The 72,089-nt window shown below is 37.3% G+C and overlaps 4 protein-coding genes across 5 annotated transcripts; 1 reads left to right on the top strand and 3 right to left on the bottom strand.

Annotated features, from left to right (window-relative positions):
* Positions 1–3,635: 3,635 nt before the first annotated feature.
* Positions 3,636–8,342, top strand: LOC104230765 (nuclear envelope-associated protein 2-like). 2 transcript variants are annotated; one of them, XM_009783640.2, is made up of 6 exons: positions 3,636–3,766; positions 4,441–4,725; positions 4,881–4,988; positions 7,194–7,655; positions 7,740–7,841; positions 8,008–8,342. In XM_009783640.2, exons 2-6 carry the CDS (start codon positions 4,516–4,518, stop codon positions 8,170–8,172), a joined length of 1,047 nt encoding a protein of 348 aa, XP_009781942.1. In that variant the 5' UTR covers positions 3,636–3,766; positions 4,441–4,515; the 3' UTR covers positions 8,173–8,342. The 2 variants fall into 2 exon arrangements, with proteins under 2 accessions (XP_009781942.1, XP_070023950.1); XM_070167849.1 differs by lacking the exon at positions 3,636–3,766 and having other exon boundaries at positions 4,244–4,725; positions 7,206–7,655.
* Positions 8,343–9,619: 1,277 nt separating this feature from the next.
* On the bottom strand, positions 9,620–12,444 carry LOC104230766 (glucan endo-1,3-beta-glucosidase 4). Its single transcript, XM_009783642.2, has 4 exons — positions 12,278–12,444; positions 10,890–11,597; positions 10,680–10,794; positions 9,620–10,349 (listed from the first exon to the last, which is right to left on the bottom strand). Exons 1-4 carry the CDS (start codon positions 12,357–12,359, stop codon positions 10,166–10,168), a joined length of 1,089 nt encoding a protein of 362 aa, XP_009781944.1. The 5' UTR covers positions 12,360–12,444; the 3' UTR covers positions 9,620–10,165.
* A 3,840-nt stretch (positions 12,445–16,284) lies between these two features.
* LOC138874547 (secreted RxLR effector protein 161-like) lies at positions 16,285–16,971 on the bottom strand. The gene is made up of 2 exons (XM_070153167.1): positions 16,836–16,971; positions 16,285–16,745 (listed from the first exon to the last, which is right to left on the bottom strand). The coding sequence occupies exons 1-2, from the start codon at positions 16,969–16,971 to the stop codon at positions 16,285–16,287; spliced, it is 597 nt and encodes a 198-aa protein (XP_070009268.1).
* Positions 16,972–24,042: 7,071 nt separating this feature from the next.
* Positions 24,043–30,373, bottom strand: LOC104230767 (serine/threonine-protein kinase haspin homolog). Its single transcript, XM_009783643.1, has 15 exons — positions 30,290–30,373; positions 30,076–30,208; positions 29,889–29,978; positions 28,978–29,068; positions 28,241–28,836; positions 27,368–27,491; positions 27,096–27,205; positions 26,579–26,690; positions 26,301–26,393; positions 26,145–26,206; positions 25,916–26,046; positions 25,764–25,834; positions 25,630–25,682; positions 24,873–24,939; positions 24,043–24,483 (listed from the first exon to the last, which is right to left on the bottom strand). Exons 1-15 carry the CDS (start codon positions 30,303–30,305, stop codon positions 24,358–24,360), a joined length of 1,875 nt encoding a protein of 624 aa, XP_009781945.1. The 5' UTR covers positions 30,306–30,373; the 3' UTR covers positions 24,043–24,357.
* Positions 30,374–72,089: the final 41,716 nt, after the last annotated feature.

A 72,089-nucleotide genomic window follows, 5' to 3' on the forward strand; every position in this document is an offset into this window, starting at 1 on the left:
AACCTAATTGACACTTCCAAATATGGAATCAAGACAAGAGAAATCAAGTCTACATCCAGGTTGAAGTGATTCTCATTGAATGTGTTCATTTCACATATGTGAGTGCTAATATATTTACCCACTTTCCACAACCATGATTTCTTCTTGCTAGCACGCAACATCCAGTGGCAACCCATAAAGTCTCTACGGCATAAAACCTTGTACACCTCCGTAGTTGACTCCCTTACCGTCATCTCACGACACTCTCTTACGCTGTAGATTTTTACAGCCCTGATAAGGCTAGCTTTATCGAGAAAATACATGCCATTTGTCAGCACCGCTGGTCTAGACTCATCCCACATTGCTGACTAAATTTCGTCATCATCTCTTGTGAGGGCATCCACGTCCGACATACTTGGTAATTTATCAAGGTAGAGAATATTCCGCTCATGAAACGACACGTGGGACTCGTACACTCTTGGTCTAACGGGAGGTGGAAGAGCATGCTCCCTCGTCAGCTCAGGTTCGACATCCACTTCCTCCTCGTCATCATCCTCATCAGGGAAGGGTGTGTCATCTCCAAACTCATCGGCATTGTTGTCATAATCACTATCATCTTCCTGACTCTGTGCATCTGCCAAAATCATGAGTCAACACGTCGTCTATGGGCAACTATGTGAGGTTAGGAACATCAAGTTACTCGCTTTCACTGCACAAAAAGAACAAAATGATAAGCTACTCAACTAGATAAATAATTTACATATAGCTATATCACTTTACTTACAAGTCGTACTGTGTTGACGTTCCATGATGGACATTTTCTTGTTGGTGATGACTCCCAGATGGACCACCGTGGTCCAACACGCCAGAGCTACGCATATTCCAATTAGGAATGGGGTCATAACTTGTAAAATTCATATCCGGACGGTACCCCATATGACAAATATATGTGTTAATACAAATCCAATTCAAAAGACTTAAAATAAACATCGCTAAAGCGTAGAAAAATTGAAGTTTACCAGTTGTCTTGTGGAGTATATAAAGTCGAAAAATTATTTTGTGGTTGCTCATTCGCCGGTGGTGACAAGTTTAAATCAAGGCAAGCTCTTTTATCAGGAATCTGTCCGGCAAAAACTGCTCCAGAATAACCACCCGATGACTGGGGGTTATCCCTACTATGCATGCCCTCATTATTGGGAACGTCTTCAACCTTGACGTACATTTCCAACAATTTTATTACAATAAATTCCCTGTATTCATCCGGAATCCGCAAAAAATCTCTAAGAGTCTCATCATCTTCGATGTTAAACTCAGAATAATAAGCAAACTCCCGTGGAGTCACAAAATACGGAAATCTACCGGTTACTTTAAGGTTCACCGAACGTTTCCTCACACTCATTTTTTTACATAACAACGATACCAATTTATCGTATTCCATTGTAAGCGGCAATTTAACATGACACTGTGGAGGTGAACTATACCTCACACAGTTATTCTCCATTACAACCTCACCCTCCAATATAATGAAACCCTTATTTTTGGCTCTTCAAATATTATAAAAAAAATGCTTGATAACAAGAAGAGAAGTATGAATGAAAGTTTGAAGGAAAGTTTTGAATGGATTTTCATAAAATCCTAACGCCTTTAAATAAAGCAAGTCCTAACTTGGGGTGCAGATTTTTTTTTATGTAAAACGCAGTATAATACCACACTTTATGTATTTGAATTATTGTTATGTCAGTTATCCACGTAACACTTATTGGTGGGCCCAAAAATTTAATGTAAAATGCAGTATAATACGAATATTGTCAGTTATCCTAAGAATATGGAATATTGGTGGGCCCAAATTGAAGTAAAACACAGTATAATACTGTGTTTTAGTTATAAATGTAACTTTTTTAAAACTGTATAATGGTATTTTGAGTCCAAAATACCATTATTTAAGTTTCGGACTCGGGTTGAGGAGAGGAGCATAAAAAATTATTTCCCTAAAAATATTTTATACTATCTAACCAAACACTTTATTTTCCTAAAAAAGTTTCACTCATCAACCAAATAAGAAAAAAAAAAGTGACAAAATTACCCATTTTTTAAGAAAATATTTTCTGAGAAAATATTTTCCATGAGAAATATTTTCATTCGTACCAAAGACACTCTTAGAAATGAAAGAATTTGTTTGTGATTGTTTTGCCATTTACGGAATTAGACCATCTCCAACCCTCCCCCATTTTTCTATATGGGGGCAACTTTTGCTATAATGAAACTCCAACCCTCTTCCATTTTTGCCTCCAAAATGGGGGATGGATAGTGTTCTTCCAAATATGGGAGACACTATTCATCTTCCCTATTACTATTCATGCATATTTTATTATTATTTAACTCTTTTAATTTATCTCTTTATATATACCTAATTATGTTTACGTAATATCTTTATAATATTAATTTTACATCTTAACTTTGGCGTGTAATTTAGATAAATTAATTTTCATGCATTTATTATTTTTATGTAAAATTGTAAGTTAATTTTATTATAAGTTATAATTGTACAAAGAATATATAATCATCTCAAAAAATGAATGGCGCAAATATAAAATATTAGATGTTGCTAAAATTAAAAGGTGCGAATATAAAATATTATATGCTGCTAAAATTGAGAAGTGAAAATTGAAAATACATTAAAATTGAAAATACATGAAAATTGAAAATATATTAAATTAAAATAAAAATTAAAACTACGGTAAATAACACAATAACTTAGCAGGGAGGTATATCATTTTCAAATACACCAAAATCATTATAGCATTGAGTGAAAGTTGCTCATTTTGTACTTCGTAATACATTAATAGATAATTTATGGGAGCATACTAAGGGTGGAAGTTGAATATTTATGTAATATTTAATACGAATTTTACCATTATATGTAATACGTATTGAATTCTTGTATCTTAATGATTTCACTTTTATTTGAATTATCCTTTAATATATATAAAATATATAATATTTGCTTACAAATTTGTATGTGTAAGACACTAAGACGTATTGAAGGAAAAAAATTGGCCGAATTAGATTGATTAGGGATATGGTGTCCTTAGTTTCTGGAATAGATATTTCAATGCCACTCACATGTAAGTTAAACTAATTAGGTTAATTGAATTAATGAATCATTCAAATTTCTCTTCTTTCCTTTTTCCTTATTTTACGTAAATATAAAAATTCTTGTCTCAACCTAATTAGGCATAGTCAAACAAATCTCTGACAGCGTGTAAACTAATACTAGTATACAAATCATTCAGATTTGAGGGGTTTATAGTTTCCAATTGCATGTGAAATTAGTCAATTCTTTTCCTTTTTTAATCAAAATCGGAACATGACGGTCGTACGTAGCACACGTGGAAAGATCTCATCCATTGACGAAAATTTTCAGATTTGCCGCGCTGAGGTCATTTTATGCCCCAGGTTCGAAATTTGTCCTTTGTCCGAAACCCAAGGCTCGGAGAACCCCAACCTACACCAGTTTCCAAACCAAAATCCTATCTGTCTGTCAAGTCGACAAACAAAAGGCTCGGAATCTCCGAACCTAAAGTTCAAAATCCGAACCTCCACATCCCCCTTCCTCTCTCTCTTCTCTGCTTAGACATGTAGCTAAGTCTCAGCTTCCCTTATTCACTGCTGCATTAAACTCTTCCCCACCCACCCCCTCAAAATCACCCCACGCTTTGGCGAATCTGTCTACCTCCCATTCTTCCTCCACCGTCCGATCATTTGACCCCAGATCAATCGCTCGCCGGTAAATTGAAGTGTTTTTACCTATATATATATTTCTTATTTGTTTTTTTCGTTATTAGCTTCATTAGTTTTTTGTCTTTTTAATTCTCTGTAACTAGATTTGAACGTGTTTGTAGTGATTTTTAATTAGAGTATGAGTTTATCCTTTCTTCTTTTTTGCTACTCCTTTTCCTCTCTGTAAACTCAGGTGTGTTCATGCATGTGTGTGTAAAGAAGGATTCTTTTTGAGATGTGTAAGAAACGTGTCTCTTGATTTTTCTGTAGAGAAGTGTAAGAGTCGTGTGGATTTAAGCAAATTGAACCCTCCATTTGACTGTCCACTTGCTCCTCTCTCTCTCTCTCTCTCTCTCAAAACAATGATCTGTCCTTTTCTCTCTCTCTATCTCCATTTTGAGGTTGATTCATGAAATATTATAAACCATAAAAAATGATTTTTTGAAATTTTAAAACGTGATAATCTTACATGTATAATTATCAGTATTCTGTTTCCATTATTGTTATTGGAATATCAATTAATTGAAAATTCTAAAATGGGTCAGCGACTTAAATGCATACCCTACATGTTCACATGCAAAGGGTGATAGGTTGTTAGCTTTAATTGCTAAGTTCATAGAAAGAAGCAACTCAATTTATCTTTTTTCCTTTTTTTTTTGGGTGGTTTTATACACTTCACAGGCGAAGCATCGGATGTCGTAGTTGAAAGCAAAGTTCACTCTGGATTTGTAGTTGATTCTCAGTAGTGTTACGGTGATGTCCGTGGAAGAAAGGCCGTCATCTTCATCTTCAACGTCGTCAACGACGTCGTCGTGTATGGTGGTGGATCCGTTGTTGAAGGATCTGAGTGAGAAGAAACAGAATTTCCGGCGAAATGTGGTGTCGCTTGCGGCGGAGCTCAAGGAGGTTCGCAACCGTCTCGCTTCTCAAGAACAGTCTTTTGTTCGTGAAACCCTAACAAGACAGGTCAAATTGATTTAGTATGATTTATTGTTGTGTGAAATGATTTTTTTACTTTTTTTTTTTTGTCTTTTTTCCTTTATATGTGAAGTGGAGTTTTAAGTGTGGGTCAGGCGATTCTTGGACTTTGTCTGATTATTGTGTGTTTTTTGTTTTATCAGGTAGCAGAGAGTAAAGCTAAAAAAATGGAAGAAGAGATAAGTAAATTGCAAAAGAATTTGGAGCAGAAAGACGGGCAGCTTCAAATTTCTTCTTTAAACACCGAGAAGGTAATAATCATGAGTGTCACTCGACTTGAAAAATTATGCATCTTTTAGTGCAACTATTTCTTGCATATTTGGTTTGATGGTTTTGAATTTTAGATAAATTTAGTGGTTTTGGATCTGGGTGGAGTTGGGCTCCAAGATCTTGCGTGGGAGGCACCTGGGTTAATTTGGAAATACTGAAAAAACAGATACTTGAAAGGAATATGATGATGGATATCTTTTGAAGCTACTTTTTGGTTGTTTTTGTTTGTCCTTTTGGGAAATTGAGGAATAGTATTGAGTAATTAATCTAATATTATTGTCTCTAGTAGTTCTTTATGAACCGAGTGGTCCAAGTACTTTGTCTGGTCTTGGATGGTTCAAAAAATTTGTTTCTTTTAGCTGAGTTAGTGAGATAAAGAGGAATCTTGGACGACTTACCATTTAACAAATCAAACCACTTTTTGGCTACACATGTTAGTGGCTTTTAGATGGCCAGCACTGGGTTGTAAACATCACTTTCTTCCCCTTTGTTCGGCATTGAAAATTAAATGGACATCTTTTGGTTCGTTGAGTCCACTTGGGCTCCCAATCTCTGGTCATCATTACTGCATATAATTTTGAGGATTAACATGATGCCATATGATTGAGAATTTTTTTAAATCATTAAGCTAACAAAGGAAGCTCTAACCCATGCTCGCCTTTTGTGTTACCAGCTTCTTGGAAATGATATTTATTATGAGAGTCGAGTTCTCTTGGTATTATGTATCTTGATTCCTTTAGATGTTGAGGCATATATCATTGCTTGAACTCTGAATAAGCTGGTAATTGAGAAACTTGAATCCTCAGATGTTAGAAAAGCGATTAGTTGAATTTAACATAGTTATTGTACTGGCTGAATCAAATAAAGAGTGCTCAAATGAGAATCTTAAATAGCACTTTTAGTATATTGAGTTCATTTCTTTTTCTCCCCCACAGCTTTTTTACCTGATGTATTTAGGGGTAACTTATGTGCACAACTTTATGTAGCATTCTCAATTATGTGTGATATAAAGTTAAAATGTATGTATGACTACGTCAACCTGATAGATATTTGTGGTTGGTTCAAACTTTTCACACCATATTGGTGTGTTACTGATGAAATGATTTGAATTGAAAAAAAAGATGATGTGTGATAAAGGTAAACATATGATGATACATCCCCATTAAGTGTATTAAACTAAAATTAAAGGAAATTAGCATGACTAACACATAATAATATTTCTTTAAACTCCTAAAAGTTTTGACTTTTCAAGTGTCATACTTCAAATGTAAAGAGTTATATATAGTATCCTTAATTGATGAAATTCCTATTAAACCCTTCACTTACTATTTTGGTACATTTAAGATTGAATGAAAAATCAAATTCTGTGGATTGCATAAGTAGAATCTTCTGTAATGAATATGTTCTCATCCGGTTAATTTAAGATACTAGCTAATTTGTTCACTTGCTTTTGACTTTTCCATTATTGTTACAATAAGAGTGGGTTATTTCTGAAATGTAGAGAGATGCAGTTCTTTTGTCCTCAATGCAAAGAAAGTAATTACTGCACAGATGGAATAATATGCATAAATTATCAATTGAAGCAGTTGAATGGAATCATTAAATGGTCTGTTTGCTTTTTGGCCTGATTGGGTTTGGCTTCTTACTCTTCTTTCATAATTTCTATTATCTTTTATTTGGGGTGGTTGAAGTTGTAGTTATTGGAGGCTAGCTTGTTTTTTTTTCTTCATTTCAATTTTCTAGAGCATAAATTCTCTTGTTTCTGCTTAGCTTGAGTTCAAGCTGATACTGTTTACCCAGTTCTCACGATCTAGCTTCCTCCAATATTTGCTACCCAATTCTATTTTTAGTTTATATTTTGTTACAGTTTGAGGAAGATCCTGTCAGGAAAGACACTGGTAGATAGAACCTTTTAAACCTCAAAACTCAAATATGCACTGATTATCATGAGCCAGTTATTTTGGCATTTAAACATGACTACGTTGTGCTCATTCAGTTAGGTTTATGTATTATTGACACTTGTAACAGTAATAAAACCACTTAAGAATAACATAATGCAGTAGTCTTTTTCCTTGGACATATTTGTAAGCAGTTTCCCACTATGTGGGGTGGGATTATACTGGGTATGTTTTTGTTGTTGTTGTATTTGTAAGCAGTTAATAATATAAGTTCTGAATGCGATCCAGTATCTCAAGCAGTTGGATGATCTTAGATCACAGCTTTCTGCTACTCAAGCAACTGCAGATGCAAGTGCTGCATCAGCTCAATCTGCACAGCTTCAGTGTTTGGCACTTTTGAAAGAGTTGGATGAGAAAAACAGTTCATTGAAGGAACATGAAGTTCGTGTAAATAAACTTGGTGAGCAATTAGATCTTTTGCAGAAGGATCTCCAAGCAAGGGAATCATCCCAAATGCAATTGAAAGATGAAGTCCTGAGAATTGAGCATGATATCATGCAAGCATTAGCGAAATCTGGAGCAAACAAAGATTGTGAATTGAGGAAGATTTTAGATGAGGTCTCACCAAAGAATATTGAGAAGATGAACAAGCTGTTGACGAGTAAAGATGAAGAAATTGCCAAACTCAGGGATGAAATCAGGATCATGTCTGCCCATTGGAAGCTAAAAACCAAGGAGTTAGAGTCTCAGGTTTGATACATGTTTTCCAGGTTCTCTAAATTCCACGACACTGAGTTATTCTTTCTCATGAATCTCTACCTCTTTTCTGGACAGTTAGAAAAGCATCGTAGAGCTGATCAAGAGTTGAAAAAGAGGATTATGAAGTTGGAATTCTGTCTCCAAGAGGCGCGGACTCAAACTCGCAAACTCCAAAGGGTAATTCTACTCTTTACTGCTACATTGATGAAATTATATCTGATATCGGAAACCTATTTGTTTAGTTCTAGAATTCTGAATTTAATTTGTTAAGTTTCCCACCAATTTATAAGATCTTAGCACATTGAAAACTACTGAAAGCGTCATACATGTGATATAAATACAGATGGGAGAACGCCGTGACAAAGCTATTAAGGAACTCAGAGACCAATTAGCAACTAAGCAAGTCGGAACTTCCAGCAATGATAAACAGAACTTCTGGGAATCCTCAGGGTTCAAGATTGTTGTGTCAATGTCTATGTTGGTATTAGTCCTCTTTTCGAAGCGGTGATAATAATATATGTATTTAACGTTGTATAAAGGAGATATGTAGCTAGCTTGTAGTCAACATGGGGAGAGATTAGGGAGTGCTGTAGATTTGTACCTCACGCTCTCACAGCTGAACCCATCATTTTGATCCTCAATTATTAGATCAACGCAGTACTTTAGATTATACTATAATCATATTCTCAGAGTGCATAATTGCATGCCAAATATCACGACACTAATTATTTTAGCTAGCCCCAATCAGCAGAGACCCGTCACATTATTTTCTTGTCTCCTATTAATGTCTGTACTTGGTATTTTTCTGGTGAGAAGTCCTAGTCTCTTATGTTTATTTCGAGAATTAGTCAAAAAATTGAATCAGCCTCCAATGAATTGTAATGTTGGAAGATGCTTTCTTGGTGACTTTAATTTATTAAATTATACTACAAGTACCTAATAGTAGAAGACAAAACATATTCTACTCTTTAATGAGTTTAGTTTTTATATAATCACTTGAAAGATGATTATCGGTAAATTATCCATAACAAGTGGAATTAGTTAATTCAAAGTTAAAATTTATAAGCTGATGTAGAAAACTTTGTACACTATCAATATAATAAATTGAGATTTAAAAATCCTCTTTAATCTTGGAGGTTTACACGGCGATAATGTAGCACGTAATTTGCGTTAGTGCATGCGGTTATTGATTAATCAACTTAAAGTGGCCATCAATACACCGCACCGAAAGAGAAAATCGGCTATTAGTTTATTCTCCCTCTTAACTATTAGGGCATCGCCAGCTTGCTGTTCTTTTAGAAATCCTGCATACTGCTTTACACTTTTGTCCCTGTTAGGCTGTCCCCATGAATGAAGGTATAAGAATGAATGAAAGCAGCGAATAATGCCTAAGCTTTCAGGGCATAGTTTCCATATACCAAATAATGGCGAGGTGCACGCAAACTGCAAAGACATCACTGTTATTTAAACAAAAGAGCAAACATATAATTAACTTTTGTTCCCTAATATATCGTATTGTATTGTTATCCCAAAATAATATTTATTTTGATTGTTTTTTTAAAAATTAATTGTATCGTATTGTCCCGGAACAATCAAAAGTCCCATTTTATGAAACAACCGATTTGATATGGTGGAATCGTTTTCTATTTTCTTTTCCAATTATGCTCTTACTTATTACTCATAATTTTATTTTATCATTATTTTTTTGCCCCATTCTTTTTATCCAAATCTCTATCCGATTCTTTGTCTCTTTCCATCATTTTAATTTTTTTTATTGCTAATATTAGTTAACCTTTTTTTTTCCAGGTTTTTGCTCTTGTTTCCAAGCTACTAATTAATGATAAATTAGTAGAACGAGGTATTCTTAAATTATTTTTATGTATAATTTTTGATAAATTTTATTTAAGACTATTGGCGGTATTTAGTGAACTTATCAGCTACAGTACAGTACGATATAGTCAAACAATGCAATCTATTCAAACGTTGTATACATAAAAACAATACAATACCATATAAGTACAATACAATACATTATAAATCAATGGGTAACAATGATCCAAACATAGTGTTAGTTTTACTAGGCTACATTTTCCATTTTATTTAATTCTAAACATATATAGACCTGTCTCTGCAACGTATTTACCTCGCAAATTCTCTCTATTCATATATAAAAAGTAGTAAACTAATACAATGATTGATCATATGAGATCCAGGACTAGTAACCTACTTCCTAAACAATAATACAATATAACAGTGGAACATCTGACCTATTAAACTTATATATTGATGGATGTAGATAATGGCCTCTAAAACCAATATATGAATTTTACATCTAAGTAGGTGGTATGCAGGATAATTAACTATACTAAAGCAGTGTATAGGTATGTAATGTCTAAACCTTGATAGTACTCCTAACTGCTTCCATTTACTCCTCAAGAACTGTACATAGCTAGAAACTGAAAATCCAGCTTCTTACTTGGTAACTGAACTTCTTAATTTCCTCAAATCTCCAAGATAAGCTTGCTAGTCACAATGGAGGTGACAAGAAAGATGCAGCCAACTAAGGGTTGCATGCCATTTGACATGGACAATGAGGTGGTTGCAGTGGGAGGGATACTGTCACTAATGCCCGGCATCGTTCCAAATCCAGAGTCGCCTCCATTCGGTACTGTTGGTGCTACAGAGCTGCAAAATTACACCGGACAAAGTTAATGAAAAGCATATAGATTACTCCCTCTATTCCATGTTATATGACACTTTCCATTTTAGTTTGTTCCCGCAAGAATGATACTTTTTTTTATTTGAAAATCGTTTAATTTTAAACTTCTCATTTTACATGCTCTTATACCCATATAAATGTCATGGGATGTTTAAGCACACAAGTTCTACAAGTACTTTTGTATGTGCCAAGTCTTTTAACCTTTCTTAAACTCCATTCCTAGTCAAAACCACGATATAAACTACAACGAAGAGAGTATTCTGTAGACTTATGGAGCAAATGAAAGTTCCCCTTACCCTGGTACTGCACCACCTGTTGACGAGGCTGTTGTCGGCGCTGGAGTTCCAGGCGTTGGTGTCGCAGACGATGATGTAGAAGACCCCGATGTAGGAAAAACACAAGAACCAGTGCCTATATTTCAGTATGTTAATGATCAGAAAAAATAAGAAGATGCTGATTTATAACAGTAAGGCAGGATATATAATAAAGAATCCTTGTTTGCTTACTTGGGTTTGAGTTGGTTATCATGGCAGCACCCCCAAAATCACAGCTTGTTTGCCCTGGATTCTTTTGAAAATAGCTATTGAAAGCATATGATGCATGGTTTTGCAGACTATTGGGATTATAACAACTTCCACCCTGCTGAATGGCTGAGCAATCTGCTCCCTTTCCACAAGCATAATCAAGCGCTGACTGAAGTGAAGTTTCCATCGCTCCATTCTTCGCGACACACCAGCTCTGCCCTGAGGTAGCAGGAGAGCTTGTGGTTGCAGGTGGCGTTACCGGGGTGGTGACTGGAACACCACCTACTGGGGTTGGATTCGCCGTTACAGGATTACTTACAGGTGCATTTGTGCTAGGAGTGGTAACTGGATTAGTTATTGGTACCGATGGATTGGGGTTCGTGTCAGTCGGCGGGGTAGTAGAAGGAACTGCTGGAGGTGTAGACCCAAGATTTGGAATTCCAGCATTAGGATTTGTGGATGGGACAGTAACAACTGTTGGAGCTGAATTATCAGGAGGCATATTAACTGGAGTGGTGACAGGATTTACTACAGGAGTTGTAGGAAATCCAGTTGTTGTTGGATCGATCGAGTCATGTTTAAATGCTCTAATGGGTAACAATTCGAGCAGTCCTTTCGCGAAAATATGGAATTTTTGTTCCTTTTCCCTTTCAAGTCCTTTGTGCTCGAAATTTTTAGCTGGCGATAATCCTGCAAAGAACATTTACAAGATCTTTAACTTGCTGCAACTTGTTTGCCATAATTTAACATGAGTTCAACTAATGTTTTGTAGCTCTTATAACATGAGATCTCAACCAATGCAGCCATATTCTAACTGGCCATGGTAAATCTAACATGCTTTATTTTACTATAAACATCTTTTTCTGGTGAAAATTGGTGATAAATCAAAGAGAATGACACTGACTTTCTCTAATAAGATAACTGTCTTGTCACTTTCAATGTTGGTCAAATTCTTGTCTAGGCTTTGTTCCAAGTACCTGATTTCACTACCCTCCCCCCCCCCCCCACAATAAATTAGAAAAGAAGATGAAAAAAACAAAAATATTGCAAATAGGTCCAAAATAAGTATGTAAGACAGCTTGAACCATCAACCCCTCAGAGCAAACTTGTCTAACTACAGAAATCAAATATATCAGCAAGTGGTGAAACTTACATCAATTGTTATAACATCAACCCACAATAGTCTTGATCACAGAAAAAGGAAAAGGAAAACTGACCAATAGTCTTAACATAAAGCAAGGAATACAAAAAATGGTGAATATTCATTGCAGAATCTTAAACATAGACAGAAAACACAGTAGTCATAGAATAGAAGAATCATCAGCAAAAACAAGAAACTTGGAATATTCAAATCAAGAAAGTACACTAACCAGAAATGCAGGCAAGAAGAATAGACAAGAAGAATAAGAAGATGAATTTGGAAGCTCCTTTAGTCATTATAATGGTGGACATTTTCTTGAATGTATGTGACTTGAGCAAGAGATCCCAATGGAACTATAATAGGAATTATATAATGTTGGTCTTTAGAAAAACATGACAAAAGTTGTACTATATATTTAGCAAAGGGGAGAAAGGGAAAAAAAGGTATGAGTAGATGATAAACAATGGTGGGGTAGAGAAGCAGAGAAAGTAAAAGAGAAACGAATATGTAACTTTCTAGATGTATAATATATATAGGAAAAAAAGGTGATTACTTTGTGATGAAGAAAATATTGAAAATTGTTTTTGCTTCTCTGTTGTGGAAAAGCATAAATTATTTTTGTTATTTCATTGATTCTTTTAGCAGAAATTTCTGAAAGATTGAGTTCAACAACAACAACAACCTAGTATAATCTCATACGTGGGGTCTGGGGAGGGTAATATGTACGCAGACCTTACCCCTACCCCGAAGGATAGAGAGGCTGTTTCCAGGAGACCCTCGGCTCAAAAAACAACAGAAGCCGATATATTAGTACCATAAAAATGCATAATAAAATAACAGCGATACAATAGATATGAAATACAGAATACGAAATACGAAAAAGATGGCTGGTATAGTAAAACTAGCAGGTAAAGCCCTGCATCAATAGACGACCAATAACCTTCTTAGTCTAACTCCTAACTGGCTAGTCTCACTCTATTGTGCTGTAGAAATATTCACAACTCTCCCCTAACCTACAATCTTAATACTCGACTTCCATAATTTCCTGTCAAGGGCCATGTCTTCAGTAATCCTAAGTCGCGCCATGTCCTGTCTGATCACCTCTCCCCAATACTTCTTAGGTCGTCCTCTACCTCTCCGCGTGCCCACTACAGCCAGTCGCTCACACCCCCTCACCGGTGCATCAGTGCTCCTCCTCTGAATGTGCCCGAACCATCTAAGTCTTGCTTCCCGCATCTTGTCCTCTATGGGGGCCACGCCCGCCTTCTCTCGAATATCTTCATTCTTAATCTTATCCATTCTTGTATGCCCGCACATCCACCTCAACATCCTCATCTCCGCTACTTTCATCTTCTGGATGTGTGAGTTCTTTACCGGCCAACATTCAGTTCCATATAACATGGCAGGCCTAACCACTGCTCTATAAAACTTACCTTTTAGTAACGGTGACACTTTCTTGTCACACAAGACTCCCGACGCTAACCTCCACTTCATCCACCCCACCCCTATACGGTGTGTGACATCCTCGTCAATCTCCCCGATCCCCTGAATAACCGATCCAAGGTACTTGAAACTACCCCTCTTGGGAATGATTTGAGAGTCAAGCCTCACTTCAACTCCCGCTTCCGTCGGCTCAACTCCAAATTTGCACTCGAGGTATTCCGTCTTCGTCCTGCTCAACTTGAAACTTTTAGACTCAAGAGCATGTCTCCAAATCTCTAGCCTCTCGTTGACGCCGCCTCGTGTCTCGTCAATTAGAATAATGTCATCAGCAAATAGCATGCACCATGACCCCTCCCCTTGAATATGATGAGTCAGTGCATCCATCACCAGGGCAAATAGAAATGGGCTGAGCGCAGACCCTTGGTGTAACCCCGTAATAACTGGAAAATGTTCAGAGTCGTCTCCTACTGTCCTAACCCGAATCTTAGCTCCATCATACATGTCTTTAATTCTGAAAGATTGAGTTCATAGTACTAAAATGTAACACTTGGCAAAATTGCAGACAATACTACATGCATATAGAAAGTAAAGAGTGGAAACCTTATCTTTGAAAGGGGCAAAGGATCATGCTGCCTGATTTAGTGATCAATAAAGTGAACATAAATCACGAGAAACTAAGATTTCAATTTTAATGGAGATTATATTCACTAGATAATTTCATTTTAAGCTTTTATAAGTAGAGTTATATGGTACATGCGTTGATAATATACGTAATTGTGTAACCATCTAATTTAAATGTTTAAGCCGTTAAAGAGAGCACACTTCTATTTATAAATTATATCTTCAACACGCCCCTTACGTGAGTTGATTCTTTTTGATGACCAAACACGTAAAATTATTTTGATATTGGGTGGCGATGAGACTCGAATCCAGGACCTTTGCCTACTTTGATATCATATAAAGTGATAGACTATCTCACCTAAAAGCTTAAACGGTTAAAAAGAGTATATTTTTATTTGCTTAATTATGTTTTCAACAGTGATAGAATAATCAAGATATGCATAAATTGATCTGAATATAATAGTATTATTTATTATGTATAGAAGGGAACATTGATAGTGGTCGGTGGAGCCATGTTTTAGCGTATACAGAAAAGGATGGGAGTGGCAACCTGAGACCAGGATATACCATAATATTCTATTTTGAAGTAATTCACACTACTTCTACCCCTGATTCACTGCACCTTTTGTTTTCTTCACGATAATTAAGGTAAAATCCGAATTCTATATACCTTAATAAAAAGAGATCTAATGTACGTTCAAAATTTTTATATCTTAAAATAGCTTATACAGTAATTAATTAATGCTAATTTAGAATAAACTAACTGTTGGGAAAGGTGACAAAGTGTTGGGACATACTCACATACATACAGAAAAATCGAAGAAGGTGACAAAGGAAATGGAATTTAAGGAGTAGATAAAATGAAAAGGAACCTTTTAGACAAATAGCTGGCGGTGTTTATTTTTTCTATCCAATATATACTGATTATACAAGATTATACATATTTGTCGGATAAATTATACTGATATTATACATCTGCCGGATAAATTTGACCTGAGGAAGATTTTTAACTACAAAAAGTGACAAAATACATATAACATATTAAGAAGTGTAAAGAAAAAGCTTCTCTCTGAAAAAAAAAAAAAAGATAATGTAACATATTTTTGGACAATTATTTGGCTGAGTGATAAAATCAAGAACCAAGGTAGATAAATTATCAATTTTGTCATTTTGGAACTCAATTGCTATATCAGCCTATTGTCATAGTTTAATTTATACACGTGCTTGATATATATATATATATATTATTACATAGTATTTGATTATTCGACGCTGAGAAACGTCCGTATCTTTGAATTTGAGGATGCAGAATGAATTCAAGTTTTCTAGCTATTTTCTTCTCTATTTCTATTTAATAGGATCCTTGAGAGAAAAAATTTGGTTTACCTTTTGTTGAAATTCGAATATACATACAAAGCCAATGCAGCGAAAATTATACAATGAACGTATTTTCAGCCATAGTTGTTCAAGTGTTGTTGAATCGCCTTGTAAAACTTTGACAGAAAACCTAGGGAGTCTTCGAGTCTGTGCTTATCGTAGAATGCCGGACTAATGGAGTCACATACGTATTTATAGGTAGGCTAGGGACTCTTAGGCAAATACTTTAGCCCTAGGGACTTCTCCATAAATTATAATTACCCTAGAGACTCCTAATATATGGTAATTTCTTTCCATCAAAGAAACTACCATATATGCATAACTACAAAGTATTATCTGATATATTATTTCCTTTGGGAGACAAGGTAAATAATTTATTACCTTATATGTGGGCCACACTAGAAGTCTCTAGAAGAGACGGTTATTTCTAACATTCTTCCACTTGGCCCACATACTAAAATCACATAATCCTTTATGAGAGATAAACATATAATATGGTCATAAACTTTATCACTCAACTAAAAGTTATGCAACAACCACTTTAACTAGAATATATTATTATACGAATTATGGCGGTCATGTTTTTAACAAACACTTCCTTCCATGTATTACAATGAACAATATATTCTAACAAAGCGTCTAACAACTTTACGAATGACCTAATATAAGTCATTCAGAGTTCAACTTTATTGATCCAATGATCATAAATAATACATGAAAAACCCAAAATGTGCACTATCATGTATGTCAAAATAAACATAATGTCTAGACAAACTGTTAGAGAGCAAAGCAAGACTAAATTGAGCTACTAAGCCCCATATGGGTTACATGATCCTTGAAAATATTAGCCGGCAGGCCTTTAGTCATAGGATCAGCAATCATCAAAGCAGTACTAACATGCTCAAAATTCACATCTTGCTTCTTCACATAGTCTCTAACCATCAAGTACTTTATGTCGATGTGCTTGCTTCGGCTGCCACTTCTATTATTCTTAGAAAAGAAAACTGCAGCTGAATTGTCACAAAAAATTCTCAATGGCCTTGAAATGGAATCGACAATTCTAAGGCCGGAAATAAAGTTTTTCAACCATAACGCCTGTGATGTAGCTTCATAGCATGCTATAAATTCAGCTTCCATTGTGGATGTTGCAACAATGGTCTGCTTGACACTTCTCCAAGACACAACACCTCCATCAAGAAGGAAAATGTATCCTGAAGTAGATTTACCAGTGCCTTTGCATCCACCCAAATCAGAGTCTGAATATCCAATCATCTCCAATGGGTCAGAGCATTTGTATGTGAGCTTAAAATCCTTGGTTCCTTGCAAATATCTCAAGACCCTTTAACCAGCTTTCCAATGGTCAAGACCAGGGTTACTTTGATATCTGCCAAGCATTCCTACCGCAAAAGCAATATCAGGTATAGTACAGCCCTGTGCATACATAAGGCTCCCAACAAGCGAAGCATAGGGAATGTCTTTCATTTGCCCCTTTTCCAATGTATTTTGTGGACATTGATTCAATGAGAATTTGTCACCTTTAATTATGGGTGACATAAGAGGCTTCACAAGCCTCTTATGCCAATGACATAAGAGGCTTCACCCATATCCTTCATCTCAAAATTATGGATAAGGAACTGTTTAGTCTCGTGCAACAATCCCAAATCACTACTTGCAAGCAAAATATCATCCACATATAAGACTAGAAAAATATATTTGCTCCCACTTATCTTAAAGTATATACACTGATCCATAATGTTCTCCGTAAATCCAAATGAAGAAACAACATTACGAAAAGAAACAAAGTGATCTATAGTGACGTGGAGCTACTCGAGAAATTCCTGGAAAAGAAGATAGGGACGTGCTCATGAAAATAATATTAACCTCTATTATCTATGGTCTAATCAGGATAGGGTTTTTTTTTTTTTTTTTTTTAAACAAAGTGATCTTTTCTGAAAGCAGAAACAGCGGCAACCCAAAACAAAGGAAAAATTCTCCTAAAACAAATAGATATTGCAAATAAATGGAATTGGATGCTATGTCAATTTTTATAACTCGGCTAGATGCGTACAAGTGATGTTGCATATTAAATAATACATCTCATATCAAATTTTGTTTTTGGGAATTTTGTTCTCATAACCAATGATTTAGCTATAATTGGAGGCATACAAATTCTGCTAAACCAACTTAGATTTAAACCAGTATTATTAAGATAAATCATCATAATTTATATTCTGGAATTGTGCTCTAATAACTTGAGCAAACAATCTTGCAAAAACCAAACTGCAAGTTGATAACAAATGCACATGTGACCATAGAATAGATGCATCTATTAAAATCATATAATAATAAACGGTTCACATGGCAGGTGACTTAACCCATATATTTATCACCTTTTATTTGTTCCAGAAATCAAGGGATTCAATCTCAACCTTTAACTGGTATATCATGAGAATAAGCATCGCAAGAGAATTCTTAAAGAAACTTTTATTACTTCAATATATGCCAATATAATTCTCAATTAATTTTTCGCATCATAATTGAACCGAGATGGTCAACTGGTCATGCCAATTAATATTTGTTTTAGTAAACCTCTAGTTTACTTGTGGTATATGATTCCAGCATCATGCTTATATTTTTGTGTAGTACAAATAGAAAGAAAATCGGGTAACCTTTCATATTTACCCGGTATGATTATAGAAATATGAAGATATTCAATCTTTCTTTCATTTATAGTCTCAATATGCCAACCACTTTGACTTATACATTTGAAACTCAAAAAGTTTCTTTTGAGACTTTACAATATCAATGTCATGAATAATTTTATTCATCCGGATAGTAACAAATTAGTTTTTCCGGAGCTCTTAACAACTTTTATACTACAAGATCTTGTATCATACCATTCATATGGTAAATGTCTCCTTCACGGAGAAACTTATATCATAATAAATTGTCATGGTCAGAATCATCATAAGCAAAATCATTTCTTGCTTTAATTTTGCCTTTAATAACTTTTTATAAGGCATGACAAAATAACTTTTGGCGTATCACATGTACGCGACCAATGACATATTCATGTAACCACATAATAATATTTATTCTCTTTATTTCACTCAAACCTCCCTTAGAGGTGAGTTGTGTGGTATTCATATAATCATGAATTGCATGTCTTTATTCATTACTTTTATCATATATTGCCACATTCAACTTTAGGAATGGGTTTGCATTTTCAATGCTTATCACAAGTCACATTCTCTTCAAGGAATGGATCATAATCAGCGACGTGCTTTATTATTTTCATATCAATTTGATGGTAAACATTGCCTTCACATTTTGAAGGACTATTTTGAGAACCCTTATTGTTCTTCTTTTATAATCATAGTGCTGATTATTATTATTTTGATATTTGGAACGGCCACGTTCATTGTTCAACCACTTGTCTTCATTGAAACTTATTATGCACTGCTATCACATTTACTTCAAGAATGGAGCAAATCAAGTGGGACAATTTTCATGCCTTTTCATGAAAAATATATTATTTTTCTTTAGTCATCATTATATCATCAATATGGTACATTGGGACTCAAACCCAATGTCTTACCAATATAAAGGCATGTTAGACCATAATAAATTGGGACTCAAACCCAACTCTTATCATTATAGAGCATCAGGACTTGATCCCGATGTCTTACCCTCAATCAATGGTATAATAGGCTAAACAATATTGAGATTCATTCTCAAGCCTTAATTTCAATCACATGCCAAGAAAGTTATACACAACTAATTTGCAACTTAGCAAATCAAATTTTCTTTCTTAAATAAGTGTACAAATCTCAAATCAACGTAAATCTTTATTAATTATTTGTAGCATCTATATGAAATACAACGGTTTGTAGTCAGAATATTTCTTCTAAATTCTATTAGAGTTTAAAACGATCATAAAATCATTGTCATAATATTTATTGAGTCTCTCTAAAAAATATTGTGGTTTTCAGGGTATACCCTACCTATTGGATTTGATTTAACGCCATGACTTTCCTTCACTCAATTCAACTAAGCAATTAGTGAATAAATTTATCAAAAGTACACTATATAGGTAACAACACATATATAATACTAATACATAATTATATTACCTGAAAAGTGACATTATAGGTAACAACTTACCAGTTGTAGCTTGTGCATCATTCATATAAAATACTTAAAAATGGTAAGTCAGTAGCAAGCATCAAGTAGGTCATGGATACTCAAAAATACCTCTTCTAGTAGTCATACTAATCATTGTTTGCTTTCAAATGATACGACCATAAATTATGAAGTATACTTTCTCAATAGCTGGTTTGTTTTCCAAATTTCAAAGAAGTAATTAATCAACCTAGATAAAGATGTGAAGTATTTCTTGTTTTCTTCAAGATGATTTATGCTTTTAATCAGTATGTCCAATTTTTTATTCCTTTTTTTTTGTACTACATGCAAGTGTAAAAATCCAAAAGGAAAAAAATATTCATCCAAGTAAAAGAAAATGTTTAAAGCGGCAGGACAGATTGAAGATAGTTAACACATAAATATGCATAGGACAATTTATATAAAATATCCTTGGTTACCATGACATGCATCATATCAACAATTAACTGCTACTATGATTTTCACATATAGAACTTCGAAAATTTTATTCCATTCATGTGATATAAAAGATGTAATATTAATATGTGCTTATGCAATACAGGTGTAGTACGAAGTTGTGTGCATATGAGATTTTAGAGGAATGACAAGTGTAAGATAATAATACCTTCTTACATTTCATTACTTACCATATGTAGTTTCTCATTACATTTAACCATGTGATGATATGTATAACTTCTAATTGTAATCTTTCTGGATGTAGGAAATTTTTTGTAGATATATATATAATTGGTTAGAGACTCGTGCTAATAACGTGTTATGAAATATAACTCAATGTAATAATATGGAACAAGGAAATAAAAGCAATTTAGTAAAACATGAACAAGAAATGGAGATAGAGAGAAGGAAGAGATTTTCTTCTTCAATTGTATGTATTTTCCTATCTATTACAAGGTCTTTATATAGGTATGAAAAGTGAAGAAAATATGTAATGGAATATGCCATTGAACATAGAAAATATGTCAATGAATATGTCATTAACCATTTGAGAGAAAGATCATGGAGAAAGAGTAGACAACCACCATATTTTGATTTTTATCATAAAAGTTATAAAAATATTACTATATTATAATCTTATTCGAAACGAGGTAGTCAATGTGTTGAGAATGAAGCCTCAATTGCTAAGTGACACTTCAAAATTTCTAGCAACTCAAAAGTTATAAAATAAGGCAGTGACTTAATTCAGAAGGTGCGAAACAAAAGTTAAATAATATGATAGTCCCCTTGAGATTAAACATATGAGTTGTGGCCCAAAAAGGTTCAATAAACAATTGATGGCAGTAAAGGAAAAGCCCATATAAAATATCTCAACATTTATCTTCTCTATGAAACTTTCATATATAATTGTTCAGAAATTACAAAGAATTATGTGGTTCCAGACAACTTAAAGCGATAATTAGAACTATGGAGTATTATTTTCACGCGACAAGTCTTCCCACTGTCATAGTTCCAGAGCTCTGTCATGAACATCTAGGCAACGATACTACGGGATTTAGTACAAACCAAAACCGACAACGACTAGGATTTGCAAAGTTAGTTTGTTTTTAGATTTTCAATTTCATCCCACTGTCATAAAAAATCTATGGAACTCACTAGTACGTTGTCCATACAATTTCAACTAGGACGAGACACCGAACAGTACAATTAAAGGATGGCTCTGATACCACATGTTGAAATTTGAATACACATACAGAGCCAACGCAGCGGAAATTATACAAGGAACGTATTTTCGGCCATAATTGTTCAACTGTTGTAGAATCGCCTTGTAAAACTTTGACAGAAAACCTAGGGAGTCTTCTAGCCTGTACCTATCGTAGAATGTCAGACTGATAGAGTCACATACCTATTTATAGGTAGGCTAGGGACTCTTAGGCAAATACTTTAGCCTTAGGGACTTCTCCATAAATTATAATTACCCTAGGGACTCCTAATATATGATAATTTCTTTCCATCAAAGTAACTACCATATATGTATAACTACAGAATATTATCTGAAATATTATTTTCTTTGGAAGACAAGGTAAATAAATTTATTACCTTATATGTGGGTCACACTAAAAATATCTTGAAGAGACGGTTATTTCTAACACTTTATCTTGGTCATTGGACAAAAACAAGAACAAGGTAGGATTAATTCCACTCAAACTCTACAAAAAGGAGGTATGTACTAATAGTATCATGAGATGCCCTTGTCCAGATTCATGTTGATGACCACAAATTCCACCATTCTGCTCAGCAAAAGGAAAAGTTGAATCGCAGGTACAACCAATAAAAAAGTGATTATGGTGGGTATTGAAATGTCAAAAAAATTCGTTTAAACGGTCAAAGATAAATCAGATATAGGTTTGGTGCATCACAGGAATTGGAGCTGCTGACACTTTCCGTTTGCCTTTTTATCTGTTACTCCTTTTCTTGGCAAAAGGAAAGGGCAATGATTTGGAATTTCAATTTCTCGATTTAGACTTAAACATGCATATTTTGTCGAACAAATCATTCACAGAGAGGCATGGATCAACATTAATAGCAGCCTTATGTTGTATTTTTACCATATTTGGTATAAGAAGCTTATTGGCCCCGATTAATTCAAATTTACAACGAATATGTTCACTAAGCAGCGTAGAACACTTCATACCAAGAAATTTTATATTTATACGCTCGAACCTGAAGCCTTCTGTTATAATTGAAGAAATTTCATCCATCCTACTATACCCTTTGATCGTCATCATCGTGTTATATAAAGACTTGTCGGCAGAAATGGTTCCTGGTAGTAGTAAATTAAGTTGGATCCTTGTCTTTTCTACTACTAATTCAATAGGAAAAAAGTGAACTTGAAAATTAGCTACATCATGAAGTGGGCTTAAGAATATAAGGTCACGAGTATTCTCATTTTTTAATATTATTTAAACAATAGTTAATAGAAATGACATCTTGTTGTGTCCAAAAGTATAGTCTAGTGGTCAATGAAATGGGTGAAGAACCATAATATTTCAAGTTCAAACCGTAACGGAGACAAAAAAAACACTAAATTAATCTTGTCATACTTGCTACTTAGATATAATCACAATGGTAAGTGATGTTGAATTGTATCAATGGAACCAACGCTTTTCGTTTAAATCTGAAAACAAAGCGTAAATTTATATTCAAAGGAAAATAGAGGAAATAAAGAAAACAAACAAAATAAAATATGATTATCAAGAATTAGTGCATTAGCTTTAGGACCGCTGGCGTATAAATTATAGTCCAGAAGAGATACATGTGCTGAGTCTGCTTTAATAAAAAGGTTATTTATGATCATGCAACCAGCTTTTAGGAGGTTTTTGTGGATTCGGTTTCTCTTTTTGCTCTAGTTGTCTGGATCTTACAATATGGATTTTGCATCTCCATTTAGAATTTAAGTTTTTATGTAGTGATAGTACAAAAAAGAATTTAACAAATTAATTTGAAAGATAATTGCATGGATTTATATTTTATGCACTAACAACTCTTCGTATCAAATATGATGACGTAACTTAATATAGAGTAATAACTTGCCGAATTAGTTAAGCTTAAACTTTGAGTTTATAATCTGAAATAAATGATAAATAACCTTTCAAAATATGTCAAATCATACAGGGTAAACGAAAACTTAAATCCTTCGAATTTAATATGCCAAATCAAAGTATCCATTTCCATGTGAGCAAATTCGTAATCCCTTAAATCTGAGTCATCCGACAGGTGAAAAGATTTGATCAGCCTATCTAAATTGAATAAACAACTAACAATTAGAAAGAAGTCTGCTCGTTCTTTTCACAAAAAAGCAAAGAGATAAAAAGCAACAACCAATACAACATACTAGTAGCTTTTTCTTTGTATTGCTTTCAAATTTGATATTTAACTAATAGGTCGGCAGAAGTGTTATAGTTACCCTACATAAGTATTTTAGTCAACTAATTAAAAGGTCGAGATAAGTGATATAGTGTTATAGATAAGGTAAAGTCAAGATAAGCGTCGCTCAAATTGTATATTTTACAAAATTGTTTGTGTTTTGTAAAGTTAAACGGTTAAACTTTGTGATTAGTGATGACGAAAATCACGAAAGTAAAAAAGATCCAATACAATTTGCCGTAAAGCCGGGAATTGCAATAGATTTCTTGTCAAGTTTTAGCTTCAAGCATACAGGACAAAATATACTTACTAATAAAATAATTGTAAGGAACCACTATAGTTTCAACTTTGACGAAAGAAAATTTTGGGGAGAAAAGATGATAAGCATCGTCTGCATGAGCTGTATGCCCACAACTTCTGGGACAAAGCACGAGTGCGACCATTTCCCTCTTCTTTTTCTTTAGAAATGGTGTCGGACACTTCGGCTATTCCATCAAATACGTATACAGATTTACCTTCCCACCGCGGCTTAGACAAATGGGAAAAAGCTACAGTAATTCAGAGTAAAAAATTGGCAACCACACGAATTCAATGTCCTATGAGGGATGCTCATCATATCCCAACTACTGGAGATCCACTAAGGGGTCTTAACATTGTTTACTATCAAAAATATGATACAGGAAAAAAATGAAATAAAATGAAGACAGAAGAAGAAAAGGAAACCAAGTTGGTTTCTTGATACAAACCTCCCTCTAAAAGATCACTTTCAGAAAAGATCAAAGGCACAGCAAACAATACTTATTTTCTTGGGTGTTCTTTTGCCAGTCAATGCTGGAATATGACGAACAAGTCAGAAAAGAAAACATCTGATGTTGCTTCTCTTGCTGAACCATAGCTATTTAGGCGCTTTTTTAGAGAGCGTAGATCCCTCTCATCTTTGGAGGTCCTTTCCTGCAACATTTTCATGAAGTTAGGCCACTTAACTTTGAACCGAAAAGAATATACTATGAGCTTGATTTAAATCCCAAATTATTAAATACCAGACTATCAGGCAAAGGATAACAATTGGAGGAAATTGACCAATCAGTCTGATTTTGTTTTTTATTTTTCATTGAAGAGCATGGAATTACATGGTCAAAATAATCTATTAGAATATCAAAGTGCATGCAGCTGAAATTGCAGCAACGGGATGCACATTCCAACCAAATACAACATATGTTAGAAACAGAAAGCCAATTGCATAAAATGAGGACATACTACCATGCATAATACTAAACAGTTTCGACAAGGTGATATGAACTGATAATAACACGGAACCAATGTTGTCATAGAATACTCACATATGATTTCTTTAGCAGCAGTATATCAACCAAGTATTGTAGCCACAGCACATTTGTCTTGGGGAAACTGTACACGCAGATTAAAAAAAGAAAAGAAGGCAAAAGGTCAAATCCCAGAGTCAAATAATCCAGTCACTAAAGCCTTGGTGATTTGCATAACGAAGATACTTCTTAGGTGCTAACACTGAGGTCTGAAATTCAGCCACACCATAATAGAATGCTACTTCATTTATCAACAAGTGATGGTCCATGAGTTCTATAAGAAGAACAAGAAGAAACAGACCAGTCCACAGTGTTATGACAAAAAACAAGCATGATTCATCTTTGGCAGTTATGCTTTAGTACTAGAAACCCATTAACCTAGCATAGAACTTTCATTATGGGTGAGTTCCTCTGAGTCTCCACTTGAAAATGAAATCCATGAATGTAAGACAAACACCATCAAACAGGAAAGCCTCCCGCTGATGGTTTCCGTGATTTAGAAAATTGGCCACCAATACTGTGTGCCAGAGGTCATTAAGCAGCAAAAGCTAACTGATTACAAGAGATAACAGAACTTGCACGGTTGTAATTTTGGTTCAATTCAAATTCTCTGACAACAGCTTACACAAAATAGGATGTTATTTGAGTGGTGAACTCCAGACATCTAACATGCCAACAGTTTTAAAATGGAGAATTATGAATAATTTTGTGGCAACATAACCTTGAAACTGAAGAAATATACACTATCGTTAGAAAGTGAAAGGAGTATTTATACCTTCCTTCCCAAAATTCGCCTGTGACATCTCTCATTTTCCTGTATGTATCAGACTGCATACATGCCACAAAACAATGAAATATATGAAGTATTAAAACACCTGATGATATATGGGACTTCTTTGGCAGTCATACCTGTTTATCTCCTTTTGGACCTTCAAAGAGTTCAGGGTCTGATGACAGGTCCAGAAAAAGTATGTCTTCACCTGTGATCAGTACGTACATGGATAAGAATCTCTAATCAATTCAAGTACAAGATTGTGAAGGGATAAAGAAAGGGTGAACACCTGTATTTATCCTTGAAAGAGTGAAGTCAATTATCGAAACCAATAATCCATATGTTCTGACATGTATTTCATTTCCCTCTAGAGTGAATTGCACCGTATCTAAACCTTTCCGACGTAATAGAATATTTCCCCTATGATAAGAAAATTATTAGCGCACAGAAAAGTTCAACAAAGCATTGTCCTACTCTAGATTTAAAAAATGACAAAAATCATCACATGGAAAACGAACCAGTGCAAATCGCGATGTTCAAATTCATATGCAGCTTCAGATACAGCCAAAGCAAGAGTTATCTGGAGTGCAGATTTTGCAGTCAAGCAATTGATAATGAATGAGATATTTGGTTAACATTTAACAATGCCAAAAGAAAAATATTCAATCACTTGCCTGGGCCAATAAACTCTTCGCTTCGTTAAAGTTCAAGAGCACAAAACTCTCAAGATCCTTACCTCCATGTTCTTGAACAAAGACAACATAGCACTGGAAGGTATGCAATAGCTAAGTCAGTGGCACTTAAAATGGTCAAAGTAATTATCCCCTGACTGCAAGAAAAATATCAATCTGCCTAGACACAAGATCCACTCAAAGAATAGAATATAGATGAACAATGGGAGGCAACTATTAGCAATTAGTAGAAAAGGAGTAAATTGTGCTTTGCAAGGAACCTGTTTTTCTGGAAATTCCTTAGGATGATCATTTTCTGAACCATGCTTCCCATCCCAGTCTTCCCACGCTTTTAATAGAGATGCATCATAATGGCCTTGGCACACCCTCATGCTGTAGAAAGGTGAAACCAATTGTACATGAGTGGTCAACGATTGCTCTTCTCCTACTTTAAGAAATAGTATACAAAGAGTGCAGAAAACAGCACGCAGGAAGAACTTCAGTTTTACTTAACAGAATATCAGTCATTAGAGGTGACAGTTATATATGGATGATTTTTTCAAGACTTATTACTGATAAGGTTTTTACAAGAACTATTCCTCATTAGGTAGCAAAAGTTAGTAGTTTCATGACAGATTCTGAGGTTAAGCACAAGTTTAAACCAACACAGGCAAATTAAATCACACAGGACCTTTAGATGTTCCTAAACACAGATTTTGTCTTGAAACAGAGGTTCAGAACAAGGACCAAAAAGTTAAAAAGTTGCTTTAAGATTAACTAAGAATATATAAAACTTACTCCATTGTCTGTATAAAGGTGGAACAGGAATTCAGGAGATGACCCTCATGAGCTCTTAAGCTATTGAGAGTACCAGAGAGTATGACCTCCTCAAGTAGTTCTTCTGATTTCTGAAATGTATCAAAATACAAATTTCGAATCAGAGTGACTTAAATATTTTCAGAAAATTGGTTGCTTACCCTATGATCATATGCATGTTACTTAGGCTGTATCTCAATATAATGAAATTGGAACCTATTCAATTGCACAAGAAATATAATTGAACTGGATACCTTTTGAATTTCTCCATTTACTCGTAAATCTCCATCAAATGGGACAATTTTGAAGACATTTTCGCCAACCTTAAAGGCCTCACCAAATGTGCCTTCGCCCACCTTGGCAATTGTTTGTGGCTCACTGCATTTGACATAGTTCAGTTTACAAAACTAGATGCTTTGAGAAATTAAAATTAAGAGCAAAAATCAGGCTGAATTAAGTCTATTGCCAACACAAATATGAATTTGATTCTTCATGAAAAGGAATGGGTACTGATTGATAAGGCCAAATTATACAAAGTATTAACTAGATAGCCATTCAGATATAGTTCAAAGCTAAGATCACATGCACCAAAAGAGAGCACTAGTACATGAGTTTATAACAGTACTAAGCTAAAGGTGTTCCGGTCAAGGGAATCCATATCTGTATTTATCCTCAACCATTCTTACATGGTTCAAGAGCACTATTAGGAGCATTCTCACCAAAAGTATAAAAGATAACGAGTTAGAGATTAAGAAGCGTCAGCCAGATCTACATCTAAGAGTACCAAGGTGGACAACATCTTTCGTGCAACTATACATTATATGTTTAATGATCCTAGTTAAGGTTTTTCAAAAGGCAAAGTTGACAGTTTCTAGTGATAATTGTATCAGCTGAAAGAAAATATACATTATACGTTATATGTCTAATGATCCTAGTTAAGATTTTTCAAAAGGCAAAGTTGACAGTTTCTAGTGATAATTGTATCAGCTGAAAAAAAATATCATGTTAAACTCGCTGCTCCACAAGTACCAAAGACAGTACAAATCTGACTAAGAAGAAAGATATGCCTAAGGAGATATTTGATTTGAGGAAGTAGAACAAAAGTGGAAGTGTCATAGGAGCCGCACCAATACTTTGATAGTATCTCCAGTAGTGTTAAAGGAGCAGACTGTCCGCATGCTGCCAATAGAGCCAAAAATGGATCCCAAGTGTGAGCATCCACTGAAGACGGCCTGGAAGTCAGAGAAAGTTTACTAACACCAACTTCAATATCTTCATAACCTCCCTCATCCATGGGACATATTTCTCCAATGCCTGTTTCTGATAAAGGCCGCCCTCCGGACACATCTTCATCTCTGGAACCAAAGTGTTTGTTCTGGGTGGAGTACAAGCCAGACGGAACTTGTAGTGATTTTTTTTCAGGGGTTTTCACATTTGCGGATCCATAAATAACTCCACAAGCAGATTCTTTGCGTGAGGCTGGGGTTTCTAATATCTTCGATAGTGAAGCTGGGGGTGCATAGGTATGGTTAAGTTTCTTAGAAATCAACCATTTCTGTAGAACTGAGGACAGACGTGATATAATGATAGCGTCAGTTTGGATGCCTGTAGTCCATGTAGCGCATTTGTTTGGGGAGGGGCTTTCTACCATTAGTTCGAAATCATCAACTTCTTGAAAATACGCTCTCTCTTTATCATAGTTTGCGGCTTCAACTTTTTTACCCTACAAAGTATGAGGAATTAGAAATAGAAGACATGTGATTTTGTATGATAAACAAAATATTAGCTAACTGATGCCTTTTGAAAAGAAACAACAACTACATGGCGGCTTTGCAGGAGCTGGGAAATTTTTTCAACAAATTACCCTTGGAAGAGGTGGTTTTGCTTTTCGTCCAGGCTTCCTTTTTTGAGGATGTAATTCGGCACATACAGTAGCAGCAACACTAGTTCTCCCTCTGTCAACAAAATAAAGTGAAAAAAGAGAAACCCCTCAATAAGAAAGACAAAAGTGGAAGAAACGAATAGCTAACTGGAGTTCGCGAATATGACAAAGAAAGAGAAGGTATGTACTAGGAATTACCATGATACATAACAGGGTGAGGAGGGGTTATGGATTAAATTAAAAAGTGAAGTCAAAGCCCCAGTAAATTCATCAACTTGGGGTACCCAAAAAAAGTTCTTAACAAGGAGACTAAACATACTGAAAAAAATCTGAGAACTGTTTACATCTTTAAGTCTTAAATCCATTTTAATGACTGAATGGGAAACGGATAGATGAGACAAATTTTCTTTGCAAGTAACAGAATCATCTAGGTCGGGTAAGTTTGTATTGTTCTGGCAATATGTTTCCTCCAGTGAGCTAGCCAATAGAATAAGCTTTATTGCTAAGTACAAAACAATGAAGATATACTGCCCAGACGCTGGAGGTAAGGGCTCTCCTAAAATGATACATGGAATTTAGACAGCTTTTAAGCTCTTACAGGAAACATTCTTCAAAATTACTGATTGTTTGTCGTCATATTACTCATATACTACACATCTTAGTATAGACAAAACTGTTGCTTGTTTCAGTAAATCTGAGTATTTGCTTCCTAAATAACCTTATCCCAGATTATTTCCATTTCTACTAAGCTAAAACTACTTATAAAAGAAAAAAAGTGAATAAGCTAAAACCACTACAAGGACAATCCTTTTAGTATCTCCAATGAGATTGATTTTGACATCAATGGGAAATTTAGGGGGGGGGGGGTACCAAACTAGGGCAAAAGGCAAAACCTAGTAGAAAGAGAACGATTCCAACTGATTCGTTTAACAGGGAGAAAACTCAGCCGATTCTCGTAACTAGAAGTTGAATTTGATAGCCTCCTGAAAACAAATCAAAGTAAAAAAAAGTTAAAAACTTCAGCGAGCCACCAAAAAAAATATGGAAATTTGAAAACTGAAAAACAATATAAAGAGAAACCTGTCAGCATCTTGGGGAATAATATGGGATTTTTGGCGTCGATATACAACAGCAAAATTTGGTTCCTGAGGTTGATCGGAGGGACAATCAAATTGAAGTTTTTCAGCAACTATGAGTTCTGCCCACAAATCAGCTGTGTCTCAAATTCCACCATGTTAGTACTACGACCCTGAATCGAGATGGAAAATTAATTGGAGGAGTGAAGAGTTTTTACCCGCTCGAGAAGTCATGGTGGTGCCGAATTTTGAAGCTTCGAATTGTAGTACCGTTGCAAATCAAATGTCTTGTCAACTGCAACTTAAAGTCTGTGAAGAAATTTCAAAGTGGGGAGGATTGAGCGGGAAGAGAAAGAATCCTTCGGTTTTGGGCCTGATAAATGGGCCTATCGGTAATCTTGACTCTGTATACAGCCCAAAATGGACGCCTACTAGACTTGGACTGCATGTCTTTGTAATGTCTGGGCTTAATATCTCAAGCTTAATAATTGCAGTGATAAATTTGCGAAAATAGCACGGGCTAGTCAGTTTTCGGACTGGTAATCAAAAAGGGAATCTTACAGAAATATCCCATATAAATTTCAACTTATCATCCTCTAGCAATTAATCATAGACTTACCAAAACTAGCCAAATACATATAAAAATTGAAAACCCAAATAAATAAAGTTCTTTCTCTACAAGAACCACACGCAAGGATCTCCTTCAATATTTTTAAGCATAATTAGCAACATTAGATGCAAGACGAAAAGGAAATTTCATGAATGAGGTATCAAATAAGGTGATTATATATATATATATATATATATATATACACCCAATTTTTCCCAAAAAGTATTTCAAATTGCATATATGTCTTCAAAATCATGCATTGATTAGCAATTGATATTTTTTCACAATTTTTTTATATTTTTATTAATTTATCCAGCATTTTATTTTCAAGAAATAATTACAAAATTACCTCACAAATGATTTCAAAAGCATTTCTTGATGTAATGTATTATTTTTTATTCTATTACGACTAAATTATTTCATATTAGCCAAATTGGCACCCTTTGGCTATAATTGCAATAACTTTGCAATTATAGCCCAATCATATGATTTTGTATTATTTTCATTCAGAAATTAATCATGTGTATTTTTTAAATACTAAATAAATATTTTTAAATTATTTTCTATGCATAAAATTTATTTTTATAATTAAAAGCTATTTTTGTAAATTGTTTTAAATAATTTACATTGGGTATTTAACAAATAGCCACTTTTATTTCAATTATAGCATAATTAAATTAGACCCAACCCAATTAAAACGGCCCAAATACCCCAGGCCCAATACCTTATCCTACCCGACCCAATCTCTTGTCTAATCTGGACCGTTGATCAATTTTAATCAACGGTCCATATCTCCCATTTCCTTAATTAACCCTAGAGACTACCCCCCCTTTTCCCCTCATTTCTCTCATTTACTCCGCCATTACACTCTCCCATCACCTCTCAAATTCTCTCTGCTAAAACCTAAATCTCCCACCGGCCGAAAGTATTTTCTTATTTGTTATATTCAACCTTATGTAATCTCCTTCCTTATTTAGTATTTGCCTGTTATCGTTTAAATTTAACTTCCTAATTAAAGGAAGCACTTATACTGATTTGATTCTAATTAGTACATAGTTCCATAATTACTGCTGAACTATGATTCTTGCTGTATTTTCTACCTGTTTCAAACTATAAGTACCTTGCTCTTTCATTAGCACAAAGACACGAACACATTGGTTCAAAAACTCTCTTTTACACAAAAATGCTCTTCTGCTCTCTTTTCTCTGGTTACTTGCTATTGTTCTAAGTTAGTCGGCTGCAAGCCAAGGCTGATTACTCTACTCTCTTGCTCCTCACTTTGTGTTTACTACCTTCTTTACTAGTATGTTCTGATTTCAATTCAAGTTCCAAAAATAATATGGTCCTTTTATTACCACAATTCATCATGTTTCTAGTCTGCTTTTACTTATGGTTTTGTTGTGAAACTTGTAGTTGATATGTTGACATTATTAGCATATTATGTACTCCCCTTCCTTAGGATCAGTATGAACATGTTACCCCACCCCCCCATGTAGTTTGTCTCTATGTGATCTTGCTATATCTGGTTTCTGGTATGAATCTCCTTGTAAAGTAGTCAGCACTCCTAAACTTGTATGATTCTTGGATTGATTTTAAATTATGTTGATCCTATACTGAACCCCTTAAGCATTGTTGATTCTATGACTATGTGTAATCAGTGTTTCTGAGCATATATGTACCAATTCCAAAGTCTTCTGCCTGCTATGTGTTTACCATTATGTGTTTTACTTGTCCTCAATTCCCATTTACCCCTATGTGAAAGCTTGTGGTACTAAACATGTCTTGATTCTTTATTCTATGTGTGATGTTGAACCTATTTTGGTTCTAAGGTTGGTCTGTTGTTTTTTGATTGCCCTACCCTTTTCAGAACTGTCTTATTGAATAACTCCTCTGTTATTTTACAAAACTATTTTCAAGTCTCTTTTCAAATTATTTTCCTAATTAAATTCTTTTTCAAAACTATGTCAAGCACTCTCACTCTATTCTTATATCCCTAAGTTTTGCCCATCTAATGTGTGACTGCTTAGGGATCCCTATGAGATCCCTCTGAACTCTGGTGAATTAAAGCTGGCCCTTCCACACTGCACTTATTCAAATATGGTTGTAAAATTTGGGTGTGAGAACTGCCCAGGATCCCTTGAGGTTCTTAGGGAACTCTGACTCACCCGGATATTGAGAAAGGCTATGAAACAATATGAGCAGTTGAGGTTCTGGAAATATGGGCCTACTTGCAAGCTCCTTATAGTGTAACTTCTTATTTTTCTTTATCTATTAAGGTAATTCATTCAATGTTGGTTTGTAATATTTATTGTAAACGAATATTGGGGTGATTAGTGAAAAGGGGTGGGTAGTCATATATTTGTGGGGTAATACGGGTAGAAACCATGCCTATAAGATCTTGTTAATATACTTGCTATGTTTGCTTTACCATACTAATAACCATGCCTATAGGATTCCAATAATAGAAATCATGCCTATAGGGTTCCAATAATAGAAATCATGCCTATAGGACCTAAATGACTTTATAATTAGACATCATGCCTTTGAATGTGATCAAGTTTGATTTCTGTTACAACGGACATTTATATTTATTTTTACTAGAAATCATGCCTATAAGTTTCTAACATCAGCTCTTAATAATTAGATATCATACTTATAGGGAATAAAATCAATAATTCGGCCTATAGAATTAAAATCAATTTAGTTACATAAATCAGTCTAATTCGTGTCATTTCATTTGAAATTGGCTTAATCAATTGTCTGTTTCCTTAATCGATCTTTTAAACACTGCCTTTATTCACTACTGCTAGAAAGTATGCATATAGGAACTCAAGAGTCCGTTTTAAAATTGATCACTATTTTACTATATCAACGTAGTTATCATGCTCTTAGGACATCACTGTTCTGTGTTTAGGCAAGTCTATAGGGCGTTTTTAAATTCTGCAACTCTGAAATCGTATTTTGCCACTTAAAGTTGTTCAGACTCAACAGGTTTAAAATCAGTAGGCAAACTGATTAGGACCTTACTGTCAAGTTTATTATGAAAAGTTTACTGTCAAGTTTATAAATAAAAAAAGCAAAGTTGCATAATTCTGTGCATTGACATCCACTTAGATATCTTGTTTAGGTCTTTTCTCTAATAAAAACTGCTCTTGTTTGTGTTTGAGACGTGCCGCTTATTTAGGTCTTAAGTGTTTCTGTTTGCATTTGTATGTTAAGTCCTATGTGTTTTTGCATGTCGCCTAGAATTTTCTTCTTTTAAAGCACCTTAGGGGTTGTCTAAAACTGCCCAGATTTAGAGGTCCTAAAATACCTCCAGGGCCACAAGGAAGGGACGGGTTGTGCACGCATAGGACATTGTCGAGGTTATTAGAACGCTTTAGGCTATGGCCAAGGGGAGGGACTTGGGTAGAATGGGATATGTTGACTACGCGCTAATGTCACGTGTAGCCCCTCATTGAGGAGTGTTTACCGGGCATTGAGTTGGGTGATCCTGTACGCTAACCAACCTAGGACCCCTCCTTCCCAAATTCCCTTTACCTAAAACTTTACTTCTCTATATGTACACAAGTTGGTCAAATTCTTTGTCTTATTATTTGAGTCATGCAATGTCCAACATGCTTTATCTGCAATTATGTGTTTCAATTACTTATTTGCTAAGGACTAATTCACAAATATAAGTTCGGTCGGGATCCACAGTTGTGGAACGAGAGGGGTGCCTAACACCTTCCCCTCAAGGTTATTTCGAGCCCTTACCCTAAATCTCCGGTAATGCAAACCAATCCAAGAGTTAATCGCTCTAGGTGCCCTAACGCACCATAATCCGTTAGGTGGCAACTCATCAAAACCCAAATTCCCAAAAAGGAAATGAGTTATTACCCCCATGAATGTCGAAATCCAGACTCTCTCTGAGGAGGGAAAAAAAAGGGGCGTGACAACATGGCGACTCTTCTAGGGATACCTTTAGGCTCTTATCATAACGTACTTATTTTTATGAATTAGTCCAAGCATGCTTTATCTCGTACCCTTTCCCCTTATTTGAATTTAACTGCCTATTTTAAGCATTTATATTTCCTTTATTCATGAAACTGACTTGTCTCTTTATTTTCCTTTTCCGTAACTGTATTTCAATTATTTATATACTGTATTTATTTTTCCTACATGCAAATATCTAACTACATGCTATTAATTGTTGTATAAATCATGTTCCACATCATATTCCACTCGTGCGTATCAAATCCTATAGCAACGCTTAATGAGTGGTTGTGTTCTTCCTATTTATTACCCTTAAAGTCGGAAAGTCTTATTTGCCATAAAACCAGTCGATCAGCGGTGCAGTCAATGGTTCCATGCATTTTCGCCTCAAGTTATCTGCTTGAGGGTACCAGTCTAAAACCCTATAGTAACCTTACTTTGGTCAAAATTGTGCATGCATCATGGTCAAACCTAGTCGGATCAATTATGTTGTCCACATAATGATCCTTTAAGATGAGCCATATCCAAAGTCCACCGGGGTTTCCATAATCCTAACGGACACAACCACGTTATGTGTATTAATTTGGAGAACTAAATGCCAATATGCTAATCATGAATGTATAAATAGTCGAGTCTGGTGGGGGAGAAAGGCCTAACCCTTTTGTTTTGCAGAAAATGAGGCACGAGGTCCCCAGCTTCGGTATGGTTAGCACGCTATCACTCTTTCTAGATTGGTGGAGAAATCTTCCATCAAATGACCAAGTCAGTGAATGGAAAGAAAGGGCCGTCAAATCTAGTGAAAAGCTGGAATACCTGGAATATAGTCTGATGGAATTGGAAGGAAAAGTGTGAAAGAGAGTCACCGACTGCCAGAACGCTGAGGGAAACGAAGGAAGACATCTGGCAAAGGCATTCTTATTGACAAACCTACGGGAACTGGAAGATTTGATCGACAAGAGCATTCATCTTGAGGAAGGTCCTTTTGGGACCAAATAGGCTAGATTTATTTGCTTTCCTAAATGTAATAAGGCCAAGTGCCAGTAGTGACTTATTTTTATTATCTTAGTGTCGTTTTGGGATTCATCTATTTTTATATTATGAAATGAGGCATTTATTGGCATTTAAAGTTCTCCAAATTTATTTGTCGCTAGGCCTACCTCGGGCACAAAGAGGCTTCCAAATTAAGACGCGAATTTACATTTCCGCAATATATGTTTAAATACAGCAAACATTTCAGAATCCTCACTGACTTGTTACCTTTTTGTTTTTTTCTCTTATTTTTGATTATTCCCATTCCCTTAGGTTGGTTCACTCATACTGGCCTCATCAGCATATCATACCAGATCTAGAGGCCCTCCACCTCCTCCTCCTCCAAGCAATACAAAAGGCAGAGGAAAAGCAAAAATGGACGACTTAAGTGGTATCCAAAAGAAGAATGTTGAGAACGCAGAAACCTCAGATGACCGTAGTACTCCGGCCCCAAATGATCTAGTCCTGAAATTGTAACAAAAGATATTGGAATTACAAGGAGAGCTTGAGCAGGTTCGCAACTTGGCAAACTTGTCACTCACCCTGAATGTCCCCGATATCAACCAACAAAATACAAAGAACCCATCACTTCCCCAAAACACATAAAACCAACATCCATAAAATCTTCCCGCACCAAATCAATATGCAACTCCACCCCAAAATCTCAATCCATTGCCAATACCGACTCCGTCACAACATCACCATCAACCAATTCAGTACCCACCAACCACTACTTACCACACTTCCCAAAACACACCACAACCCATATCCGATCCCCAAAACTCCACCAACGACCATCACTATACCCAAGTCCCTGGCACCCATCAAAGCAACCCTATATAAGTAGAAACCGTACCTCACTCCATCCAACCCATCTCCTATACACCGGAATCCTCCAAAAAGGACATGCTCATTAAAAACATGGCTGAAGAACTCAAGAAGCTGACCAGCCGAGTTCAAGGTGGCAAAGGAATGAAAGGGTTGAACTATGAAGACCTATGCATCCAGCCATATGTAGAACTATCGGAGGGATACAAACCTCCAAAGTTTAAAATGTTCGATGCCATAGGTGATCCCAGGGTTCATATGAGGACCTACTATGACTAGCTTGTAGGGGTCGAGAAAGATGAAAAGATCCGAATGAAACTCTTTATGAGGAGTCTTACTGAAGATTCTTTGTCTTGGTACATAGCCAAGATCCCAAGAAATGGTCTAATTGGGTGAGTATGGCGTCAAATTTCATAGACCGGTTCAGGTTCAATATAGAGAATGCACCAGATGTTTTCTGCATTCAGAATCTTAAGAAGAAACCTACTGAGACTTTTCGCGAGTATGCTACTCGTTGGAGGTCGGAAGCGGCCAAGGTCAGGTCTTCTTGGACGAGGAACAAATGAATAAATTCTTCGTCAGAGCACTGGGTCCGCAATATTATGAAAGGTTGATGGTTATCGAAAATCATAAATTCTCTGATATTATCAAACTCTGAGAAAGAATCGAATAAGGAATCAAGAGCGGGATGGTAACGAATTTTGCGGCACTACAGGCCATAAACAAGGCATTACAATCAGGCAGCATATCAAAGAAGAGAGATATTGGGCAGTAATGGTGGCCCAAGGCCCGAAATCTCCACTTACATATCAAACACCTCCACTCACATACCAAACACCTCCACCATGTCAAACACCTCCACCCACATACCAAGCATCACCACCTATATATCAGCCTGCATCTCCCAGATATTCCCAACCAGCCATTGTCCATTACACCTATAACTCCCAAACATCCCATTTTCAATCAGCCCCAACTCGCCAAAACTTTCCAAGACCAAGACCCAACTTCGATCGAAACCCACCCAGACAATACACCGACATTGCTGAGCCCATCGACCAGTTGTATGAAAGGTTGAAAGTCGTAGGTTACGTAACTCCTATTCCCGTTGTGGCATTAGAAAACCCATCCCAATGTATCAATCTGAACAAAACTTATGCGTACCATTCTGGTATGAAGGGGCACACCACTGCTGAGTGCCGAACATTGAAGGATAAGATCCAAATGCTAATTGACAACAAGGTCATACAGGTAAAAGAAGCCGCACCTAATGTCCGCGACAACCCCCTCCCTGATCATAGAGGTGGTGACATACATGTGATAGAGACGAATGAAGAATGGGACCCTGAGGGGTCGATTGGGCTTATTCGAGAAGGCGATGACTTTAAAGTTACAGTCACACATACCCCCATTTGTGGTACAGACTCAGTCACCAATCGAGGTTGAGGTAACTGCATCAGTTCCATTCGAGGTAGAGGTGGCTCCTCCCGCATCCACCCTTGTTCCACTTGAAGTAGAAGTGGTGACACCTTTCACAGTGATGGTATCAACTACACCTCCATTCAACTTAAAATCAATACCCTGGGATTATGTTGCTGAGGCTCGGCGAAAAGGGAAGGCCAAGGTAGAGGAATCTGACGCTGCACAAGGAATGACTAGAACCGGAAGAGTCTATACACTTGAACATTTGGGAGGTTCAAGTAAGGAGGCCAGTACTAGGCATCCTATCATTGAGACCGGGCCAGATGACCTATGGAGGAAAGTACAAGCAAAGGAGTATTCTATTGTTGACCATCTGAACAAAGTCCCTGCTCAAATATCTATCTTGTCACTGTTGCAAAATTCAGAGGCACATAAGAACGCTTTAATGAAAGTGTTGAGCGAGGCTTACGTACCTAATAACATCACTGGCGGAGAAATGGCCAACATGGTTGGGAAAGTACTGGAAAATCATAAGATCATATTCCACGAAGATGAACTACCGCCTGAGGGATTGAATCACAATCGAGCATTGCATATTACGGTGCAATTTGAAGACAAGTTCATTGCCAGGGCCCTAGTTGACGGAGGTTCAAGCATAAATATTTGTCTATTGGACACTCTAAAAAGGTTGGATAAGGGGTTCCATGAGATACAGGTAGGAAACATGAATGTGAAGGCTTTCGATGGGTCCTAGAGGGCCACGATCGGGGAAATCAACCTTTGTTTACAGATGGGGCCTGTCACACCTCCTTTTTTCCGCCCCCGCGAGGGCGTAGGGAGTTTTTTCCAATTAAAGGACAATCGAAACGAGATTGGTTTGTTTATTTCAGAGTCGCCACTTGGGAGATTTAGGGTGTCCCAAGTCACCAATTTTAATCCCGAATCGAGGAAAAGAATGACTCCATATTACAGTCTGCGTACCAGAAATCCGGATAAGGAATTCTGTTAACCCGGGAGAAGGTGTTAGGCATTCCCGAGTTCCGTGGTTCTAGCACGGTCGCTCAACTGTTATATTCGGCTTGATTATCTGATTTTATACAAGTGTGAACTTATGTGCAAAATTTAACTTTTAACCGCTTTTATCATTTACTGTTTTTATCAAGAATTGCAACGTTGTGAAAATGTATCTCGAACCGCGTTACAATCAATGTACCCGTGGTCGTCGACACACTTTGACTCCGTTGAGATTTGGATTTGGGTCACATCAATGTGCACCCGAGTTTAAGGAAATTAAATTATTAAAGGCGCGCCTAAAGCGACTAGCGTATTTATTTTGGGTAGGACCGTGGAATTTTACTAAACGGTCCATCCCGAAGTCTAAACAATTTTTAAAGCAAATATTTACTGAGGGCCCCGCAATTTTGTATTTTTATTCGGCGAGGCTCATCTCATTCTTATTTTTAAAAGAAATTTGCAACGTCATGGACACGCATCTCGAACCACGTCACAATCAATGTACCCGTGATTAGAAACACATTTCGACTCCGTTGAGATTTGGATTTGGGTCACATAAATGTGCACCAGAGTTTAAGAAGGTAAGATTTATTAAGGCGCGTCCTAAAGAGACTAATGTATTGTTATTTTAGGAAGAGGCCGTGAACGTTCATTAAACGACCAAATCCAAAGTCTAGTCAATGGTTATGTATTTATTGAGGGCCCCAACGATGTGTGATTTATTTGGCGAGGCTCGTCTCATTTTATTTTAAGGATAAACCTACAGTGACTATATTTTCTATTAAATTCATCTCTAAAATAAAAGAAAATCTCTTAATTATTTACATGCTGAAAAACGTAACTTATTAGTTATTAGTTTACGGCTAATGCGAATGGAAAATTGCGATCGAGTTTGTACAAAGAAAAACTGCTTTCATTTTATATTCTGTTATTCAATAATACTAGAACATGAGATTGACCATAATATCAAAAACAGATTAATTATTCTTCGATTAATTTAAACTAACATTATTAGATAAAGAAATTATACATATGCAACCTCATTACTCATTAATCATTCAACTACATCTTTATACAAAGAAAGAAAAATTATATTCAACCACAAATCTAAACAGGAGGAATTCAACAGGAACAAAGCCTGATTAATATTTCATTTTTTTGCTTCAAGCCGAGATTGTACAAATGTGTACCTGGAAACAGCAGTACAAGAACAAAAGAAGGAGAAGTCAGCGGCAATAATACCACATCAATAGCAGATTCGGCAACACCGCAAAACCAGTAACAACCAGTAGAATAACCCAACAGCGGATTGAAAAATCAGCAATACCAAAGTGCAATCACAGTCAAAGCAGAAGAGAGACGGATACAAGATGCAGTAGTTTCGGATTTTTGAATAGCGCTCGAGAAAAGACAAACGGAATTTATTCAAGTAGAAGTTCAAGTTGTCTTTCTCTTTTACTCTCTAACACTCTTGAGATGTTTTCCAGAATCTATTACCCTCAAAAATATTCTCCCAAATAATAATCTCTAAGTCCTCTCAATAATGTTCAACCCCTTTTCCTCTCAATGTTCCAGTCTAATTCTCGTCCCCCTTTTTTCTCAAAAATCTTCTCCCCTTTTATTCCCCCAATGACATGCTTTGTCCCACTTATTAATGTTTTCTTTATTTTAAACCTTGTCCCCCATGCCTACATTAAATAAATACATCCACCACAACCCATTACAATTTGTCCCCCATGCTTACATTAAATAAGTACAATATTCCTTCCCATTATGTTTTGTCTTGTCCCCCATTATGTTAAACAAGTACATCAAAACTCCACCCCATTATATTTTGTCTCTCATGCCTACATAAACAATTATAATAATGTTCAATTACCAGACTACCCCTCCGACCTTATTGCAATTATCATTCTACCCCCGAATGCAATGCAATTTACCAAATTACCCCCATCAGCTCTAAACAATCGATTAATCATAACTTAACCAAAATATAGCCAAGATGACCAATTTCTCAACAATCTTCAACAACAAATTACACGAACACGATGAACACCACAACTCAAAATTAATAGAATGAATCAACCATATTGGGAATCAATCCTGGTTAATTTAGACCATTAATGGATGAGCAAAGATACAACAATACAAACAACAAAAATATATGATTCAAACTAAATCAACAAATCAAAAACCCACATAAACTCACATTAAAGCACTGGATTTAAACATGAACTTCAAACTAAGATGAACATGAACTAAATCTATTTTTTAAGCAACAAAACATGACGGATTCACATGACTCAAACAACATTAATAATTTCTGGAAAATACATAACAACATGAAACAAATTGAAGAAATAATTAATTAAATTTCAATTTGAATTCGACAATCATTAAACTAACAAATATTTACCTAAACAATAATACAAACATGAAATAAACATGAAAACAACTAATTAAACTTCTATTTTGAAATCTGAAAATCAATTTAACAAAACATATGAACATGAACAAAACCAAAAATCAAGTATCTAACCATAGACATGAACAAAATAAACATTTGCGGATTTTAGATTCGAAAATATCAAAACAAAATACGGACAAAATAAAACTCAAAAACTACTAACCGGAGATGAACAACGACGAATTCGATTGTATGGACTGTTTCGACGAACCTCAAATGGGAATAAATCTGTCCGGACTCAACGACTAACTCAACGACGAACTCGACTTTAAGAAGTACGTCGAAAAAGTAGCGGCAGTCGATGCGAAACAGAAGCAGCTAGGGTGCGTTCAGTTGTTCGCGCGAAGACGAAGCAGTAACGAAGGTCGTTCGTATGGGGAAGATGAAGCACCAGCGCGAGCTTGAAGCGGACGACGAAGAAGATGAAGGTGAGGCAACAGCTCGGAGACGGCTTGGCCATGGCGATGCTCAAGCTTGAAGAAGACGAAGTGAGGCAGCAGCTCGCGAAACAGAAGCAGCTGTTCGTGCGTTCGGTTGTTCCAGCTTGAAGTTGTTCGGTGCGTTCGGTCAACCATGGAGTCAGCAGCGACGAGCTGCAAACATGGCATCCATGGGGTTTCAGAAACAAGGGCAGCAGCGAGAGACAAAAGTAGTAGTGCGAGCTTGAAGCGGACGACGCAACAGCAGTTGGGTTCGTTCGGGCAGTGGGTGATGGTTGACGGGCCTGTTTGGTGGTGGTGTTTGGGCGTGGACGCAGAAGAAGCCATGGGAGGCAGCCATGGATGGCTTGGGATGAAGGTTTTGGAGAGGAAGAAGATGGAGGGGGCGGGTAGTTTTTTATGTTTTTTAGGGTTTTTGTTTCTTTTCTTTCTTTTGTGTTTTTTTTGAAAAAAAAATGTTGAGGGGTGTTGGGTATTTAGGTTAATGGGGCGGACCGGGTCGACCCGATCTGAAGTGGACTGGGTCATGGGGAAGATTGGGCAATTATTTGGGCCTGAGGTTGAAATTTGAAGAAGTGGCCCAATCCGATTTTCTTTGTATTTTTGTTATTTTTTCTTCTTTTATTTTCTAAAACTAAATTATAAAAATACTTAAATTATTATTAAGAACTAAATTAAGTTATAAAAGCGCAAATTAACTTCCAATAACAATTAACGCACAATTAAGTAATAATTAAGCATAAAATTGTATATTTGGACATTAAATGCTAAAAATGCAAAAGATGCCTATTTTTGTAATTTTCATTTTTTGTAAACAAACTTAATTACTAACAAATTGTATAATTAAATCCTACATGCAAAATGCGACATATTTTAGTATTTTTTATCAATTTAACAAATAACCAAACACAGACAAATACAAATAAATATCCAAAAATATCACAAAATCTCACAAAATTGCACACCAAGGAAAATCATTTGATTTTGAATTTTTTGGGAGTAATTCTCATATAGGGAAAAAATCACGTGCTTACAGCTGCCCCTCTTTGCCCGAAGACACGAAGGGTTTTCGCGCAAAGATAAAGCGAGCGATTTTTCCCATCCGAGTACTCCGTGTGAAGCATTTTTTTGAAAAAGATTTAACCGAACCTTTGCTTCAAAGGTTTCCTACATATCCCTGGCTAAAGGGGAATCAGGTTAATGTAGTTCGGGAAGTTTTGGTAGCTGGGACTACCGTGGGACTGCAATGTTACTGCTGTTGCATGCTGTTATTCCAGCTTACCGATCTCCTTGTTACACCGTGCTTAAAAGAAAACAAGAAGCTATGCTAGACTGCAATTTGTTCTTGTTGCCTTGCTTTCTTGTCGGCTTGTGTTTCATCCGGTGCTTTTCTTCCGTAAATTTTGGAATGATACTGGCCCTTTGCTTTTCTGAATACCAGTTTTCATCATTTTGCTCGGTCCGCTAGGGACATGGCTTTCTTCATCAAGCTTTTCGGCGGTTCCTCTGGTGGGTACGGCTCTCTTCATCAGACTTGTTATGCTGGGCATGATTTAATGTTCACCAGCTGCTTCTTTCAAGACGCGTCCTTTCTTCCTTTTGACTCATGCGCCTAAATTTGTGCTGGGACCTCTTGTTGCAACCTTCTGTTTCCCGGTGCTGGGGATTTTTATTGTTTCCTGCTAGGGATTCTTGTTGTAACCCTCTGTTTTATTGTCTTCTGACTTGATCTTGAAATGTATGCCTCTGTTATATGGGCGGGCTCCCAACTTCAACACTTGAAATGAAAAGACTGAATGTATGCCTCTGTTATTATGGGTGGGCTCCCAACTTCAATACTGACTTGATCTTAAAGTGTATGCCTCTGTTCTATGGGCGGGCTCCCAACTTCAACACTTGAAAAGTAAAGACTGGAATGTATTCCCTTGTTATACAGGTGGGCGCCTAATGGTAAAGACATGAAATGTATTCCCGCATTATACTGGTGGGCGACCTAGAACAGAAAGTATTCCCGCATTTTACTGGTGGGCGACCTAGAACAGAAAGTATTCCCGCATTTTACTGGTGGGTGACCTAGAACAGAAAGTATTCCCGCATTTTACTGGTGGGCGACCTAGAACAAAAAGTATTCCCGCATCATACTGGTGGGCGGCCTAGAACATGAATGTATTCCTGCATTATACTGGTGGGCGACCTAGAACAGAAAGTATTCCCGCATTTTACTGGTGGACGACCTAGGACAGAAAGTATTCCCGCATTTTACTAGTGGGCGACCTAGAACAGAAAGTATTCCCGCATTATACTGGTGGGCGACCTGGAACATGAATGTATTCCTGCATTTTACTGGTGGGCGACCTAGAACAGAAAGTATTCCCGCATTTTACTGGTGGGCGACCTAGAACAGAAAGTATTCCCGCATTATACTGGTGGGCGACCTAGAACATGAATGTATTCCCGCATTATACTGGTGGGCGACCTAGAACAGAAAGTATTCCCGCATTTTACTGGTGGGCGACCTAGAACAGAAAGTATTCCCGCATTTTACTGGTGGGCGACCTAGAACAGAAAGTATTCCCGCATTTTACTGGTGGGCGACCTAGAACAGAAAGTATTCCCGCATTATACTGGTGGGCGACCTAGAACATGAATGTATTCCCGCATTTTACTGGTGGGCGACCTAGAACAGAAAGTATTCCCGCATTTTACTGGTGGGCGACCTAGAACAGAAAGTATTCCCGCATTTTACTGGTGGGCGACCTAGAACAGAAAGTATTCCCGCATTATACTGGTGGGCGACCTAGAACATGAATGTATTCCCGCATTATACTGGTGGGCGACCTAGAACAGAAAGTATTCCCGCATTTTACTGGTGGGCGACCTAGAACAGAAAGTATTCCCGCATTTTACTGGTGGGCGACCTAGAACAGAAAGTATTCCCGCATTTTACTGGTGGGTGACCTAGAACAGAAAGTATTCCCGCATTTTACTGGTGGGCGACCTAGAACAAAAAGTATTCCCGCATCATACTGGTGGGCGGCCTAGAACATGAATGTATTCCCGCATTATACTGGTGGGCGACCTAGAACATGAATGTATTCCCGCATTATACTGGTGGGCGACCTAGAACATAAAGTATTCCCGCATTTTACTGGTGGGCGACCTAGGACAGAAAGTATTCTCGCATTTTACTGGTGGGCGACCTAGAACAGAAAGTATTCCCGCATTATACTGGTGGGCGACCTAGAACAAAAATGTAAAGACAGAAATGTGGTATGTCCGCATTATACTGGTGGGCGACCTAGAACATGAAATGAACAAATAAGAAAAAAGTATTCCTCTCGTTATTTAGGTGGGCACCTGTCTTCGACAACAACTTCGAAAATAAGATCCTATTTGAGGGCGGATGAACCCAACATATCCTATTTGAGGGCGGATGAACCCAACATATCCTGTTTGAGGGCGGATGAACCCAACATATCCTATTTGAGGGCGGATGAACCCGTCATATCCTTAAGACTTGAAAATATCTTACCTCAAAACTTGCTGGGGATTATTTTGCTGGGGATGAATTTTCCCTTTCTTCCTTCCCCATTATGGGTTGTCCGACCCTCTTGAAATTTGGTCGAAAATCCGTCGAAGATGCTTCTACATCTCGATGATCCGCTGGGGATAACACTGCTGAAGATAACTCTGCTGAGTAAATATGTTATCTTACTCCTTCCAGAACTACTTCCTTTTGAGTAGGATGTTTCATTCCCATGCAAACTACTTCCCCTTATTATTATTATTATTATTATTATTATTATTATTATTATTATTATTATTATTATTATTATTTTATTATTATTATTATTATTATTATTATTATTATTATTATTATTATTATTATTATTATTATTATTATTATTATTAGCTTCTTCCTTTGAAGACTAACTCCCTTAAGACTCGTTTTGCCTTTCCCCGAAAGGAACCGCTGAGGATACCGATCTTCAACAAACTTATGTTGGACTCCTCGAAATCGCTGGGGATAACACTGTTGGGGGATTATTTACTTACCTGTTGGGGGGTAAAATGTTATCAGCTGGGGATAACGTTGTCGAGGATAACACTGCTGGGGGATTTGATTCCTTCAGAACTAGTGCTTCACTCTTCGGAAGGCTGTTGGGAATAATGCTGACCTCTTGCTTTTTCTGAGCTCAAGTTTCATCCCTTTGCTGGGGAACAACTTCCTACATTGAAACTTATTATGTTGGGGCAACACTGGTTCTACGACCACTTCCCTTGAGACTGACGTTATCTTTATTCTTCCCCGAATGAGTACCTGACTTCCAGAAAATTTCCTAAATGGAAGGAAAATTTTCTGCCCCAGTTTGATAATATCCCTTGTGGCATGCGTTTCTGCATCAATGCCATTTCCTTTACCTGTTTCAAATCAAACAAAATTTGTTAGTTTAAAACATGGTGGTTGGTTGTGATACTCCTACTGGGATGGCTTTCCCTTTCTCCTTCCTTGCTCTGCGTTCAACAACTTGTTGGGGATGATATTATTTGCTGGGGATAATCCCTTTCTGCTGGGGATATCCCTCTTCTTTTGTGGCATAGCTTGGAAACTGGCATTTCCCCGACCTTTTAGTCTAGTATGGATTTCGCCAAATCATGCTCACTGCTCTCCTTGCTCTGTTCATGGGCCTTGGCCTTGAGGTTTATAACCTTGGTTTTGTCAAAGATATCCCTCTTGATACTCGTCAATCCTTTGTCAATTCCCTTTTGCTGGGGATATCTTTCTTGACACTGGCCTCGCACTTGTTCCTTGCTGACTATACCATTTGGATGTACTAGTCAGATCTCATTTTGTAAAATTGGAAAGCTGATGGCATATTTTGAAGTCAATTCTCACTTGTTCTGACCAAACAAACTCTATTGGGGAATTTTTCGATGAAAGGAAAAAGATAAAAGGGAACAGAATAAAAAAGACAAAGGAAAAAGATGACTCTTTAACAAAAGAAACTATAAATAAAAACCTATCAAACGCCGATACCGACTCTAATGGTCATGACATGTATATGTGGCCTATCCTCTGCCGTCAATCGTCTTTCAAGATCTTCAATTGGCAATTCCCCATCTGATTCTCAATCCTATTCGACTTGTAGTGCCCGAAGGGTTTTCACTATCAAGTCTCTCTCATTTTTGGTTTTTCTCTCAGCTTTCATCGCCTTATGGTGCCTGTGAAGGTTTTCACCGATAAGACTTTCTCATTTGTATCCCTTTCCAGCTGGGGATTTGGAGTGTCACCGGTATGACTCTTTCTGCTGGAGATTAGAGTCCTTTCTGCTGTGGAACAGAATGTTATGTTCACCGGTAAGACTCTCCATTTGTCTGACTTGGCATCTTTTGAAGACTGATCAGAAGGTCTTTCTTTGGACAGTAATGTGGGTTTTTGGATAGGATAGAAAGAAAGGGTATTAAAGGCTCAAAAATGCATCGATTTTGGGTTATTAATTACAACCTTCAGAACTAGATTTATTTACAATAAACGCAACATTTGCCCCAGTTTTTGCTTGGGGATTATTTTAATTGTGTTTTTTTTTCATTTTTCAAAACTATGACCGAGCCGTGAAGTGCCTACGTATCCTCTTTGAGGAATCAGGTCAAACGTAGTTCCCAATTCCTCTGTTTTCATTTGACGTTCCCTTCTTTTTTTTGTTATCACCTCTGTTTTCTTTTCTTTTCTTTTCTTTTTTTTCATTTTGTTGTTTTATTTCTTTCTTTTTTTTTCTTCGTTGCTACTGATTCCGAACGAGGGGTATGAAAGAAAATAAATAAGGCTCAAAAGGGGTAACGAAGGATAAAGTGTTTATGTAGCAGAACAAAATGCCTTCGTCATTCCAGTCTTCAAACATGTCAAGTGCAAACAATACAATTTAAACAAAGATTTGTAGCCTCTTCTGATGGTGTTGGACTTGACAATTATATTCAACATTTGCTTTTTCATTTGTCATTTCTAAAGCACCGTTGGGCGACACTCTCATTATCATGAACGACCCTCATGCCAATTTGGCGAATCTTTCTTTTAACGGTTTTCTTTGTGTTTTACTTTCCCCAGTTCCATATAACTCGGGCTCTGAATAATCTCAAACCGTCCTTATTTTCTTTAAATGCTTTGATCACCTTCTCGGGGTTTTATGATTAACTTTTAAGATTAGGCCCAAATTGTGTGTGCAAGTCATGTCACTAGAATCGGCGTTGAATAAAAATGATAAAAGGACTAAACAAAAGAAAACTGGAAATAATAGAAGACCGAATTTGCTTTAGACTACCGGTGGTATGGTTTGAACAACAAGACAAATGAAACAAACCAGAATAAAATCCTAAAACAACCTGGACAAACTTAAACAAACCGCTGTGACAAAACGGAAAGATAAGCGGAAAGATATTGACACAAAACAAAATCCGAATTACAATCCTAATAATCCGAACAAACAGAAATGACAAGAAAATAAGCCACCACAAGCTTCTCTCTTGCTAACCAAGGAACGGAGCGTCCTCCCACTTTATAAAAAACTGGCATCTTAGCCACGGAGCTTTGCATCAATACTGCCAAGACCATTACCAGCTTCAACATTATCAACCTCCGTCGGCAAGTTCTCGAGGGGGTTCGAGTGCTCCATGTCACTGTTATTAATCACAATCCCGCCCTTCTTGGATCATTTTCTCTACTTCCCTTCTCCAACTATGACAGCTCTCAATGTTGTGCCCTATGACATTGGCGTGGTATGCGCATCGCGCTGCCGGATCAAAGTTCCTTGCAAGTGGGTTTGGAGTACATGCGGGGAGTGGCTCAATCAAGCCAGCATGCCTTAGCCTTCCAAACAGACTGGCATAAGATACTCCGATAGGGGTGAGAGCCTTTCCCTGTTTCAACAACCTCTTCATTCTTGCATGTTAACAGGGCCGGAAACCTGCTCCAGATGGCTTTTGGTAGGCTTGTGTGGGTGGGTAGGCATTTCGTGGAGCCGGGTACCCGGAAAGTGAAGTATGGCTTTTAAGGTCACAGGGAAAGAAATGGTGTTGGGGAGCGGAGAAGCATTGAGGAGTGATGGAGATACTCGGGTAGCTGGGAAAGCTGCCATAAGTGGGTCAGGATGGAAAGTACGGAGGATCTTCTGTTATGGTGTTGGGTGCTTGGGTAATGACAGAGTTCAAGAGGCTTGGCGGTGGAGGGGGTGGTGCTTTTCCTGTTATCCATGCCTGATACATGTCTGCCACATGCTGTCTCAGCATTTTCACTTCTTCTACCAACCCGTTGTTCCGTTCGACCAATTGTTGTCGGTCATCAGTACCGACCCACTCGGTTCTGCGGTTCTGAGCCATTGTCCTTTGACTTTGCTTTGCAGGGAGGAGTTACCACAACCAACCACTTTTCTATATATGAACACAACAAAGGGAAGCCATCACATTAGTGTTAGGGCATTTGACAAACAATCATATATCAGAGATACAATGCACCTAAGCAGTTAGACAATTGTGCCCCTCTGAAAATCTCCCACATTTTCCTTTATTTATTTATTTTTTCTTTTTTAATAGTGGTCGAATCTTATGGAGATTGCCTACGTATCATGACCCCGCATGAATCAGACTTTGCGTAGTTCGGACAATAAAAGATAAACAATAATAAACATTTTTCAATTTTCATATTAGAACAAACTGGGTTTCAAAGGTTTGAAGATGACCTACAAACTCGAAAATCAAACAACCCACGTATTCTAATCAAAAGATTTGCAAACTTCAAAAACAAATGGCCAACTTACTTCCTCCGTTTGCTAATTTTAACCAAATGGTTATTTTTGCAAACGTGGCCCCTTCCAACTTTCACATGAGTTTTGAGGCCGAGGAGGCTTATTTTATGACACTTTACAAACCTGTCCGTTCTTTTACGAAAATAACCTTTCGACAACTGAAAGATACTCTAAGGCTATTTCGGCAAGAACGGTTTAAGACGCGACCGAATCTGGCTCGGCTTATCATGACAAACTTCAAACGGTATTCACCTGACCGCTGACTCTTTGTTTTTTTTTCTTCTTTTCAAATTACAAAAAAACCCTGTGTTGCAAACACAGCCCTTCAGTGCCTCGGGGACGAAGATTTTAAGGTTGTGCGGGTCAACTGGAGCAAATCTAAAACAATGACCCAAAAGGTGGCTGTTTATGCAAAGTCAGCCTTCCGGCGTCCCTTTCGGGAACATTCGGCTATTTATGACAAAACAGCCTCACCAGACTTATTTATGACTCTTTTTATCATTTTTCAAAAATAGAAAACTCAATATTGCAAACACGACCTTTCAACGCCTCGGGGACAAAGGTTATTAAGGCTGTGTGGGTCAACTGGACCAAAATCCTAAACATGACCAAAAGGTGGTTGTTTATGCAAAGTCAGCCTTCCGGCGTCCTTTTCGGGAACATTCGGCTATTTATAACAAAACAACATCACCTGACTTATTTATGACTCTTTTTATCGTATTTCGAATTAGAAAAGTCAATATTGCAAACACGGCCTTTCAACGTCTCGGGGACGAGGATTTTTAAGGCTGTGTGGGTCAACTGGACCAAATCTTAAAAAATGACCCAAAGGTGGTTGTTTATGCAAAGTCAGCCTTCCGGCGTCCCTTTCGGGAACATTCGGCTATGTCTTGATAAAACAGCGTCACCCGACTTCTTTATGACAAAATTAAAATTTTGACATGTTTTTTTTTTATTATTTTTTATTTGTTTTTGGCTATTTTAGCAAAAAGGGGGGGGGGGAGTTGGACATCACCCGACTTATTTATGACAAAATTAAAATTTTGACATGTTTTTTTTTTAATTTGTTTTTGGTTATTTTAGCAAAAAGGGGGGTTGGACATCACCCGACTTATTTATGACAAAATTAAAATTTTGACATGTTTTTTTTTTGTTTATTTATTTGTTTTTGGCTATTTTAGCAAAAAAAGGGGTTGGACCCGATGAGGGTTGCCTACGTATCTCACATCCGGTGAGAATCAATCCCGCGTAGTTCGGGTATTCAAGAATAAGTAGATGAACTAACTTATTCTTTTTATTATTATTATCTTTTTTTGAATTTGTGAAAGAACTACTTTAAAAGAAGAAAGGAATTTTACTTTTAGTAAAAGAAATGCTTCTAAAAAATATTTTTTGAATTTTGAATTTTCTTTTCAATTTTGAAAGAAGAATCAAAATATTTTCGGATTTTTTTTTAAAAAAAGAAAACATTTTTATTATTTTTGTTTTATCAACAATGGAAAATAAAGATATTTATATTATTTTTGCAAGACATATCTTTTTGAAATTTTACTTTGAATTTTCTTGGCAAGACAAATACTCTTTGCAACAAATTAAGATATATATATATATATCTTTTGGAAATAAAAAAAACTTTTCGGATTTATATATATATATATATATATATATATATATATATATATATATATATTTGCGACAAATAATGAAAGACTCTTTTTTTTATTTTTTTTATTTTTCATAAGCAAATAAATAATAAAAAAAACATTTTAAAAATAAGACTCTTCTTCATTTTCATTTTCGTGGCAAGACAAACTATATATTTTTTCTATTTTTTTTTTGAAAATCAACAAAGAACAACGACTTTTTTTCGCTTTTAATAAAACAAACTAATAAGACATTTTTTTTTCATTTTCTTAAAATTTCGGCTGAGTTTTGACAGTATTTGGGCATTTGGTTTTTTTCAAAAATAAACAATCAATTCCCTAACTGCTATTTCTTTTTTTTTTTTCAGTTTCAAAATATTATTCCTCATATTCACAAGTCAGTCAACACACAAGTCCGAAACAAATAAATGCGCAAGTAGTAGCAAGTAAGATGCATCAAGATGGTCATTTTCATTTTTTGGTGCACCTGTCCTAGACAGACCCAACCCCTATGTTGAGCCTCCAAAGTCAAATGCACGTGATGCAAATAAACATTCCTACTAGAGATCCAACATGAAGCTCAGTTATTCTAGGTTCATAACCTGGGTATTTGTTCTAGACTGTGTACCCGAGCGGACAACTCGAGTCGAGGAGGGGCTACGTACCGGGTGTAAGCACGTGATTTTTGACCCTCCCCGAGAATTTTCACATTTTTAGCGTGAATATGTGAAATTGGGTCTAGTATAGCTATTTTGACTATTTTTACTTTATTTTTCTCGCAAAAGAAAAAATTACAAAAAATATATATAAAAATTTTAGTTTATGTATCCCTCATAAACTTGAAAAAATCAAAAATTGCACTTTATTTTTGTACTTTATATAATTTCGAAAATTACAAAAAAAAATATAATTCTATTAAGGTTTTGTAGTCATTTTAATTTGGAAAAAATGCAAAAATATTACTTTATATTTTATCTTTATATAAAAAACGAAAATTACAAAAAATAGTTTTATTAATATTTTGTAGCTATTTTAAATCTTGAAAAATATTAAGAAAATAATAATATAGTTTTGTTTTAAATAATTAGTCTTATTTTAGTACCTATTTTGCTTATATAGGACTAGTTAAGCAACATCGTGTTCCTATTCTCGGGTCCGGGCAAAAGAATAATATTCGGGTTCAAACTACCCGGTTTTAAGCCTAATTTTCGGACCTAGCCCATAATAAACCGAGTCCACGACACATGGGGAACCCCACCACGCGTGGGGGACACAAGTCTCGAACCCCACCACGCGTGGGGCTCATTTCCCTGGGTAAAACCATACAAATGCACGGGGAAAGACTTGGAAAAAGGGGATCTTTTTGGAAATTTTTGGACGGGGGAAATTTTTTTGAAAAGGAAGAAGCACTATTCATCCTAGCAGACCTGGCACCAAAAAACCTAACAAAAAAACACTACCAGCCCAACTCCATCACCACCGTTCAAACACCACCCGTCCCCTCCAAAACTCCAACGCCATAACCGTCGTCACCTGAACACCACGTCCAAACGACTACCTGCTCCGACGACACCATCTCCCTCGTCGTCTCGCAACCAGTCCGTCAACCAATCAACCAAACCCTACGGTCCAAAACCTATCTGCAACCCCGCTCCCCTTGTCGTCAAACAACCACTGCCTCCTCGACACCGTCCGAACACCACCCCAAAGCCACCATCAACAACCCAAACCAGTCGACCCCCGTCAACAAACACCCAAAACCCTGCTGCCCGTTACCATACTCCACCATCGTTGTCGCTGTCCGTCGCCCATGTCCAAACACCAAGCAAAACCAGTCGCAAACTCTCCCCCTAACGCTTGAACACCACCGGACAACCCCGACCGGAGCTGCTCCCCCATTTTCAGCTTTGCTGCATTTCCGAGGAGCTGTTTCTGCATGCCTTCACCGTCGTCGCACTCCCCCGTCGATAACAACCCACTTCCAGCTTCCCCACAACCACTGCTGCTCGTCGTTCAGCCCCATCGACCATCCTAGCCCAGTTCCCTCCATCTCGTCACCTTGGTTGTTCCCCGTCGATAGCCCAGTTCCCCGTCGATAGCCCAGTTCCCTCCGCAGCAACCAAACAATCCTCGGTTGTTGACAGTTGTGGGTCCGAGCTTTCTATTTCCATCGAGGTCGTCTTTGGTTCATCGAGGTCTGGTACGTCGAGGTGTTTGTCCGAGGTTCCGTCGTTGTTCTTCATTCAGTGAGGTCCGACTTGAGTTCCGTCGGAGTCGTTTTTGTCGCCCTGAGTTTGCCGAGGTTCAAAGGTTAGTAAACCTCAATGTATTAGCTAAAGAAACGCTATTTTAAATGTTCGAAGATGTAATATAGAAATTGGTATGATAACTTTCTGCTTATGTTTCACCGTATGCATTTTGGTTCATCTTTGTGTTATGTTATTCTTGTTTACTTGATGTCATTTGATTTAGTTGTATTAGGAGGTCTAGGACACAGTTTGACGTTGATTCGTTTTTCCCTTCGTTTTCTTAGTTTATTTGGACAAAATTAGTATTAGTACCTGTTGTTACTACGCCCGAAACACTCATGCGCTTAACTTCTTTTATTAAACTTTTAACAAGTTATGAGATTTTAGTTGTAAAGAAGCGGTAAGGTTTAGTATGGTTAAAGGCGTAAAAATGACATCCTTTTAAAATAAAAATAATAATAATAAAAAAAACGAGGCAAGCTTCGCAAAAAATAAAATGTACATATTGCGGAGCCTTCGCAAAAAATGTATATATTAAAATACTTAGATTTCGGGACGGGCCATTTAGCAAATTTCACGGCCCTACCAAAAAATAATAATGCGCTAGTTGCTTTAGGCGCGCCTTTAATAATGTTATCTCCCTAAACTCGGGTGCACATTTATGTGAAGCAAATCCAAATCTCAACGAAATCGAAATGTGTCTCTAATCACGGGTACATTGACTATGACGTGGTCTGAGATGCATTTCCATGACATTGCAAATTCTTTTTTTTTTTTTAAAAATAATAATAAATGAGATGAGCCTCGCCGAATAAAAAACACAAATTGTGGGCCCCTCAGTAAATACTTGTTTAAAATTACTTAGAATTCAGGAGGGTCGTTTAGCGAATTTCACGGCTTCCGCAAAATAATAACGCGATAGTCTTTTAGGCACGTGTTTAATAATTTACTTTCTTAAGCTCGGGTGTGCATTTCATGCGACCCAAATCCAAATCTCAAAACATAAAATAAAATGCGTTCCGGATTGTGGTTGCATTTCATGTGACGCAGTCCAAAGACGTATTTTAAGCGATGTTCACATTCTTGTAAAAACAATAATAATAAAGAGGTTAAAAGTTAAAATTTGCACATAAGTTCATATTCATATAAAATCAGATAATCAAGCCAAATATAACAGTTGAGCGACCGTGCTAGAACCACGGAACTCGGGAATGCCTAACACCTTCTCCCGGGTTAACAGAATTCCTTATCCGGATTTCTGGTACGCAGACTGTAATATGGAGTCATTCTTTTCCTCGATTCGGGATTAAAATTGGTGACTTGGGACACCCTAAATCTCCCAAGTGGCGACTCTGAAATAAACAAATCAATCCCGTTTCGATTGTCCTTTGATTGGAAAAACTCCCTTGCCCGCCTTGCGGGGCGGAAAAAAGAGGTGTGACAGCTCTGGCGACTCCGCTGGGGATGATACCCAGAACCACCGGTTCAGGGTTAAGAATTCGAACTTAAAATAATTGTTATTATTTGGCTTTATCTATTATCTGATTTTTACATGTTTGAGCCTAATGTGTTAAATGCTGCTTTTACCGCTTTGATATTATTTGAACTGTATATAAACTGTGCCGAAACCCATATCCTTTCTGAGTCTTCTAAATCATGAAGAAGGGTGTACTTCGTACGACTTCTTTTCTGTATAGTGTCAAATCCCAATTTAGAACGAGGTTCGGACAAGTTGCTAAGCCGGTGAAGCTTCTGTATTCCCGGTACGCTGCCCCTTCTCGGATCGAGCTGTCCGCTCGGGTAAGCGATGTCTAGAACAAACACCCAGGTTCTGAACCTAGTATAACAAAGCCACATGCCGGATCCCTAGTAGGAGCGTTTATTTGCATCATGTGCATTTGACTTAGGGGACTCAACACATGGGTTGGGTCCGTCTAGGACAAGCAACCTGAAAATAATAGACCATCTTTTGGCATCCTATGTGCTACATGTTGTATTTATTCAAGGGCGAATGGGTCATTGGGTCATTTCCAGCTTGATGTTATTTTAATCAAAGCATGGGGAACATTTGCGGAATCCAAGAAGTCTTGGTATTCCTTATGTCCCCCACGCTTCATTTTGGGAAAAGCATATGGGGAACATTTGTGGGATCCAAGAAGTCTTGGGATTCCCTATGTCCCCATGCTTCATTTTTCGGGAAACGCACATGGGGAACATTTGCGGAATCCAAGAAGTCTTGGAATTCCCTATGTCCCCCATGCCGCATTTTTGAAAATATAAAAATATAAAAAATAAAAAAATAAAAATATATATATATATATATATATATATATATATATATATATGTATATATAAAACATTGAAAATTCAAAAAAAAAAAGATTGTGTATGTTTTCATCACCATCCACAAATTAGAAAATAGTGAAAAAAGAGGAGAAAATAACAGTGTAGAGATATAACTACTTATTGTTAGAAAAAAAAACAAATGTCCAAGTAGTGTCGAAACTCTGCCGAAATTTTGAGAAAATAAAAAAAAATGTCTTATTAGTTTGTTTTATTAAAGCAAAGGAAAAGCAGAAAAAATCATTATTGTTTTGCCTTGTTTTTTCTTTTAAAAAAAAACATTAATAGAAAAGAAAATAGTTTGTCTTGCCATAAAAATGAAAAAAAAGAGTCTTGTTTTTAAAATATGCTTTATTTATTTGTTTATGAAAATAACAAAATTAAAATAATCCAAAAATATTTTTTCCATTATTGACTTCTTTAGAAAGTCTTTCTAATTGTTTTTTTTAAAAAAAAATAATATTAAAAAAAAACAAATCCGAAAATATTTTGATTCTTTTTTCAAAATTGAAAAGAAAATTCAAAATTCAAAAAAATATATTTTGAGAAGCATTTCTTTTATTAAAAGTAAAATTCCGAAAAAATATTTTCTTCTTCTTTTTTAGAATAAAAAAAAAGCAAATTAAAATTCAAAAAATATATCTTAGAAGTGTTTCTTTTAAAAAGAAAATCAACCAAAAAAAATGCTTCCTTTCTTCTTTAAAATTAGTTCTTTTGTCCGAACTACGCGGTTTTGATTCTCACCGGATGTGAGATACGTAGGCAACCCTCATCGGGTCCAACCCCACCATTTTGCTAAAAAAGTCAAAAATAAATAAATAACAAAAATATATGTCAAATTTTGGTGATGCTGTTTTGTCATAAATAGTCGAATGTTCCCGAAAGGGACGCCGGAAGGCTGACTTTGCACAAACAGCCACCTTTGGGTCATTTTTAAGACTTGATCCAGTTGACCCCCACAACCTAAAAATCTTCGTCCCCGAGACGTTGAAAGGCCGTGTTTGCAATGTTGAGTTTTCTAATTTGAAAATCGATAAAAAGAGTCATAAATAAGTCAGGTGATGCTGTTTTGTCATAAATAGCCGAATGTTCCCGAAAGGGACGCCGGAAGGCTGACTTTGCATAAACAACCACCTTTGGGTCATTTTTTAAGGTTTGGTCCAGTTGACCCACACAGCCTTAAAATCTTCGTCACCGAGGCGTCGAAAGGCCGTGTTTGCAACACCAGGTTTTTATTGCAATTTGAAAAAAAAAAAAACAAAGAGTCAGCGGTCAGGTGGATACCGTTTGGATTTTTGGTCAAAATAAGCCGAGCCAGCTTCGGCCGCGTCTTAAACCGTTCTTACCGAAATAGCCTTAGAGTATCTTTCAGTTGTCGAAAGGTTATTTTTGTAAAAGAATGAACAAGTTTGTAAAGTGCCAAAATAATCCTCCCCGACCTCAAAATTCATATGAATTTGGAAGAGGCCACATTTGCAAAAATAACCGTTTGGTCGCATTTGTCGAACAGAGAAAATGAGCTAGCTTTTTGTTTTTGAGTTTATAAATCTTTAATTAGAATATGTGGTTTGTTTGATTTTTCAGTATGTAAATTGAAAAAAAAATGTCGAGTATTGTTTATCTTTAGTCCGAACTACGCAAGGTCTGATTCATGCGGGGTCATGATACATAGGCAATCTCCATAAGATTCGACCACAACAAAAAAGCAAAAAAAAAAAAATGAAAAATGAATGAAAAAGAGAAAAAAAAACAAAGGTAAATAAATAAATAAATAAATATATATATATACATATTGATAATAATAAGGACCGACTGAGTCCATTCTAACATATTTGGTTTTGAATTGTGAAGAAAGTTGAGGTGGTTGGTTTGTGCCTCAAAGAAAAATGACAACTAACGTCGAAGCTGTTACAAGTGCTCCAGAGACTCAGAGTGGGAAGGTTCCTCGTCATGAGTCACAATTTGCGACACAACAAGAGCAGTACCACTCTCCTGAGTATCACTCGTACTCGTTTGATCTTGCTGCAAAAACTGAGAAGCCTGCCCGAAAGATGGTACAGGAAGAAATGACCCAAAGAGTGAAAAGCTTAGAACAATGGTTGGAAAACATACAAGGGCTAGCAGGCCAAAAGAGTGTTGCCTTCAAAGATCTATGTATGTTCCCCGATGTCCACTTGCCGCCTGGTTTCAAGACCCCCAAATTTGAAAAGTACGATGGACATGGAGATCCCATAGCCCACCTGAAAAGGTATTGCAATCAACTGAGAGGGGCAGGAAGAAATGAAAAATTGTTGATGGCTTATTTTGTGGAAAGCCTTACGGGAGTAGCCTCCGAATGGTTTATGGATCAAGACACGTCTCGCTGGTATGTCTGGGATGACATGGCACAGGCCTTTGTCAGACAGTTCCAATACAACATCGACATTCCCCCAGACCGCATTTCCCTTTCAAACCTGAAGAAGAAACCAAGTGAAAGTTTCAGGGAATATGCCATAAAATGGAGAGAGCAAGCAGCTCGAGTTAAGCCACCCATGGATGACCACGAGCTAATTACTGTCTTCCTTCAAGCGCAAGAGCCAGATTACTTTCAAAACATGGTGTCCGCAGTTGGCAAAACCTTCTCGGAAGCAATCAAAATTGGAGAAATGGTAGAGAATGGTCTTAAGACAGGCAAAATTATAAGTCAAGCTGTTCTTAAAGCCGCAACTCAGGCTGTCCGGGTTGAGTCAGATAATCTTAGCGACACAAATGAGGAGATTGAAGAAATCATGATGACATCAGGGTCTAGAAGAGGTCCCAGGAGAACATCTCGAAGGTATGAGCAGCCTCCTCAGATTTTCTATGGCTCCCCTGAGCAGTATTATCCACCTCAGGACGCTCAATACTCTGTCGCTCCACCTCAGTATGTTGTCCAGCCACCAAAACACCCCAGGAGGCGAGCACGAGCATCACAAAATCTCCAGAAGTCTCCACAAAATTTTCAGGTGCCCTATAACCCACAGCCAAGCCAGTGGTATAAAGGGGAACAAAGGTTGAAAGATAATTTTACACCAATAGGAGAGTCCTATGAAAGCTTATTTGAGAAATTAAAGAATCATGACATGATTGCACCTATTCCTCCAAATCGTGTGGACCCACGTGCAAGAAGCTTTGACCCTTCTAAAAGGTGTGAATACCATTCCAATGCCCAGGGGCACAATGTTGAAAGCTGTCGGGATTTGAAAAGAGAAATAGAAAGAATGATCCAAGAAGGGCGGATTGTGATCAATAACAGTGACACGGAGCACTCGAACCCTATCGAGAATTTGTTGACAGAAGGTGACGATGTTGAAGCGGGTAATGGTCTTGGCAGTATTGATACAAAGCTTAGTGGCTAAGATGCCAATTTTTGATAAAGTGGAAGGACGCTTCGTTCCTTGGTCAGCAAGAGAGAAGCTTGTGGTGGCTCATTTTGTGGTCATTTTTGTTGTTCGGATTGTTAAGGTTATAATTCGGATTTTGTCCTGTGTCAAACCTTCTTATCTTTCCATTTTGTCATAGCAGTTTGTTTAATTTTTGTCCAGTTTGTGTTAGGATTTTATTCTGGTTGTTTTGTTTGTTTTATTATTCAAACCATTTCGCCGGTAGTCTAATACAAAACCGGTCTTTTGTTAGTTCCAATCGTCTTTTGTTTAGTCCTTTATCATTTCGTTCAATGCCGATTCTAGGGACATGACATGCGCACCCAGTTTGGGCCTAATCTTAAAAGTTAATCATAAAACCCCGGAAAGGAAATCAGACCATTTAAAGAAAATAAGGACGGTTTGAGATTATTCAGGGCTCTAGTCATGTGGAACTGGGGCAAGTTAAGCACAAAGAAAACCGTTAAAAGCAAGATTCGCCAAGCTGGCATGAGGGTTGTTCAAGATAATGAGAGTTAGAGTATCGCCCAACGGTGCGTTAGAAGTGACAAATGAACAAACAAATGTTGAATATAATTGTCAAGTCCAGCACCATCAGAAGAGACTATAAATTTAAATTGTGTTGTTTGCACTTGGTATGTTTTGAAGACTGGAATGACGAAGGCATTTTGTTCTGCTACCTAAACACTTTATCCTTCGTTAGCCCTTTGAGCCTTATTTGTTTTCTTTCATACCCCTCGTTCGGAATCAGTAGCAACGACTAGGAGATACGAACATGGGAAAAAAAAGAGAGAAAGAAAAGAAAAAAAATGATAACAAAGAAAAAAAAGAAAATCAAATGAAAAAGAGGAATTGGGAACTACGTTTGACTTGATTCCTCAAAGAGGATACGTAGGCGCTTCACGGCTCGGTCATAGTTTTGAAAAATGAAAAAAAATCAATTAAAATATCCCCAAGCAAGAAACTGGGGCAAAAGTTGCGTTTGTTGTAAATAAATCTAATTCCGAAGGTTGTAATTAATAACCCAAAATTAATGTATTTTTGAGCCTTTTATACCCTTTCTTTCTAGCCGATCCAAAACCCACATTACGGTCCAAGAAAGACCTTCTGATCAGTCTTCAAAAGATGCCAAGTCAGACAAATGTTGTCTTACCGGCGAACATGACATTCTGTTCCACAGCAGAAAGGACTCTAATCTCCAAAAGAAAGAGTCATACTGGCAACACTCCAAATCCTCAGCTGGAGAGAGATATAAAACGAGAGAGTCTTATTGGTGAAAACCTTCACAGGCACCATAAGGCGGTGAAAGCTGAGAGAAAACCAAAATGAGAGAGACTTGATAGTGAAAACCCTTCGGGCACTACAAGTCGAATAAGATTGAGAATCAGATGGGGAATCGCCAATTGAAGATCTTGAAAGATGATTGACGGTAGAGGATAGGCCACATACGCATGTCATGGCCATTAGAGTCGGTATCTGCGTTTGATAGATTTTTATTTATAGTTTCTTTTGTAAAAGAGTCATCGTTTCCTTTGTCTTTTATTTTGTTTCTTTTATCTTTCTCCTTTCATAGAAAAATTCCCCAATAGAGTCTGTCTGGTCAGAACAAGTATGAAATGACTTCAAATATGCCATCAGCTTTTCAAGATGAGATCTGACTAGTACCTCCAAATGATATAGTCAACAAAGAACAAGCGCGAGGCCGGTGTCAAAAAAGATATCCCCCGCAAAGGGAATTGACAAAAGGATTGACGAGCGTCAAGAGAGATATCCTTGCCAAAACCAAGGTTATAAACCTCAAGGCCAAGGCCCATGAACAGAGCAAGGAGAGCAGTGAGCAGGATTTGGGAAATCCATACTAGACTGAAAGGTCGGGGAAAATGCCAAGTTTCCGAGCTATACCACAAAAGAAGAGGGATATCCCCAGCAGAAAGGGATTATCCCCAGCAAATAATATCATCCCCAACAAGTTGAGGAGCACAGAGCGATGAAAGAGGAAGGGAAAGCCATCCCAGTAGGAGTATCACAACCAACCACCATGTTTTAAACTAACAAAATTTTGTTTGATTTGAAACAGGTAAAGGAAATGGCATTGATGCAGAAACGCATGCCACAAGGGATATTATCAAACTGGGGCAGAAAATTTTCCTTCCATTTAGAAAGTTTTCTGGAAGTCAGGTACCCCCAGCTGATAACATTTTACCCCCCAACAGGTAAGTAAATAATTCCCAACAGCGTTATCCCTAGCAGTTGCGAGGAGTCCAACACAAGGTTGGAAAGTCGGTATCCTCAGCGGTTCCTTTCGGGGAAAGGCAAAACGACTCTCAATGGAGGTAGTCTTCGAAGGAAGAAGCTATACAAAAACAAAAAAAAAAGTTAAAAAAAAAAAGAAAAAAGAAAAAAGAGAAGAATAAAAGATAATAATGAAAAAAAGAGAAAAAAGAAAAAAAGGGAAAAAGTCATCCCCATCTAAATCATCCCCAACAGTTTCGAGGGAAGACAACGCAGGTAAGTAAATAATTCAAAAAAAAGAAGAAGAAGAAGGAAATGGTTCACGCATAGGAGACGCACTTCCTAGTTTGGAATCACTAGAGTTCACCTATAGGAGACACATTTCCTCCTAAGTTTGGTTTAAGTTTTACCCATAGGAGACGCATTTCCTCCTAGGTTTGTTTTAGTTTCACCCATAGGAGACGCATTTCCTCCTAGGTTTGTTTCAGTTTCACCCATAGGAGACGCATTTCCTCCTAAGTTTAAGTTTTACCCATAGGAGATGCATTTCCTCCTAGGTTTGTTTTAGTTTCACCCATAGGAGACGCATTTCCTCCTAGGTTTGTTTCAGTTTCACCCATAGGAGACGCATTTCCTCCTAAGTTTAAGTTTTACCCATAGGAGACGCATTTCCTCCTAGGTTTGTTTTAGTTTCACCCATAGGAGACGCATTTCCTCCTAGGTTTGTTTTAGTTTCACCAATAGGAGATGCATTTCCTCCTAAATGGCTGTTGAAGATAATAATAATAAATAATAAAAAAACTATAAAAAAACAAGACCTAGTCTGATGAACCTTCTCCTAGGATCAAAATCTTAGTTTGACGAATTTTTCTCCTAAGATAGAGACCTAGTCTGATGAACCTTCTCCTAGGATCAAAATCTTAGTCTGACGAATTTTTCTCCTAAGATAGAGACCTAGTCTGACGAACCTTCTCCTAGGATCAAAATCTTAGTCTGACGAATTTTTCTCCTAAGATAGAGACCTAGTCTGATGAACCTTCTCCTAGGATCAAAATCTTAGTCTGATGAATCTTTCTCCTAAGATACCAAAAAAAATGACCTAGTCTGATGAACCTTCTCCTAGGATCAAAATCTTAGTCTGATGAATCTTTCTCCTAAGATACCAAAAACGAGACCTAGTCTGATGAACCTTCTCCTAGGATCAAAATCTTAGTCTGATGAATCTTTCTCCTAAGATACCAAAAAAGCAAGACCTAGTCTGATTAACCTTCTCCTAGGATCAAAATCTTAGTCTGACGAATTTTTCTCCTAAGATAGAGACCTAGTCTGACGAATCTTCTCCTAGGATCAAAATCTTAGTCTGATGAATCTTTCTCCTAAGATACCAAAAAAACAAGACCTAGTCTGATGAACCTTCTCCTAGGATCAAAATCTTAGTCTGACGAATTTTTCTCCTAAGATAGAGACCTAGTCTGACGAACCTTCTCCTAGGATCAAAATCTTAGTCTGATGAATCTTTCTCCTAAGATACCAAAAAGAAAAGACCTAGTCTGATGAACCTTCTCCTAGGATCAAAATCTTAGTCTGATGAATTTTTCTCCTAAGATAGAGACCTAGTCTGACGAACCTTCTCCTAGGATCAAAATTGAAGTTAGGCGCCCACTTGTATAACAAGAATACATTTTAGGTTATATTTTATTTTAGGAGACTCACTTCCTAAATAGAGATTTTACCCATAGGAGATGCACATCCTAGTCTAGTGTTTAGTTCACTCTCAGCACTGCATCAGCAGTATCGGTGGGCTACGATTTTGCTAACGACTCACAAACCTTCCCAGTACAAACTGGGTTAGGAAATTTTGTTTGTTTTGTTTGTTTTGATTGTCAGGGACCCGCCTGTAGAACGGAGTTTGTGGTATGTCAAAGATCGAAGAAGTCAGGAGTCCGCCTGTCAAAGATCAAGCAGTGACCCACTGGAAAGCAGAAGGATTACAACAGAAATCCCCAGCATTCAATCCAAGTTAGAAGCTCGCCTCAAGAACGCGAATCAATAGTCTGGGATGATCAACAGAAGCTGGTCACAAAAACAAAAAAACAAGAAAAAAAAGAAAAAAGGAAAGAAAAGAGCCCAAAATACGGAAGTGGAGAACATATGTGATCTGCTCAGGAACTAGCGCCTACAACTAGCAAGTATCAAGGTTCAAATCCAAAGTCTGTATGAAGCACCATTCAAGACTCAAGATCAAGTTTCAGAAGACTTAGAGATAGGAATCCTTGTAACTAGTAGCTGATAGGCTTAGTTAGTCTTTTTCAGTTTTCATTTTTGTTGTAATGACAGGACCGCGGACCGGAACCTCAACGGAACGGCACCTCGATCGGCTCTTCACCTCGGTACACTTCACTATCTCTCTCATTCCCGAACTACACGTGGCCTGATTCCTGTATAACCAAGGATATGTAGGCAGCTCAGATACCAGGGCTCGGTCACATTCCCTCCCTTTCCTTAAGTGTAGTCCGTCCAAGTAATGGTCGGGTCAAAAACACGTCTAGTCGTTCTTTGTCGGAAAACTCTTCGTGTTTCCAGTCAAAGAGGGGCAGCTGTAAGCACGTGATTTTTGACCCTCCCCGAGAATTTTCACATTTTTAGCGTGAATATGTGAAATTGGGTCTAGTATAGCTATTTTAACTATTTTTACTTTATTTCGTTGCAAAAAGAAAAATTTACAAAAAATATATATAAAAATTTTAGTTTATGTATCCCTCATAAACTTGAAAAAATCAAAAATTGCACTTTATTTTTGTACTTTATATAATTTCGAAAATTACAAAAAAATATAATTCTATTAAGGTTTTGTAGTCATTTTAATTTGGAAAAAATGCAAAAATATTACTTTATATTTTATCTTTATATAAAAACCGAAAATTACAAAAAATAGTTTTATTAATATTTTGTAGCTATTTTAAATCTTGAAAAATATTAAGAAAATAATAATATAGTTTTGTTTTAAATAATTAGTCTTATTTTAGTAGCTATTTTGCTTATATAGGACTAGTTAAGCAACGTCGTGTTCCTATTTCTCGGGTCCGGGCAAAAGAATAATATTCGGGTTCAAACTACCCGGTTTTAGGCCTAATTTTCGGACCTAGCCCAAAATAAACCGAGTCCACGACACATGGGGAACCCCACCACGCGTGGGGGACACAAGTCTCGAACCCCACCACGCGTGGGCTCATTTCCCTGGGTAAAACCATACAAATGCACGGGGAAAGACTTGGAAAAAGGGGATCTTTTTGGAAATTTTTGGACGGGGGAAATTTGTTTGAAAAAAAGGAAGAAGCACTATTCATCCTAGCAGACCCGGCACCAAAAAACCTAACAAAAAAACACTACCAGCCCAACTCCATCACCACCGTCCAAACACCACCCGTCCCCTCCAAAACTCCAATGCCATAACCGTCGTCACCTGAACACCACGTCCAAACGACCACCTGCTCTGACGACACCATCTCCCTCGTCGTCTCGCAACCAGTCCGTCAACCAATCAACCAAACCCTACGGTCCAAAACCTATCTGCAACCCCCCTTGTCGTCAAACAACCACTGCCTCCTCGACACCGTCCGAACACCACCCCAAAGCCACCATCAACAACCCAAACCAGTCGACCCCCGTCAACAAACACCCAAAACCCTGCTGCCCGTTACCATACTCCACCATCGTCGTCGCTGTCCGTCGCCCACGTCCAAACACCAAGCAAAACCAGTCGCAAACTCTCCCCCTAACGCTTGAACACCACCGGACAACCCCGACCGGAGCTGCTCCCCCATTTTCAGCTTTGCTGCATTTCCGAGGAGCTGTTTCTGCATGCCTTCACCGTCGTCGCACTCCCCCGTCGATAACAACCCACTTCCAGCTTCCCCACAACCACTGCTGCTCATCATTCAGCCCCATCGACCATATCCTAGCCCAGTTCCCTCCATCTCGTCACCTTGGTTGTTCCCCGTCGATAGCCCAGTTCCCCGTCGATAGCCCAGTTCCCTCCGCAGCAACCAAACAATCCTTGGTTGTTGACAGTTGTGGGTCCGAGTTTTCTATTTCCATCGAGGTCGTCTTTGGTTCATCGAGGTCTGGTACGTCGAGGTGTTTGTCCGAGGTTCCGTCGTTGTTCTTCATTCAGTGAGGTCCGACTTGAGTTCCGTCGGAGTCGTGTTTGTCGCCCTGAGTTTGCCGAGGTTCAAAGGTTAGTAAACCTCAATGTATAAGCTAAAGAAACGCTATTTTAAATGTTCGAAGATGTAATATAGAAATTGGTATGATAACTTTCTGCTTATGTTTCACCGTATGCATTTTGGTTCATCTTTGTGTTATGTTATTCTTGTTTACTTGATGTCATTTGATTTAGTTGTATTAGGAGGTCTAGGACACAGTTTGACGTTGATTCATTTTTCCCTTCGTTTTCTTAGTTTATTTGGACAAAATTAGTATTAGTACCTGTTGTTACTACGCCCGAAACACTCATGCGCTTAACTTCTTTTATTAAACTTTTAACAAGTTATGAGATTTTAGTTGTAAAGAAGCGGTAAGGTTTAGTATGGTTAAAGGCGTAAAAATGACATCCTTTTAAAATAAAAATAATAATAAAAAAAAACGAGGCAAGCTTCGCAAGGAAAAAATGTACAGATTGCGGGGCCCTCACAAAATATATGTATTAAATACTTAGATTCCGGGACGGGCCGTTTAGCAAATTTCACGGCCCTACCAAAAAATAATAATGCGCTAGTTGCTTTAGGCGCGCCTTTAATAATGTTATCTCCCTAAACTCGGGTGCACATTTATGTGACCCAAATCCAAATCTCAACGAAATCGAAATGTGTCTCTAATCACGGGTACATTGACTGTGACGTGGTCTGAGATGCATTTCCATGACGTTGCAAATTCTTTTTTTTATTTTAAAAAAAAATAATAAGAATGAGATGAGCCTCGCCGAATAAAAACACAAATTGCGGGGCCCTCAGTAAATACTTGTTTAAAATTACTTAGAATTCAGGAGGGTCGTTTAGCGAATTTCACGGCCTCCGCAAAATAATAACGCGATAGTCTCTTTAGGCGCGTGTTTAATAATTTACTTTCTTAAGCTCGGGTGTGCATTTCATGCGACCCAAATCCAAATCTCAAAACATCAAATAAAATGCGTTCCGGATTGTGGGTGCATTTCATGTGACGCAGTCCAAAGACGTGTTTTAAGCGATGTTCACATTCTTGTAAAAACAATAATAATAAAGCGGTTAAAAGTTAAAATTTGCACATAAGTTCATATTCATATAAAATCAGATAATCAAGCCAAATATAACAGTTGAGCGACCGTGCTAGAACCACGGAACTCGGGAATGCCTAACACCTTCTCCCGGGTTAACAGAATTCCTTATCCGGATTTCTGGTACGCATACTGTAATATGGAGTCATTCTTTTCCTCGATTCAGGATTAAAATTGGTGACTTGGGACACCCTAAATCTCCCAAGTGGCGACTCTGAAATAAACAAATCAATCCCGTTTCGATTGTCCTTTGATTGGACAACTCGAGTCGAGGAGGGGGCTACGTACCGGGGACCCGCGAGATCGTCCGGCTTTGTAACTTGTCCGGCCTCTTTCTTATTTCAGGTATTGACACTAACAGAATAGGGAGTCTCGACCAGCGAGCTTCTCCCCGGAGGTAAGAAGAGAAGGGTTTCGGCACAGTTTATATACAGTTCAAATAATATCAAAGCGGTAAAAACATCATTTAGCACATTGAGCCCAAACATGTAACGAAATCAGATAAAACCAAATATAACAATTCATCTAAAGCTCGAATTTCTAACCCTGAACCAGTGGTTCTGGGTCTAGTTCCCCAGTGGAGTCGCCAGAGCTGTCACACCTCCTTTTTCCGCACCCGCGAGGGTGCAAGGGAGTTTTTCCAATTAAAGGACAATCGAGACGGGATTGGTTTATTTATTTCAGAGTCGCCACTTGGGAGATTTAGGGTGTCCCAAGTCACCAATTTTAATCCCGAATCGAGGAAAAGAATGACTCCATATTACAGTCTGCGTACCAGAAATCCGGATAAGGAATTCTGTTAACCCGGGAGAAGGTGTTAGGCATTCCCGAATTCCGTGGTTCTAGCACGGTCGCTCAACTGTTATATTCGGCTTGATTATCTGATTTTATACAAATATGAACTTATGTGCAAATTTTAACTTTTTACCGCTTTCATAATAATTATTATTATTTACAAGGAATTGCAACGTTGTGAAAATGTATCTCGAACCACGTTACAATCAATGTACCCGTGGTCGTTGACACACTTTGACGCCGTTGAGATTTTGAATTTGGGCCATATCAATGTGCACCCGAGTTTAAGGAAATTAAATTATTAAAGGCGCGCCTAAAGCGACTAGCGTATCATCTACTTTGGGTAGGGTCGTGGATTTGCTAAACGGTCCATCCCGAAGTCTAAGCAATTTTAAAGCAAATATTTACTAAGGGCCCCGCAATTTTGTATTTTTATTCGGCGAGGCTCATCTCATTCTTATTTTTAAAAGAAATTTGCAACGTCATGGACACGCATCTCGAACCACGTCACAATCAATGTACCCGTGATTAGAAACACATTTCGACTCCGTTGAGATTTGGATTTGGGTCACATAAATGTGCACCCGAGTTTAAGAAGGTAAGATTTATTAAGGCGCATCCTAAAGAGACTAATGTATTGTTATTTTAGGAAGAGGCCGTGAACGTTCATTAAACGACCAAATCCAAAGTCTAGTCAATGGTTATGTATTTATTGAGGGCCCCAGCGATGTGTGATTTATTTGGTGAGGCTCGTCTCATTTTATTTTAAGGATAAACCTACAGTGACTATATTTTCTATTAAATTTGTCTCTAAAATAAAAGAAAATATCTTAATTATTTACATGCTGAAAACGTAACTTATTAGTTATTAGTTTACGGCTAATGCGAATGGAAAATTGCGATCGAGTTTGTACAAAGAAAAACTGCTTTCATTTTTATATTCTGTTATTTACTAATGCTAGAACATGAGATAGATACACAATAATATCAAAAACAGATTAATTATTCTCCGATTAATTTAAACTAACATTATTAGATGAAGAAATTATACATATGCAACCTCATTACTCATTAATCATTCAACTACATCTTTATACAAAGAAAGAAAAATTATATTCAACCACAAATCTAAACAGGAGGAATTCAACAGGAACAAAGCCTGATTAATATTTCATTTTTTTTGCTTCAAGCCGAGATTGTACAAATGTGTACCTGGAAACAGCAGTACAAGAACAAAAGAAGGAGAAGTCAGCAGCAATAATACCACAGCAACAACAGATTCGGCAACACCGCAAAACCAGTAACAACCAGTAGAATAACCCAGCAGCGGATTGAAAAATCAGCAATACAAAAGTGCAATCACGATATAAATTTTAAAATATGACAAATATATTACTACTACTCAAATTTACCGAGACGAGACGTGAAAGCAAAGAACACACCGAGCCAACAAAAGTAACATGAATACTCACGTTTAACAGCAACGTTGAGTTTCAACATCTCGAACTCGCCAAAAAATGGACAGTAACAAACTCGACGGAACTCATAACACGAACGGCAAACTCAAGAGTGGTTTCATGGCTGCACTAGTTGGTCGCTTCTGGGGGGTTTGAGACGAGGAGAGGCTGGTTTAGGTGGTTGTTTGGCTTGAGGAAGGAGCAACTATGGAGGGTCATTTGGGCAGTGGTCGACGCTGCTACTGGTTGCTGAGAATACGAGGGGTCGTTGGCGATGAAGGCGAAGACACGCAACAATAGCTGCTCGGAAACGCAGCAACAACTGCTTGGCACGCAGCAACAGCTGCTCGTTGGACTGAAAAATGGTGAAGCAGCTGTGGTCGGGGTTGTCCGATGGCGTTCGCCGGTGAGTAACAGTAGGGTCGAGGGGCAGTGACGACGCAGCAGCAACAACTGCTGCTCGACGGGGCTGGTGCGTGGGGGGCTGCTGGAAGCGACTGGTTTTTGGTTACGACGGGAAGGTGACGGAGAGGTTTGGAGGGGTGACGATGGTTTAGGGTTTTGTTCTAGGGTTTTCCATTGTTTTATTTCTTTTGAAGAAGAAGATGAAGTCCAAAATCTGTTTTTTTTTTTCAAAAAACCAGTCATAGACTCCTTCGGAAGAAGAAGAAAACCAAGTCCAAAATCTTTCAACAAAAAAAATCCCCCTTTTTCAACAAAATTTCTTGCTTTTTTAAATTCTTTTCCCTACTTTTCACGTGCCATCCCCCTTTTCAAAAACTTTTGCTTTTAAAATTTTTTCACTCCTCTTTTCCCTCACCTTCTGTCCGCTCCACTCCTTTCAAAATCTTTCTTTTGCTTTTAAAATTTCCCCTTCCCTTTGCCCTTGTCCCCCGTGCATTTTTGTGTCTTGTTCAAAAAATTGGGCCCCACGTGTGTAGGGGTCTAAGACTTGTGTCCTCCATGCGTGGTGGGCTCGGATTATTATAGGCTAGGTCCAAAAATTAGGCCTAAAACGGGTAATTTAAACCCAAATATTATTCTTTGTCCAGACCCGAGAATAAAAACACGATGTTATTTAATTAATCCTATGCAAGCAAAATAACTACCAAAATAATACTAACATTTAAAACAAAACTATTTTTTTCCAGTATTTAAAATAGCTACAAAGCATAAATAAAACTATTTTTGTCATTTTCGTTTTTATATAAAGATAAAATATAAAGTACTATTTTTTGTACTTTTCCAGATTAAAAGGACTACAAAACATTAATAAAACTATATTTTTATATAATTTTCGAAATTATATAAAGGTACTTTTTTTTGGTATTTTTTCAAGTTTATGAGAAATACATAAGGTAAAATTTATATATATATTTTTTGTAATTTTTCTTTTGCGACGAAATAAAGTAAAATAGTCCAAATAGCTATATTAGACCTAATTTAAATATTCACGCTAAAAATGTGAAAATTCTCGGGGAGGGTCAAAAATCACACGTCTACAGCTGCCCCTCTTTGACTAGAAACACAAAGAGTTTTCCGACAAAGAACGACTAGACATGTTTTTGACCCGACCATTATTTGGAGGGACTACACTAAGGAAAGGAAGGGAATGTGACCGAGCCTTGGTATCTGAGCTGCCTACATATCCTTGGCTATAAAGGAATCAAGCCACGTGTAGTTCGGAAATGAGGGAGATGGTAGAGTGTACCGAGGTGAAGAGTCGATCGAGGTGCCAATCCGTTGAGGTTCCGGTCCGCGGTCCTGTCATTACATCAAAAATGAAAAATGAAAAAGACTAACTAAGCCTATCAGCCACTAGTTACAAGGATTCCTATCTATAAGTCTTCTGAAACTTGATCTTGAGTCTTGAATGGTGCTTCATACAGACTTTGGATTTGAACCTTGATACTTGCTGTTGTAGGTGCTGGCTCTTGAGCAGACCACATCTATTCTCCACTTCCGTACTTTGGATTCATTTTTTTTTTTTTTATATCTAGCTTCTGTTGATCATAGCAGACTGTTGACTCGCATTCTTGAGGCGAGCTTCTGCTATTTCTAACTTGGATTGAATGCTAGGGATTTCTGTTATAACCTTCTGCCTTCCAATGGGTTACTGCTTGACCTTGAAAGATGTTCCTCTGTTCTACAGGCGGACTCCTGACTTCTTCAATCTTCAACACATAACAACCTCCATTCTACAGGCGGGCTCCTGACAACCAAAACAAACAAAATTTCATATCCGAGTTTGCATAGGGAAGATTTGTGAGTCGTTAGCAAAATTGTAACCCACTTATACTACTGATGCAATGATGAGATTAAACTAAAGACTAAACTAGGAAGTGTGTCTCCTAGGGGTGAAAACTTCGGTGGCTAAACTAGGAAGTGCGTCTCCTATGAATAAAATCTCAATTTACGAAGTGCGTCTCCTAAAAAAACTTGAAAGACCTTGATTAGGAAGTGCGTCTCCTACAGGTAAAACTTCAATAAACTAGACTAGGAAGTGTGTCCCCTTGTTAAGAAGTACGTCGAAACAGTAGCGGCAGTCGATGCGAAACAGAAGCAGCTGGGGTGCGTTCAGTTGTTCGCGCGAAGACAAAGCAGTAACGGAGGTCATTCGTATGGGGAAGATGAAGCACCAGCGCGAGCTTGAAGTGGACGACGAAGAAGATGAAGGTGAGGCAACATCTTGGAGATGGCTTGGCCATGGCGATGCTCAAGCTTGAAGAAGACGAAGTGAGGCAGCAGCTCGCGAAACAGAAGCAGATGTTCGTGCGTTCGGTTGTTCGAGCTTGAAGCTGTTCGGTGCGTTCGGTCAACCATGGAGTCAGCAGCGACGAGCTGAAAACATGGCATCCATGGGGTTTCAGAAACAAGGGCAGCATCGAGAGACAAAAGCAGTAGCACGAGCTTGAAGCGGACGACGCAACAACAGTTGGGTTCGTTCGGGCAGTGGACGATGGTTGACGGGCCTGTTTGGTGGTGGTGTTTGGGCATGGACGCAGA

Source organism: Nicotiana sylvestris, chromosome 1 (genome assembly GCF_000393655.2).
Source record: "Nicotiana sylvestris chromosome 1, ASM39365v2, whole genome shotgun sequence".
Taxonomy (NCBI): domain Eukaryota; kingdom Viridiplantae; phylum Streptophyta; class Magnoliopsida; order Solanales; family Solanaceae; genus Nicotiana; species Nicotiana sylvestris.

Excerpts from the sequence above, each read along its gene's own strand:
- LOC138874547 (XM_070153167.1), bottom strand. The coding sequence starts at position 16,971 with ATGAAAGACATTCCCTATGCTTCGCTTGTTGGGAGCCTTATGTATGCA. Across the intron at positions 16,746-16,835 it reads TCTTGACCATTGGAAAGCTG|ACTCTGATTTGGGTGGATGC; the intron begins GTTAAAGGGTCT and ends TTGGATATTCAG.
- LOC104230766 (XM_009783642.2), bottom strand. The coding sequence starts at position 12,359 with ATGTCCACCATTATAATGACTAAAGGAGCTTCCAAATTCATCTTCTTA. Across the intron at positions 11,598-12,277 it reads TCTTCTTGCCTGCATTTCTG|GATTATCGCCAGCTAAAAAT; the intron begins GTTAGTGTACTT and ends TGTTCTTTGCAG. Across the intron at positions 10,795-10,889 it reads GATAACCAACTCAAACCCAA|GCACTGGTTCTTGTGTTTTT; the intron begins GTAAGCAAACAA and ends ACTGAAATATAG.
- LOC104230765 (XM_009783640.2), top strand. The coding sequence starts at position 4,516 with ATGTCCGTGGAAGAAAGGCCGTCATCTTCATCTTCAACGTCGTCAACG. Across the intron at positions 7,656-7,739 it reads CCAAGGAGTTAGAGTCTCAG|TTAGAAAAGCATCGTAGAGC; the intron begins GTTTGATACATG and ends TTTTCTGGACAG. Across the intron at positions 7,842-8,007 it reads AAACTCGCAAACTCCAAAGG|ATGGGAGAACGCCGTGACAA; the intron begins GTAATTCTACTC and ends ATATAAATACAG.
- LOC104230767 (XM_009783643.1), bottom strand. Across the intron at positions 29,069-29,888 it reads AATCGTTCTCTTTCTACTAG|AGGGAGAACTAGTGTTGCTG; the intron begins GTTTTGCCTTTT and ends TTTTGTTGACAG. Across the intron at positions 24,484-24,872 it reads TGCTGCTAAAGAAATCATAT|GAAAGGACCTCCAAAGATGA; the intron begins GTGAGTATTCTA and ends AAAATGTTGCAG.